The sequence below is a fragment of the Rhinolophus sinicus genome, linkage group LG02 (assembly GCF_036562045.2).
Source record: "Rhinolophus sinicus isolate RSC01 linkage group LG02, ASM3656204v1, whole genome shotgun sequence".
Taxonomy (NCBI): Eukaryota; Metazoa; Chordata; class Mammalia; order Chiroptera; family Rhinolophidae; genus Rhinolophus; species Rhinolophus sinicus.
The window spans coordinates 70,634,152-70,705,505 of record NC_133752.1 but is presented as its reverse complement, the minus strand read 5'-3'; the positions used below and the strand labels follow the sequence as shown (position 1 = coordinate 70,705,505).

At 44.0% G+C, this 71,354-nt stretch overlaps 1 protein-coding gene, 1 long non-coding RNA gene and 1 pseudogene across 4 annotated transcripts; 2 read left to right on the top strand and 1 right to left on the bottom strand.

Moving 5' to 3' along the window:
• Positions 1-610: 610 nt before the first annotated feature.
• On the top strand, positions 611-5,335 carry LOC141569969 (uncharacterized). The gene is made up of 2 exons (XR_012493717.1): positions 611-1,952; positions 2,591-5,335. It is a non-coding gene; the product is annotated as an uncharacterized LOC141569969 (long non-coding RNA).
• A 15,141-nt stretch (positions 5,336-20,476) lies between these two features.
• PDGFRA (platelet derived growth factor receptor alpha) lies at positions 20,477-60,989 on the top strand. 3 transcript variants are annotated; one of them, XM_019740166.2, is made up of 23 exons: positions 20,477-20,651; positions 30,116-30,176; positions 31,607-31,921; positions 33,191-33,451; positions 34,508-34,638; positions 36,383-36,554; positions 36,647-36,836; positions 39,411-39,526; positions 40,485-40,611; positions 41,663-41,856; positions 42,587-42,681; positions 42,900-43,032; positions 45,245-45,349; positions 45,744-45,854; positions 46,120-46,273; positions 47,144-47,310; positions 49,462-49,577; positions 49,940-50,062; positions 51,409-51,520; positions 52,818-52,917; positions 53,032-53,137; positions 54,356-54,597; positions 58,059-60,989. In XM_019740166.2, exons 2-23 carry the CDS (start codon positions 30,128-30,130, stop codon positions 58,204-58,206), a joined length of 3,267 nt encoding a protein of 1,088 aa, XP_019595725.1. In that variant the 5' UTR covers positions 20,477-20,651; positions 30,116-30,127; the 3' UTR covers positions 58,207-60,989. The 3 variants fall into 3 exon arrangements, with proteins under 3 accessions (XP_019595725.1, XP_074180647.1, XP_019595727.1); XM_074324546.1 differs by lacking the exon at positions 20,477-20,651 and adding an exon at positions 21,652-21,819; XM_019740168.2 differs by lacking the exon at positions 20,477-20,651 and adding an exon at positions 24,204-24,408.
• Positions 60,990-61,486: 497 nt separating this feature from the next.
• LOC109451688 (fatty acid-binding protein, brain) lies at positions 61,487-62,027 on the bottom strand (annotated as a pseudogene).
• Positions 62,028-71,354: the final 9,327 nt, after the last annotated feature.

The window sequence follows — 71,354 nt, the reverse complement described above, 5'->3', positions numbered from 1 at the left end:
CAGACTACAAACAATAATAGAGGGCTGAGTTCTTTGCTTTGGCATGCAAACTCAGGCCCAGCCCTAACTGGCACATCAGGCTGAAGGTTTGTTCATCTATGCTCTGGGCTCAGTTTTCCCATTACACACCATCACAGTCAACATTCAAGAGCTGTTAACATCACTTACTAATTGCTCCTCTGTGTTTGTCACCCCTCAATTAGATTCAAATTCCTTGTAGTCAGGGATAACGTCTTATACTTCACTCTCTACTAGCACAGTAGAGATGGTTAATAAATACTTTTGGATTGATCACCTGTTGGAAGATTGATGGCTCAGTGAGAGAATAAACTTAAGTTCAAGATTCAATAAAAATAGAGCTCAAACATTATTGTGTGTTTTGCTTGTTTTTAGGACGTTTGGTAGCCAATTTCCTCTTCATTTAGATTTGATTAACTATGATAGTCATAGTATTTGGTATTAGCCATATCGTTGATGGCCCTTTAGAGGGCATAGTGCTTGAGTAACCATTAACATACAGGTAGACAGGAGTTCACCTTTGGATCCCAGAATGCAGAGGTCAAGGGTCAGAAATCACCAGATCTAGAGAGGAGGTCAATATTTGGGGAATTGAAGATCTGCGTTTCAGCCTAACACTGTCACAGGCTATGTGACCAGGGCAGATCATTCAACTTCTCGGACCTCAATTTTTCCGTCTGTTACGTGAAGGTAATTCTACCTGCCTTGACGACTTCACAGGCTATTTGTATCAACCGAGGCTTTGGTGAGTGAAAGATCAGGATATTATATAATTTGAAAGAGAGAAGGTGGTGGGAGAGGATAGTGATGAAATACTGTTACTCATTTTATTATATTCTGCATCAGAAGCTTCTTGTTCGAAACAAGGCAGCATAAAAACACTTTTGTTTGCTGTTTTAAGATATGTAAGAGCTTCTAGAAGAGGGTTTTGATCATCTGGATCAAGGACAGCAGAAGGACACCAAGTGAAGGCCCTCTTTTCTGCGATATAGTTCTAAATAAATTTCCCTCTAATGGGCTTGAAGTATTCATAATCTTTCCACTCTCATGGATTTGTTCCTTTGCAGTGAGTACTGAGTGCACGCTTGTTACTAATTTTAATAGCATGTCTCCTACTGGGGAAGTTGTTTAAACAATGACTAACCCAACCATTTTTCCACAACTTTCCTACCAGTTGATCAAATAAAGACCAACAGTGTTAAGTCATCCATATTCTATTCCATATTGTTGAGAGCCATCAGAGTGCTTTATAGTCATTGGCAGGCAGCAGAAACAATTACCGGGTTGCCCCAGAAGAAGTTTCCCAAGTAAGCTCGAAGTATCTTTTGGAGAATTTTAAAGGTACACCATGATAGCGTCCTGACTGAAGAGGTGAGAGAATGGCTGAAACAAGGAGAGAAGTGCCTTGCCACCTCACGTTCTCCTCCTCCATCACCTCCCATGGATACCACCACTGGATCCCATCCGAAGGTATGAAGGCAGTGGGGCAGAGAGCTCATCCACTGGTCCAACATCACCATTCCTGCTCCCCATCCCCAGGGAATAAAGAAACAGAGCAGCCTTGGCAGAAGAGCCATAGGCAAAATCCACCAGCATGCAGATTGCTGAGAACTGTCAGGCTCAAGGGAGATTTGACCAGTCACCTTCCCCACTGCCTTCTCAGCAGGGGTGGGGGGTGTGGCACCAAAGGTCACCAGAGAAGGAAGCCTCATGCTTAGGAACCATGCCAATGTTCAAGTGTGTTCACTGTCACGAAACGCAATACTCTGGAGCAGAAGCCCGGATGGAGACTGAGCTTGTGTGTGTGTGTGTTCCCAGTCTATGGAGAACTGCAGAAATCCACTCTGCAGTTTTGGGGAGATACTTTGACCTTTGGAAGACAGTTTGTTAGAGACAATTGTTTGAGAGTGTGGACTTAAAGTGAGCTATGGAAGGTAAGAGAGTGGTGTGTGGGGGGGAATGTTTCTTGGGGAAGGGTGCATTCTATGAGGATGCAATTGCCTGAGTCCACACTGCCACCAAGCTCTGGGATCATTCTGCAGCGAGGAGCATAGAGAGAAGAAAGTGCTGCAGTGGAGACAGTGCCCAGGGCAGTAGCTGAAATCCTGTCCAGGACAAAGTGTTGGGGCCCCTCCCTTAAGCAAGATGCCATTGCAGGTTGGGCCCCCATCTATTTTTAAGAGGTTAGTTTCTTCAAGGCAACCCAGATGCACCCCCAGACACACACTTATAGCTTCAGGAGACACTTAATGGTAAGGGGCAGGGGCCTGGGAAGGGTGGAGGCTGTCTGAGACTAGGTTACCTAATCTTTCCGGGCCTCATTTTCATCATTTATAAAATAAAATAATAATGATCATTTCTACCTAATAATCTGTTTGGGGGGTTAAATAAAATAACATGTTTAAAACATCTAGCACAGTGTCTCATGTAGTAAGAGTTCCAGAAATGCTGGTTATAATTATTTCACATGATACTTATACTAGAATTGTTTGCATATAGGCAAGCGACTCCCATTTAACTGTAAATCCCTTGGGAGCCAACTCTGAGTGCATTCATCTTTGTCTTTTTTCAGGTACTGAGGGCTCCTTGAAGGTAGGAACCTTTTCTTATTCTCCTAGATAGCGCTCCTAGCAAAGGGCCTGGTACACGGTACACAATGTAGACGGCCTATGGTAAATGGTAAGCTATGTTGAATGTATGAGTGAATGAAAACCACGCTAAAGTGAAGAGAACGGAAATCTGAGAATGAAGAGTGATGTCATAGCCTTTTTTTTCTTGAAATTAATTCTCAAATCTTCTCTGCTGGGATCTCAGCTGACATGTATTTGCTGGGGTTGACTGGATTATTTAATTGCTGTTTTCTGTCTCTACTGTGATTATGACTCAAGTAGTGGATACATTTACAGTGTTATGTAAATAGCAATTATTTTAATTACGGTTTGACCCATACAGTATATTCTAACAACATAGCTGACTGTGCATTTGTGTATGTGCACTCTTGAGAGTGGTGGGGAAATCTATTATGAAGGAAGGACTCTCCCTTCTATGCACATGGTAATTTTAGAATTATAACATGGAGACGTACAATACCACTGTAATTATAGCAAGTTTGCAGGAAGAAATGGCTTTGAAATAGTATATAATCTAAGTGTATTGTTTTTAGATAATATAAAATCTAATTTTATTGACAATGCATTGTTTTTGGTGCCAGGAAAAATAGGCAATGGCAAATTTTCAGGCTTCCTATTAGTGTATGAAAGTGCCTTGGAGACTTACATGTGATTGAAGCGACATAATGTGTGTAACATGCATAGCCAAGTGCCCGGCATGTAGTAAATACTCAGTAAGTATTAGATGTCATCATTTGGCATATATGCAAACAATTCTCGCTGTAACAGCACATATCTAAGTAAGCATTTGATGGAAATGATGTGCTGTATGACTTTTTAAAATGACCTTCACAAGGAACTCAAATTTGATCCACATGGCGCCTGGTGGACTCTTATGAATCACAGAAAATGTTATTTTTTGCACTTGAAATGCACAAGGGACCATTTTAGAGATTGGAGCGGTGGAGAATGGTTGGGGTCTACGGGTAAGATACAAAGATGAATCCCATAATACTTGCTTCTAAGGAACTTACAATGAAATGAAAGAGACAAGACACTCATGAAACCAAATAATTCTTACTGAGCCTGGCTTTGTGCCAGGCACTGTTCTAATGCTTGCTCATACTAACTCATTTAATCTTCACACAGACGAGGAAACTAGGTGCAGGAAAGTTAAGTAAGGTGTCACAGCTAGCAAGCAGCAGACGGGATTCTGACGTACGCTCTCTGACCCCAGAGGCCAGGTCCTGACCCCTACATTACATTGCCCCCTGAAGGATGTGCAAATAGCAGTAATACAAGTATAATCTTCAGAGAGGGGTAAGAAAACGGCTGTGGGAACATTCCAGTCAAGACATTGGGAAGGCTTCTTGGAGCACTTGCATTTGAGCTGAATTTGGAAAACTGGGGAAGGAAATGTCAAGCAAGAGAGAACTGACTCCTAGAATTTTGACAACCCCCCGCCACAATTCTGGGTAAATTCCTCCTCTGGGCTCCTACATCAACACTAGCCCCCTGTTGTTCCCTTATTACATTTGCTGTAATTGCCTGTTTTTCTGTCTCTTCCCCGGTAAATATAAGCCCTTTAAGAACCAGATACCTGCCTGGACATCTCTGTATCCTGAGCAACTAGAAAACCCTCAAGGGTTTACTGATAGGATCTACCACTTTTTTTTTTTTTTCTTTCTGAAATTAGATCTTTTACACAACAAAATGACTACATTTAATCTAAAATACCACATGCCTTACAGAAATGCACATGTATATAGCGCTAAGATATGTTGAACACGAAGCTCATTATTTGAAACATATTTCTGTGGCTAAATCAGGAGGATTATGGAGCCAAAGTAAACCTTTTAAATGCATATGCCATGGAGGATGAATGCCTTCCAATTATCTGGAAAGTTAATATGGCATTTTAAGTGAAAATGACAATAACTCCTGTTCTTGTTCTCATTTCGAGCATACCGAGGATGTTTAGCCTCTAGTCCAGTAGGAAATCTATAGCAATGGTTGTCAGATGGATGCTATTGATGGCATAGACAATAGAGGGAAATCAGGTTACACAAGAGGGGCTGAACAAATTTAAGAAACGCACAAAATTACCAACTTATAATAATTAATGTATTCTCAAAATTCTTGCCAGGAACACAATTTTTCACGTTATCAAATTCTGGGCTTATTGTTATAGAAATGGTAAAAATTTTTTTGGAAACAGTAGGATATTTGAAGCATATTCTTTCTTATAGGAAAGTTGCTGGCTTCAGGATCTGGGCCAGATGATCCCTAACGCCCACTCCACTCCCTAGGAATAATTAACCGCTAGAAAAGGCCATTCTCTCTGAGAAGACATTAGGGTGTTTCCTAGAGATATGGAGGGCTATTGGATTTTTCTTTTTTCTTTTTCTTAAGATTCATTTCCCGGAATACCCAAGTCTTCCCCCAGGATTCAGTCATTTTCCCTGTCTTTAGGATTAACCCCAACTCTGTCTTTTTCTGCGGCTTCCTCACTTGTGGGCAGGCTCAGGGCAGCTTGGCTAAGTATTGCTGGTTCATTCCTCAGGCCCTCTTCATGTCCACTTCTGGCCACGTTGTTTTCCATGTACCCAGGCGAAGACTCCTTCCTTCAGTGGATGTCAAATCTCCACACTCAGAGATGATATGAAACATTATTGTACTCATCGTCTGAAATAGACTGGATTCATTCACTTGTGCTTTCAGTAAACATTTAATGAGTACCCAGCATATGCCAAGCACTGTCTGCCAGGCACAGGGCCTAGGGTGGGTTGTGAAGCAGACATTCTCCCAGTCTTCAAGGAGATTCAGCCGCATGGGAAAGACCAAAAAAAAAAGAAACAGATAAATACGTAACTACAATCTGTGATAAGTTCTGTAACTTATCACAGCGCTATGTGGTTAGTTCTGTGAAGGGAAGAACAGGAGGGAGTGTTCAGGGGCCTCCTAAGGACAAACTTTAAATCTGAGATATGAGGGGTGGGAAGGAAGGCTTGTAAGGAGAGTGGGATGGAGTGAAGATTTCCAGCCTGAGGAAGAGCTGAGTACAGGTCCAGAGGTAGGAAAGAGCTTGATAGAAGGAAACTACAGTGTAGAAAGAAGAAAAGAAAGGAGAGTGATATGGCTGACATTGGAAGGGTATGCAGAGCCACACACAGGAGTCTGGGTTTTGTTTTAAATTCAGTGAGAAGCCATAGGAAGCCATTAAGTAGGAAGTGACAGTGGTCAGATTTATGAACAAGCACCCTGCCCGCAAGAATGGCTAAAATTAAACAGACAGATAAACATCAAGAGTTGGCAAGGACACAAAGCAAATGGAACGCTCACACATTGCTAATGAGAGCATAAATTGGTACAATTACTTGGGAAATGGGCAGTATCTACTAGAGTATGAATACCCCACAACCCAATCATTCCACTCTTAGGTATATTCCCAACAGAAACGCACACGTAGGCCCACCAAAAGTCAGGCATGAGAACGTTCATAGCAGCATTACTCTTGATAGCTAAAAACTGGAAACTACTCAAGTATTCATCAACAGTAAAATGGGTGAGTAAACTGTGGTGAATTCATACAATGGAATACTTCCCAGAAATGAGAATAAACAAACTACAACTACAGGCAACAACATGGATGGATTTCATTAACAAAATGTTGAGTGAAAGGAGCCAGACACAGAAGAGTACACAACTGCATGATTCTACTTACATAAAGTTTAAAGAAGGCAAAACCAGTCTATGGTGTTGGCAGTTAGGACAGTGGGTACCCCTGGGAGGGGGTAGTGTGGGAGGGGCATGATGGGATTTATGATAAACTGCTCATGAGTGTGTTCATTTTATGTAAAACCACTGAGTTACATATTTTACGTAAAATCAATGAGTTATGCACTATAATTTGTGTTCTTTTGTATATATGTGATATTTCAACAATATATATTTAACTTACATAAACAATAAGAGTTTACATTTAAAAAGAGCATCCTGACTACTGTATGGAGAATGGATTGACTGCAGAGCAAGTGTAGAAAGCAATTAAAAGGTGATTTCTGGTGACAGGAGTCTCTTGGGACCAGGTGGATGCAATGGAGATAGAGAGGAAGGGACAGATTTGACATACTATTGGAAAGTAAAATCAATAAAACTCACTAATGGCCTGAATATGGGGAGTAAGAGAGAAGGACGAACAAAGTAAACTCCTAGGTTTGGGACATGGGCAACTGAGAGGATGGTGATGATGTCATTACCTGTGATGGGAAACACTAGAATCAAGTTTGGGTGAAAATCTACAGTTTGTGAATCAAGACTTCCTACCATCTCTATTGGTGAGAGGCTGATCCAAGGCGAAATGGAGAAAGTCAAAATGACTCCAAACTCCAACCCTGGCACAGCCTACAAAGCACACCGTAAAGGGCCCCTGACCACCTCTCCAGCCAGGGCCTGGACACCTCTGCCTGCACCCAGCAGCTCCAGCACTGCAGCTCTGTCAGCATCCTGTTGTTGGGTCAGCACCTAGACAACTCAGAAAACGTTTTCATTTTCCTTCCCCCTGTGTCTCTGGTTGGTATTTGGGTTCCTTTCCCTTTTTTTCCTAGAAAAAGTCATTTGTAAGTGCAACTCTATAATCTAAGGAAAAGAAATGGGGATTTTCTACTTACTGGCCAAGAGAGAGGAATGTAAGGATATCTTGTGCCTTCCCGTTGGTGGGAGTTTACTTGTTAGGTCCAGAGCTAAGGGAGTGGGGAGGAATTGGAGGAGAGACTGTGGAATCCTAGGAAGACAAAATCTCATTTTAAATGGGAATGTTCTCCCTGTTTCTGTCCAGAGTCCATTTCAGGATTGCAAGTCTGTAGGAGTTTAGAGTCCTTTTGACCTTCTCCATTTCGCCTGGTATCAGCCTCTCACCAATAGAGGTGGTAGGAAGTCTTGATTCACAAACTGTAGATTTTCACCCAACCTTGATTCATCTCTAGTGTTTCCCATCACAGGTAACGACATCACCACCATCCTCCCAGTTGCCCAAGTGCCAAATCTAGGCGTTGACTTTGTTCTTCCTTCTCCCTTACTCCCCATCTTCAGGCCATTAGTGACTTTTATTAATTTTACCTTCCAGTGGTATCTCTAACTTGAGACAGTCATTGGGGGACCACAGAAGAGCTTGGAGTAGCACAGTCACATTTGCATTTTAGACGTGTCCTTCTGGCTGTCCTGTGGAGATTAGAGTTGGAAAAAGTAGTTAGGAGGCTATGATCAGTCTGGAGAAGTGATGCTGAGGACTTGAGAGAGGAGACAAAAGATAAGGAAAGGAAACTATGAGGCTAAGAAAGATTTGGGAGTAAATCTGGAGGCCTTGGGGACCAAACAGATTCAGGTGGGGAGGGAGAAGGGCCAGTTCAGGCCAGTGCTGGGGTTGAAGGGGCCCTTGGCACTGTGATATTAATAACTGAGAGAGGGCAGGACTGGGAGTAGATTTAGAGGAGCGTAGCCTGAATCGGATCAGTAGAATCCTGACCTGGGGAGAGGCTAAATCGTGCTTCCCATAAACAGCCTCCTGTTCAGGTCGCATACTGCCCTACCCCGAGGCACTGACTGCCCGAATTTGTTCACATGCTAATGGTTTGTTTCTTAATGACTGGATTTTAAACTTTTGGGAAATAGCTCTCTATTTCTTGGAACTTCCATGGTGTGGCCTCCTGGTCACCTAGCACCCAGCCTTACACAGAGAAGGTATTCAGTGTGCCTTTTGAATTAATTTAATATAGTGGGACTTTAATATAGTGGGAACCATAACACTAGAAAAAAGGCACATGGACAGGAGAACTTCCCTCACTCAAATTAGAGGAAAAACGCATTTTACTTCTTGATTAGTAAGTCTGTTCCCTTTATGTCCATAAAAATTATTTCTAACTGCAAAGAGCACGATGATGGCTGTGGGGAGACCATTGCTAGAAGCCGGGGTCGGGGAGGGGGTCCCCCATTCTTTTCCTACCTGAGAATGACAGTTTGGATAAGTCATCAACCTCTTCCATTCAGCTTCTGTGTAGTCAAGTGGTGATAAATCGCTTACCTTCCGGCAGATGGCTGTGAGGCCATCAGATAAGCTAGCACATTCAGAAAATGACATAGGAGTATGGGGTCATCTAAAATGGAATAGAGGGGCCGGCCTGGTGGCTCAGGCGGTTAGAGCTCCGTGCTCCTAACATGGAAGTTTGCTGGTTTGACTCCCACAAGGGATGGTGGGCTGCTCCCTCTGCAACTAACAACAGCAACTGGACCTGGAGCTGAACAGTGCCCTCCACAACTAAGATTGAAAGGACAACAACTTGACTTGGAAAAAGTCCTGGAAGTACACACTGTTCCTCAATAAAATCCTGTTCCCCGTCCCCAATAAAATCTTTAAAAAAAAAAATGGAATAGGAAAACTGAAATTAAAGAAAAGTGACCAGTACTTTCAGTGGTATGTCCGGGTTTGAAAGTACCAGGATAACTGAAATATTTATTTTTCATCCATCCTTCAGGTAATCTGCAGACGCAGCTGGCATTTATCCTCTGGATGGTATGTGTGATTGTGATATAAGGATGAGCTTTTTGTCACACTTCTTTAGAAAGAAACTTGTAACAATTGTGGAGATGGCTGTGTGTTGTAACTGGTCATCCAGGCAACTCAAAGACCCTGCAGACAAGCTCTTCCTGTCATCCAGGTGTGGGTGGAAGCAGGGAACTCTTGAGTGGCCAATTCCACTTTCTCAGGTTTTATTGATGGCTCCAGGGAAAGCAAACAGCACTCAGGCAGATAAGATAACCACTATCTGAAGTGTGAATCTGCAGGTTTAAATTATCTTCTATTTGGAAATACATTCAATCTCATTTAAATGCCAGGCCAAAACTTAAATATTCAAGTACATCGCTATAGACAATTCATTTATTAAGTGTGCAGAGTACATATGTAATGTGAATTTCTTCCTTCAGTAGACTAGTTTAGTAGGCTAGGTAATTAGGTTAAACCATATGAATTACTGATGTTCAACCGGTTTGGGACCTACAGAAACAGCAGTTACATATGCCAGAGTTGTCAAATCTCATTCTGTCACTGGCAAATTCAGGTGACCCACAGAAATCTTTGACAGAATTTATATTAGACAGGTCTTACTTTTGCATGTGTGATAGTCTGGTATGTCTCTAATTATCTCAAGTATTGAAATATATCATAAAGCAAATTTACTTTCACGTGTTTGTACAAATAAAATCATGTCATTGCATCCTTAAAAGATAAGTTAGTGGTAGAGAATGAAATGCAAAGGTTGGAAGTCATCACAGTTATGCTTGCATTGAACCACAATGGAAATAGGTATTGGATTGGAATTATCGATATTCTTCTTAAAGATGTAGCATGTATCTGTCAAGTGTAATTTGTTTCTGTAATAACATGACTTAACCATAAAAACATGTCTTTTAGTTGGATAAATCACTTTAGTTCAACTGGCCTTAATGTTCTCAAGTAGATGTAATGGGACTTAACCCATAGTAATAACATCAGGTTTTTCACAGGGCTGCCATGGAAAATTATTTCATAAGAAATATTTCCCACAAGGCCTGTTGACTTTAGACTGCTAGTTCCATGGGCGAGCTTCAGAAAGTTAGGTCTTCTAGCTCCACAATGCAGGACAGTCTCTCAAAATACTGTTTTTGTGTAATAAATGCAAAGTTTGCTGTGCTATTCCTTACCAGCTGCTGAGAGTTTTGCTTTAAATGTTTGAGAATCCCAGCAATCAATGCAGACTGAACATTATGAGGCCCTGATATTTGTTGCAGGAGTCCATTTTGGACATTTAAATTTGAATTGAACTCAGTTCAGGTCCTGAGTTAGCTCTTTGAAGTCCCTGGGGGCCTTATGGATTTCAAATCTGCTCTAGAGTTGCCTACAAGCTGCCATTCCCTGCCTCTCCTCTCCCCACTCGGGCTAGTCTTTGCTCAAGCTGTTCCCTCTACAAGAAACACCTCACCTTTCTTCCTGGTTATTTCTACTCACTCTTCAGCCTTAGCTCAGATACTGTCCCAGGAAGCCTTCCCCAACCTCTGAAGTTCAGTAAGGCACGCCAGTTCTGTGCTTTCATGGCTTTATATTTGTACCCCTGTTATCACCGACCTTTTTATGTGGAAGTTGCCTGTTGACCTAGCACAGAGCCTGATACTTAGTAGGGGATGGAAACTGGCTGTAGTTTTCATTGCATCACGCACCCTCGCCCCCTCCCCCTTGCACTGACACACAAACCTTAGCATTCTGAGGACGACACCAGACAGGGTCAGACCTTCAGTTGGAACCTCAGGCTTATTGGGGGCTGCACTGGAACTGAACCAGTTTCTAGGGGTGACTGGGAAGTCTTAGGGAAGGGAGAGGCCCTGACCTGGTTTTTCTTCAGAACATTTTGGAAGACTTGGCTTCGTTTCAGGCACTAATTATGCACTCGCCCAGAGTGGACCTAGATTCTGACCTGGTCTCGCGCGCCCTCTAGTGGTATAAAATCACAGCCGGGCAGAGCCAGAACTCAACAGATGAGTCTGGTTTTCTCCAAGGAGGAATTTGCATTAACCATTGTGACATCTAACACGCAATGAAGCCATTTCATAAATACACTAGGGAGCAATAAAATAATTAAACAAATGCACATACAACAAGAAACTTGGACTATCTTATGGGATTCATGAAGGGCCTTGGGTTCTTTATTTTGTAGTGTAAACTCTAACAGGCTGTATGTACCCAGTGGATAATTGAAAATGTGCTTAATCAAAGGCAATCACTCTGTCATTGTCAGCCTGTGAAACATTAGCTCAGGGAGCTGGATGACAGCACGTGTTCCTCTTATCTCCTCAAGACAACTCCACCCCCAGGATGACAAAGGAATGAGATTTCGGGATGTCACGTCTTGGTTACATTCAAATTTTATTATAGCGAACCTGTCTCCCCCCCCCCCCATTGTCTCTTTTGAACAAGGTCAGTTTCTTAATTGAGTGTATTCAATCATTTTGTGATTCAATATCAGAAAATTTACAGTTCCTTTGGGGATACTAAAAACTCATTTCAGAAACAGGAGAGTACACTTCGCTATCTTTGTAACTGATCCAAACATACAGTTCTTGTGAGACCTTTCTGAGTCACTTAAAAATAATAGCTGCATATAGTTACTGTCCTCAGAATTGCACATAGCTTTAAATATCACCTCCTCAGGGGAGACTCCTTGAGGTACCAGACCAGCTCTGGCTTCTCGGGATAGCCTCCCACAGCCCCAGATGACAGCAGAGCACTTGTCACACCTGCTGTTTAATCAGGGCCTGTTCCCCCCCCCCCGGTCTGTTGTCTGTTTCCCCCACCAGAAATGAAGCCCCATGGTGCAGAGGTCTTGTTTGCTTCTCTACCACAGCACCCCAGAGTCTAGCACAATGCTTGGTACGGGGGATGCTGAATAAACATTTGTCTACTGCCTGATACAATCCAGTGGGTTACGCACTGAGGACAAAGCCCACAGAGGAAAGTGGAATAAGAAAGAGGAAATAAAAATATTGATTTTTATTTTATGGCTATGAGGGACGCTTTCATTCAAATTATGAGCAGAAAGAGTATATGATTAAAGACTCGGTGATAGCTGGGTGGGAGGGTTGAGATTAGCAAAAAGCCAACCTACATCTGCAGCTGCGTTAGTACAGGGAACTCAAAGTTCTCTCATTCAATTCCTGAACCAGGTGGGAATCATCATCCTCCGGCCTTGCGCGTGGGGCTGCCTTTCTCTGCCAAGGGCCTGGTGGAAGTTGGCCTAAATGCTGTGGATGATGGACCTGCAGATCGTTTCCTTACCGCAACATGTGGGCACAGTTTGCCTACTGAGGGAATACATTTAAAGCACTGAAAATGAAACAAGAATGTAAATACCGTTGAGGATCTGAAAGCGGCAAAGAGAGAAGGCTGGAAGTGTGCAGACTGTAAGAAAATAATGAAGCGTTAGAATAAGACTATAATGAAGATTGAAAATATGAGATCAGGAAAAAGGATATGGAGAAGAGAACTGTGTTCTTGATTTTTTTTTTTTTGGTCTCCTTCAGATTCCCTTTTGTGTCACTAAGTATGCAAAGACACACTGAGTTGAATAAGCAGCTTGTCTGAGTCAAGTTGTAAACACACACACACACACACACACACACACACACACACACACACACACAAACTTAGCATCCCACAGGAACATTGTAAATGTAAGCACTTTGGCAGGGAGACATCCAAGTCTTGGTAGGCTAACTGGGGATATATATCACGCAGCTGTGTGTTTTCAGTCCTTCTATTCCCAGACAATTTTCATTTTTGAGCGAGGGTGGTTGTGTTTGTAGTTAGAATGAGCAAACCCTTTCTGACTTTATTAGTTAGGATCAAGCTTGGTTGGAAGTAACAGAAAAATTCAAGATAAGAGGTTTAACAAGATAGAATTTTACTTCTCCTTCATTTTAAGAAGATAGTAGGTAGTTTATCAGAGTTTGTTTGGAGATTCACTGGTCAGGGGCTTTCCATTTTATTGCACCATAGTGCATGGTTTCCATTTGCAAGGTTACCTCATAGTTGAAGATGGCTGCTGAAACTCCAGTCGTACATGTGCTTTCCATCCAGCAAAAAGACCCAATGGATTGAGGGGGATGTGCCCTTTACTATTCAGGACACTACTTGGCAGTTGCACTCACTTTTCTGCTTACATCCCAGTGGCCAGAACTTTTCTTCATGACCACATCTAGCTGCAAGAGAGACTATGAAAGAAAGATTTTGTTCCAGGAAGCAAAAAAAATCAGAGGCTCAATTACTGAGAAGGAAAGGAGAGGGCCTACTGGAGGATAATATGCAATCTTTGTCACTGCAATCAAATATATATATATATATTATATAGTGGGAGTGCCAAAAATACATATACACATGACTTGCATTCATCTTTTGTTATCGGTATATATTATTACCATTTGAATTCAGTCTTCTCCTTTCTTAAACCGTGTGTACATTTTTTGGGCCCCCTCTGTATATTCCCTGAAAGTGAGCCCTGCTTCAGTCTCTCCAGTGTAAGGTGAAGGCTGGGAGTTGGAGATAGAGAGGGAGTACTGAGTATTCTCAGGAGAAGGCTCTGGCTTCAACTCCCTCTTCGGTCTTTGGGTGATCTGAAATCCAACTATGGATACAAACATATTTAAGAGTATGAATGAGGGAAAAAAGAATCTAGTATTGTCAGTCATATAATAATGAAAGCACTCACATTTTCATAGAATGTTCATAATTACTCATAACTACAAAATCACCAGATATGTTTGGCCATGATTTATAATGTTGAACTTAGATGGTAAGTATAGATATCTCCTTAAATTGTATGAATTCAGAGACAATAGCTGAATACTCAGGAGATAAAGATTCCTGGTTGTTCCTTTTCAGCGTCTCCTCTGCCCACGAGAAAATGCTGGAGTTACTCAAGATTCTGTTTTGGATTTTCTCCTCATTATAATCCTTTCCATCCTGAGCTTTTCCAAATGTATCATGTTTAAAAGTGGACTTATCCTTTGCCTTCCCAAATTTGTGCTCTTTTTGTTCCCCAACTGAGTAAACAGTACCAGCTATGGCCTACTAAGCCAGGGCCTCAACTCACTCTCATAGCTCACGTTCAATCAAGAGTGCCATGCTTTATGTTCTATTTCCTTCTCTCTGATTCACTTTCTCCAAACCCCCTGCCATCAGCCCCTGAGCGGGAAGGGCCTATCTTGCTAGATTACAGTGGGAGCCGCCCTGCCTCCTGGCATCATTCATGCTGATCTTGCCTAAAATTAACTCTGCGCCAGTCCTGCCCCTCCTTAAATCAACTTTGGTGCTTCCATGGAATTAAATCCAGACTCTTCACGTGCCCTGGAAGGCTCCACGATCTGGCCTCCTTCGTACTCCTCCCCATCTGGATCTTTACAAGTTCCAGCCATTCCAAACTTCTTTTACTCCTGATGACCTCGTGCTCTCTTTCACCTTCAAACCCACACCCACTAGATTCCTCTCCAACTAGATTCTTATTCCTCTTAGGTTCGTAGAAAAGATGTCCCTTCCCTCTAAGTTGTCCTCTTCACCCCCAAGTTGGGGTTGGGCTCCTCTTATGTGCTCCCACATCACTGTGCCCCTCTAATATTTGCTCACAGCACTATATTGCAACTTTATGTTTAATTGCTTGTTTACGTAACTGGTCTATAAACTGTATGCAGGCAGGGCTGTATCCTTAGCACTTGGCACAGAATCTTGGACATCTTAGGCTAAGTTTTTGTTGCATTGAATGGGACTAAGACAAGTTCCTCCCAGCACAGGCTGGAGATCCCAGTTATACACATTCTGGAGAGTTTGGGGAGGTTCTGTGGCCCACGATTCAAGACTGCCTGGTCTGCCTTCTTTAGCCATCTTCTTCATAAGTTTCACACAGAAATGAGTGTTATCCCAATGGATGCTCTCTCAATATTCAGCAATGGGACTGCAATGGGGGAAACCCTGGTGGCTAGAAGAGAGTATTCTAGCAAATTCCCTGCAGGCAAGGACCATAGCCATTCTGCTTACTTCTGTATCCCGAATGCCTAGTATAGAGCCAGACACAAGGCAGATGCTCAGTGAACGTTTCTTGAATCAATGAATCATTCTCCAAAGCTAAGAAACTCTGCTTGGCACATGCCATGTGTTTTTGATGAATTAAAAAATGGAGAAAGTAACTCTTCCAAAACCAAGGTTAGGGGAAGTCTGGTTGGGGAGGGTGGATGTGTATGAGATGCATGCATGGGACACCTTGCCCTACCAAGTGCATCCTTTTAAAACCAGGGCATCTGGTACACAACCCCTCAAGACACCCAAGGGGTTCCCTCACTGATCTTCACCCCAAGTTTCCACAGGCTGAGGCCTCAGCTTTCCTACTTCCTGGTTTTCTTACAGACTCTCTGGTTGGTGATGCCAGGTCTATTTTCTCATTTTCAGTTGTTTTCTCTGATCCTTCGTGGCTCTACCTCCTTCTGCCTTCCTGCCTGGGGCCCATTTTTTGAGAGGATCTGAAACATTGGGGAGTAATAGCTGGGAACCAAGTTGCCCCTCACCCCACCCTTAGTTGAAATATGAAATAGAAAACCAGACTGGCCTTCACCCAGCTCTTGAGGCCAATCCAAGAGAAGTGGAGATGAGTGTGACAGTGACTGTGCCTGTGGAAAAGCCTGAAAACGGAAGAGACAGATAAAATTGATTAGCTTCTTCCTGGGCTTCATATACAACTCATTTAATCTGCACAACAATCCATGGACATAATAAGAACATTACGCCCATTCATACAGATGAGAAAACTGTGGCTCAGAGACATGATTATCTTGACCAGATCACACAGTAACTGGAACCAAGACATGGTTAGGCAGATCTTGACAGGGCTGTATGCAAATTGCTCAACTCTGACTTTGTTTGCTCATCTATTAAATAGGAATAATCACATACAACCCAGGCAGTTGTCTGAGACAGTAAATAAAATAACACCCTGATTAACTAACGTGGCTCATATTCAAACTTATGTACTATAATTCATGTAATTGTGGAACCCAGGTTCCACTGACTTTCTACTTCACAACACTGCTCGGCTGGAAGCTTTTTTTTTTTTTTTTCTCACATCACAGAGCTCTGCTGTACTCCTGGGACTTCTAGAGGACAAGGCCCTTTCTTCAGTCAGGCTGACCTAAACAGAGCCAGCCCTCCTTCTCCTCCCAAGCCACAGCTGTGTGTTGGAAAGCTGGATGGCTGAGGCCCCTAATAGAGAGCAGACCTCCCAATCTCTTCAGTCCCTCCTCTTCCCCTTACAGGGGTTTTCAAATTAAAAGTAACTAAAAGCTAAGGCCGAAAGAGAGGCAGAGGGGAGTAGGAGACACACAAATATTGAGGAAGTGGGGCTCTCTCCTGGGAAAATGGTATCAAAACTCCAGATGCACACCCACCTCTTTCCCACCTCTGAGGAGTGCAGGCCCACCTGGGCTCACAATCTCTGGTCCTCATTGAGGTCACTAAGCAGGCAGGGGTGTCAGGAACCCTAGGAGAGGGTGCAGTTGCTCCCCCACCGCAGGGAATTGCCTTCTACTCTCTGGAGACACATCTCTAGAGCGAGAGCCCCCAGGAACCCTGAAGAGACGCCACACCCTTAGATCCAGCCAGCAAACGGAAGAAGAGGTGAGTGAGCCCTGGGGAGAGAACTGTCACCCAAAGTTATACACGCCAGTGGGGACCCTTTTGGAGAAATCTTCGAACTCCTTGCCCACAACTTGGGCATCTCTGAATTCTGAGCGTACAGAGGTTCGGAGCGAGCTTTCAAGCCTCAGCTGGTTCAGACCCGAGGCAAAGGCGGAGGCCTCGCCGGGCTCCCCTGGGAGACCCCACATCTATGTGTCACATCCACAAGCCTCTTCCGAGTCTTCCCTACGCAGGTCCTTTCACTGGGCCCGGGGAGGCGGCTCGCAATCAAGAATTGAAGGGTGTGGGGGAAGGGGCAGTTAGCGCCGTTTTCTTTGGCAAACCACCAAACGGCCCTTCGTTTTCAAATCAGGAAGCTAGAACTCTGCCCCTACCCCGTCAAAAAAATCACGTTTGTTTACATGCGATTTTCACAACTAACGGCTTTGATAACTGCTACAGGTCTTCTAAGGCAAAAGACCTTCTGAATTCTCCGAGGGAAGAATTGGGGGGTGGAGCTGACAGCAAAGGAGGCGTAGAGAAGAAACAAAAAGCCAACTCACTGGGAAACGCCCACGAAAGCCGTAGGTGTGACGCCCAGAGCTGCAGCCGCGGTTACCGAGGGGCGGGGGCCGAAAGAGCAAGTCTGGGAGGCAGGGCAGGGGGAGATTGTTTTTGTTTTCAGTGACCATTTTGATTTGGTTGTAAAAAGTTTGTGGGGCCTTTTTTTTTTTTTGATGGCTGGCTCCACTACATCTCTTTATACCCTCGCAGCCAATTTCACGTTGCCTGCGGGCCTAGACGCGCGAAGCCGCACCAGCACCGCCGCTTTCCCCCAACGTCCCAGCCCAGCTCAACTCCAGAGTTGGGCCTCCTCCTTTCTAGAGGGTCGCAGCAGCTCAGCCTCCCGTTTGGGGGAGAAAACCCTCATTCTTAACCCCATGATGATCCCTTAAGGAAAACACACAAGAGGTTGAAAACCAAAATCCTGGTGCGAACTGGGACCTTCTCACAGCTGCCCAGTCGGGCGAAGGTCACTCCTCGGGGAGCACAGGTGGGCCTGGTCCACCTCGGTGGCCTGGGCAGAAGCCGAGGAAGAGGAGAACAGACCCCGCAGACCGTCTTGGCCCGCGCCGCTTCTTGCCCGCTGTGGCTCCAGGACCACCCAGGACCCCGGGCGACGGGGGAGCAATCTGGAAGGATCTTAGAACAACAAGAGCAGAACGCGGCCTGGCCGGCCCCACCTTCCCCCGACGCCCGGGCAGTCTGCAGCGCGCAGACCCGACCTCTCCCCAAGTCTCCCAGCAGCGGCGGAGGGCGGGTGGCAAAATTCAAACTCGCCTATTAGCAATGGGAGGGGCGGGCGGCTGGGGGCTGCGGGCAGGACTCGTTTTCAGGAAAGAACCGCCTCTCTCCGTGGGCCTCCAGCTCCGAGGTTGCTCCTGACCACTGGGTTTATTTTGCTTCAGCAGGGAAGGCAGATGTTGACCTCTTCTCCATCTTTGCTCGCCCCAGACTCGGCGAAATCCTCCCCCAACCATTTGTTTCCCTGCGCCACCCCCCGCCAGAGCGCTGTCCGGGGAGTCGGCTCCCCAAGCCTTTAAACCTTCTGGAATGTCACACATGGAAACCTTTAGCAAATGTTTGTTAATGATCATAACAAAGGCATCATTCAAATTAGGCAGGTAATTACTACCATAAGGACATGGGTGCTCACTTGCTCATCCATTCGCTGGGCTTTAAACTCGCGAGGAGTTACGGCCCGAAGACACCCCCGCCCAGCCCCTTTTCAGGCCCCCTTAAGAGTCTCTGAAAGGAACTGTGAAGTTACTATTTGTGGGTGGGGAGGGCTGGGGTCTTGCTTGCAGGAGACCCTGTTGAGGCCGGGTTAGCACTTTCCCGGTAGCAGAGCAGGCCTTCCTGGGTAGCTCCCTGCCTTGCCTCCTACCCTCTTGGGTATTTGGTATAAAAACCTAGATATCAACTTGTCTTTATCAATCGCATGAAAGCCAGTACCCGCTTTTTCCTATTTTTCCGCACTCTGATATTTTTGGGGTCGTTGGTTCTCGTTCGTTATCTACAAACATTACGGTATCCTGTTAGCATTCCGAACAAGGGACTGTTCATATATTTGCCTTCAATGATTTCCTGAAAGAACATGTGGAAGTAATAGTGAGCAGTGCAGTCACCCAAACTGAAGATGCACGAGAGGCCGGCGCTCAGAGGGACTGGGAAATAGGGCCCCTAGCTCAGTCCCAGGCGTCTTCCTGATCCTGACACCCCAGGAGCCCGTCCCAGTTAAGCACAGCAACCTTTGCAGTACTTCTCGGTGACCCTCCCCTGCCAGCTGTCCCGTGTCCACCCTCCTGATGAAGGAGAAAGGTGATGGCAGTCCGACGTTGCAGTCTCAACCTGGCCGCCCAGGACATTCTGAAGAGTGTGTGTGGTGGGTGGGTGTAAAGGATGACCATCTCCCCCGCTACACCCAACAAGAGAATTCAAAATTAGAGAAGGCGAAGAGATGAATGCGCTCCCCTCCCCCGCCCTCTCTCGAAAGCTCCACTCCGCCCAGGTCTGGTTCCTAGAGCGTCAGCGCCCCCTTTCCTTAGCGAGCAGGATCGTTCTCACCCCGCACTCTTGCCTGGTGCCTTGGAAATAGGGTTTGGGGCTCCGCTCTCAACCCCAGGGCATTGGAAGGGTCTGACCCATGCGGCTGGATGGCGCTCGGAGATGGTCAAAATGCACCCTTCCCCTGAACGCGGAGGTGGAGGGCTTGTCATAGATGATTCCCCAAACGCCCAAGCCTAAACCTTTTTGTGTACGTGATAGAAGCCAGGGCCACCTCGCCCAGATAACCCCGAAAACAAAGGCAAGACAAGATAAGTCGCTCCAAGGGAGTAAAGGTCGTTCTGTCCGAGAACGTTCCTAACGTCCAAATCGAGCAGACGCTCGATTCTTTGTACCCTCGTTCAAACCCATTTTCAAAAACAAAGCAAAACAAAAAACCCAGCATCATATTGGACTCAACAGTTTGTCTAATCCCATTAAAAGATTAGCAACTACCTGGCCCTTTCCCTAAAAGACCCGAGGTTCAAAACGACGCAACCGCTACGAGACCTCTGCCGAGGGCCCTATTTCTAGCTCGGCTTGGAATTTCTACAGAAGAGACACTTTTCGATTTCAGATTTATATTCTCTCTGGGCATTAAATGCGAGTTTACGTGTTCTTTTTCTTCCTTTCGAAGAGAATACTAAGCAATATAGCAGAGTAGGGAAATACCCCCAAATCAGGAGGCAAACTCATTCTAGAAATGATGGGCAGTTTGTATTTTCCTGAACCTCTCTCCCAGCAAAGCATCAACACCTCCCCCTTCCACCACCCCCACCCCATCTGGTCTACTTCTCCCCGCCCCCCCCCTCCCCAGTTGTCGAAGACTGGGGGTTGGGGCTGGACCCCCTGATTGCATAAGAGCAAAACACGAAGGCGCAATCTGAAGGCTGGGAGATTTCAGAGCGCACAGTTCGAGGAAACTTTTATTTTGAAGAGGCCCGGGGGGGGGGGGCTTCATTTCCTGACAGCTATTTACTTAGAGCAAATGATTAGTTTTAGAAGGATGGACTATAACATTGAATCAATTACAAAACGCGGTTTTTGAGCCCATTACAGTTGGAACTAGAGAGAGAGAAACAGAGGAGGGAACTACAGGGGAGTACTGGAGGCCGTGGACACAATTTTTACTGCATATGTAGGATTTTCATTGCGAATTGACATAGGAAGAGAAGGTAAGGGAGAAGAAAAAAAATTTTTGTTTCTAAGAGAAGTCCCTGTCAGGCCCTTTGGGCTAGAAGTGAAGTAGCTTCACTCAAACTTTGGGCGATGAGAAAACAAAACAAAATTGGAATTGAATTCCAGTCGTGTGTCCAGATAATAACTTATTTTGAATAAACTTCACTTGGAGGGAAGATAGCCATAGAGTTCGAAAGTCTAGGGATTAAAAAAAACACACATTTTCCAGATCTATTTTTAAAAGCAGTGTTTTTCTAACAACTCTATGGCCTCCCAAAGAAATTGTTTAGGCTCACATTTTTGAGGTTTCTTTTGGGGTTGGGGGTGGTACTAGTAGTGTATACTGGGACAAGCACCAAAGTAGTGCTGAGAGTGGGGGCAGAGGTGTTTGCCTTCTTTTTGGCAGTGGGTCCTGGAAGGCGACAGGTTTTTAATGAGTATTTTCATTTCTCGCTCGCGGTTTGGCGGGACAACGCTTCAAGCCGGTGGCGTGGAGTGCGGCTGGAGCATCGGGGGAGGAGAGTGAGAAGAGCGCCGAGTGGGGCGCAGGAGGGGTTGCAGGGAGGGGAGGAGTGAAGGGTTCGGCTGGAGGAGGCCGGACCTTGGGTGCCCGCTGGGTGCACACAGCGCCGGCTCAGGGCGCGTAATTACTGGACGGCTCTGCGCCGGGTGCGAGCCGGGGCCAGACTCAGGTCTAACCGTGGCGGCTCAAGGCGAGCAGAGGGGGCGCGGGTTTGGGGAGCTCCCCAGCGGTTTGTGGGATTAGTGAAGTGCGAGAGAGAACGGGCGCCAGTCCCGCAGTGCGCTCGGGTTGCGCGCCCTTGCGCGGGGGCGACGGCGGCGCGGGCGGGCGGGCAGGCCGTCTGGAGTAATGACAAACACATTTGGCCCCGAGTGAAGAAGTCGTCGTCGCCTCGCATTCCAGCAACCCGGATTTGAGGAATTTAGAACTGCGCTCCAAGGGGCCCTCATTGTGCGCTATACTCCCCACCCCCACCCGTAGCTGTGCGCCCCCTTCCTCCGTGGACTCGTTCTTGCAAAGCCCGGGGCTCTGCTGCTGCCCAGTCCCGGCGCTGAAAGGAAAGAAGGAAGGTCGCCAGGAAAAGCGCTGAACTTCTTGTGGGGAAGTGAGGGATGACTCGGAACGGAGAAACTTGGTTCCAGGTAAGACAAGCGGGAGGCCAACCACTCTCACTGCCTCCTTCCGGGCCCCTGAGCCCAAGACCTCCCTTGCATGCCCCTTTACGACCTGGGTTGCGTGGCACTCGCCCCCTGCACTAGTACTGCGCTGCTTCATCCTCTCCAGTGACTCCAGTCACTATTCCGCTCCCTGCGCCGGCCTCTCTGCCCCCTGCAGAGCGGTCTCCTAGCGCCCCTCCTTCCTCCGAGGTCTATCTCCAAGGAAATCGGCTTTTACCCGTGAGATTAACTTCTCCCCGCAGCGCAAAGTGAGCGGGCGGCGTCCACTTGGCTCGGAAACAACTGGGATCAGCGGTTCTTTTAGGAAAGGGTGGTCGCGGCCAGCTCAGAGCGAGAGGGAACGCGGCCAGATCTGAGTACGGCTGCCGGAGGAGGGGGCCAGGAATCCCGGCAACCTGGCCAGGTGTGCAGGAGCTGCCAGTGGCCTGGCCAGGCGTCTTGGCCGGGAAGGAAGTGCTGGGCTGTCTATCCTCCGTCCGTTTCTCCCGCAGCCAGAGCGTGGGTCCCGTACTTTTCTCTCCTACCCTTCTAAGACCTCAGGATGTACAGAAAGTGCATGGAAGAACGTGCTACTCATCTCTGTGAGAGGCAAACAAGGGTTGGAGAGAGAGGGTGGATGGCCATTATCAGGTCCGGTTTGCCCCGCGACTGGCTGAGCTGCCTGGAAAAGCCCGGGGCTGGGCGGTGTGGGAAATGGTTTTTTGGCTCTGCAGCCGAATTGCTCAACCTTTGGACCGTCTCGCCTCGCCATACTCTCTCCCAACCAGAGCTAGGCAGCTTTTTAGAACCGGGAGAGGCATCCAGGGCAAACAGGCAAGACAGTCGTACAGCTCCGCGCACAAACACCTCAGAGCCCAGTGGGCCCCAGGGCTGCTGGCGTGGAGGAAGTGGGCGCCCCGGGCCGACGCACCTCCTCTGCTGCCGCGCTGGCTGTGGTTTTTACAACAACCCCCCACCCCGCCATCTGACCCACCCGCATTCTGGTGCAGCTGCTTTGCATCCCTTCCCTCTTTCTCTCTCCCCTCGCCCCCCCCCCCCGCTTCCTCTTTTCCTCAATCCTCACGTTAAAGGGGGCCCTTCCTCCGCTCCCCGATAGTCGAGGGCACGACCAGTCTCACTTTGACGCCCTCTCTGCTTCGGGGCTCTTGCATAGTCTTGCTTTTGGTTTGACTCAATGTAGCTGGACTCCAGGGTTGGAGTCCTAAGAGCGGGGTTGGGGGGGAGACAGAAGGAGGTGAGGCTGAGACCCGTAGCTGACTCTCTGCCCTTGCACAAGCCTTAGACCGAGGGGGACCCGAAGCAGAGCCCCGGCTCCCCGCTCTCCGCCCCAAGTCCACTTTCCTCCCAGGGCGCGGGCTGGGGAGGGGTGAGGGGGAGGGGCATCAGGCAGGGCTTTCCAGCTGCAAAAGTGTCTGGCGCCGAGGCAGGCCCATTTTGTGCCTCCTGGGGACGGGCCGTGGGCGGCGCGCAGCGCTGGGACGCGTCCTGGGGACGTGGTGGCCAGCGCTTTCCCGCAAATCCCAGCGGGTGGGACTCCCTCTGGCCTTCGTGGAGCCGCGACAAGGTTACACGCCGCTGATGGAAACGTGACAATTCTGGGCAAAGAGCTGAAATACTACTCGGTGACCGAAACGTGCGGCCCTCAGCATCCCTCGCATGCGTTTTCGCGTGGTCCGCGTTCCGCATCAGCCGTCGGGGGGTGACCAGGGGAGGTCTTGCGGGCTCGACCCCCAAGCGGGATGCAGGGTCCGGCGCAAATTGTTTATGCCCACTGCGCTCTAGTCCGGGCTCAGCCGGTGCGAATCTTTTGCTGAAGTGGCTCCGCGGCATTTCCTTTGGTTAAAACTGAACAGTGAGCCAGGGATCCGTTAAAAAAGTAGAATGGAGGGGATAAAGAAGACCTCAGACTTGGGGCACTTCCTTCCCTTCCTACTGTAGTCCCCCTTTCCCGAGAAAGGGGAGCAAGAAGCACAGGCGGGCGCGAGTGCATGCTGGGCAGCGTCGGCAAAAGGCAAGTGTCGGGCTAGGGCGGTTGCTGGGAAGGTCCGGCTTTTAAAAGACGAGGAGGCGCAGTCTCAGCTCGCCCCGGTCTTCTCCGCTAGCCCCTGCCCGCGGCCGTGTCGCTTTCAGGCCCATAGGAGGCGCTGGCACGCGACTGTAATCCTAAACCCCCTGTCCCTCTCCCTCCACCCCGCCCATTCCCTCTCCCTCCACCCGGTCCGGCCCCCTCTCGGGTCTCAATCGAAAACAATGCAAACGCCAAGCTTCGTGACTGGGGCTCAGCGGCCGCTGCAGCTCTGAAGCCAGGAGCGCGGCGGGCCGGGGCACAGAATCCCTGAGCTCGAGGTCGTCGCCACCACCCCGAACCGCGGAGGGTGTAGAGGCGGTGGGAAGGGAAGCGGCCTGCTCAGTGTGCGTGTGGGTGTGGTGGGGCAGGGAGCTGGACCGTGTCAGTGCGGAAACACCCCGGCGAAAGTGGCACAGCAGTGGTCTCGGCTGCGCTGTCGGGACCCGGAATTTGAACGGTCGACTGAAGAGGGAGCAAGCCAGCGGGTAAGATTCGCGGGGCTGCTGCGCCCTCTAGTGGGCCCCCCGAGGCGGTCCGGCTTTACGCCAGCCTCCCGCGGTCCGCGCTGCGGCCGCCGCGTCGGAGCGCCCCGCTGAGACCCAAAGGAGCCCAGAAAGACTAATCGGGTCACCTCTCCCCTTTCTGGAGGACTCGAATAGACCCTTCTCAGGCACTGGGTGGGTCCGGCAGGCGCTGGGTGGGTGGGAGGGCGTAGAGGTCCCTGGGTTTGAGGATGAAGGTGGGGCGTCATAGTAATTAAATGTGGGAAAAGCGGAGGTTACAGGGTCCTGGGCGCTCTTGGGGGTGTAGTAGGCGACTTTTGTTTTCCATTTCCTCGCTAGTTCTCCTGCCGCGCAAGCGGCCTGTGGCTGTTTGTTTTACGACCCCGCGTTATTGTGCAATGGGAACAGTCGTTTCCAATCAGCCTGCGATTCTCGGTTGCGCGGCCGTCGCGGCCCCCACCGGGCGGGTTTACGAGGGGTGACAACGGCGTGCGAACAGATTGGGCAGCTCCGGGCTGGCAATGGCGTCGCGACCCCCACCCAGCGCGGCCCAGGTGGTCTCCCTCCCCCAGTGGGCGGAAACTCCGAGGTAAAGAAAGCATTGGCTAAACAAAACCCTGAATCTCCCAGCCTCCTCTCGAGTGGCTTTTCCTGCTGAGCTTTAGCGGCCTGGGATGACAGAGTCATTTACCTGGCTCCCGAGGCCCAGCTGCCCCCGCTCGCAGTGATGATGGTGATGTTGTCTGCCCACCGAATTCTGGGGCCCTGCGGAGAGTTAACACATTTTCAACAGCAGTTTCCGTATTCTTGCTTCTATGCTGCGGGCTTTGAACGGAGGTCACCACGAAACCTAACAGTACAACCCCAAAAAGGAAGAGATTGGAAGTTAAGATTTGGGACATTTTAGCCCAGAAGTTGCAGAGGTGTCTGGCGTCCCCCGGAGCCCCTTGACCCAAGTCCTTGACCAACACTGCCATCTGCTGGTCACACTTAAGAACTGCATTGACCCTCTGAGGGGATGGGCTTCGAGGAGATTATGAGCAAGTCGTGGCATCAGGAAGATGCATTTTTGGCTGGGTAGGACCAAGTGAAAAATGATGACTGCTTATCTTTTCTTATTATAAAGCTGCAAGAATCACTGGGCGGACAGCATTTATCTTGTGGACCTTTACCTAGTTTTTTGCCTTAGTTGTTAATCTTTGACGCTTATGTCATGAGCAAAGTGCTGACCTACCACATCTGATTATCAGCAGAATTTGCGTTTCCCTTTATGAGTGAAGCCCTTGTGTCGGGGGCTTGGTGATCTCAAGCTCTAGTGTACTACTACAAGCACAAACTGCTGCAACTAAGAAAATCCCATTAAGGGTCACACCAATGTGGGGACAATCAAAAGGAAGTGTCATGTTAGTCTCCTGGGATTAGTGCAGGGAGAGCAGAAAGGTTTATGAGCTCAAACTGTCCCATAAAATGCTCCCCTGTAAAAATATTCCAGCCCGCACCCATCACTGGAATGTTTAATGGAGCTCAGGGAGATCAAAACAACAAAACAGGCTCTGGAGGAGTATAGATCCATGTCAACACACCCTCTGTGAAGTTGTTACCAGCGTAGACTGGTGGATTGCCTGGGCTGAAGTTAGGAGACTGAGTAGAACATTGGTGGTGGTGGTGGGGGAGACAGGATATGGAATTTTCACAGTTAGAATTAACTTAGGAGAGCTGAAATTAACTAAACCTCGGAAATCTGACTCTTGAAGTCGTCAGTGGCTTTTGGGACTGTGAGAGAGTCTCCTGTGGCCTTTAATCATGCCAGGGTGGGGTGAAATTCAATATTCGGTGGCTCTGCAGTGGGTGCATTGTGCAGTTGGTGACCGGGAAGCTAGCTCTGTGGCTTTATGAGAATAATGCTTACTTCTGAAAATAGGGCCCTTGCATTGCTTGCTCTCTGTTTACTCTCTAGCTTAGCATGTTGTCTTTGGTTATAGGCTTACACTCAATGGCTATTCACTTCTGTTTGCGGAGACAAGATGGCAACCCGTTAAAAGAGAAAGAGTCATGATTGCAAACAGACTTGTTTCTCTGTTTATGGGACTATGTATTGGTGCAACTGAAAGTAGTCTTGATAGCTACACCAGGCCGGGGCTGACTCTGAGTTCAGAGCAGCTTCTCCATCAGGCAGATGGTGCAGGGCAAGTCACACGTGCTCTGGGGCCTGACTTCCTCAGGAAGAAGTTGAAGCAGGCGCTCTGATGTCCCCTTATCTAAAACATTTGAGGAGTCTGCAGAAAAAGAGTTAAAATGGAAATCAATAGCTGTCTTTTTCAAAGCACTTTCAATTAAAGTATACAACTTAATTTTTACAATAATGTAGTAAACGTATGTATTTTTACATAGCAAGTCAGGTGTGATTAGTCCTGGTTTATAGAAGAGAGTGAGGTTCAGAGATGAAGTGTCAGATAGGGGATCGGAGCCTAGTCCAATAGGATTTCCATCATATCTTCTGAGAGAAGAAATGAGAAGGACAGGAGAATGGGCAGGGGTGAGGGGGTCGGGTGGGGGTGGAAGTGTAGGGAGGATCACAGGCCACTTACCTGAAATTGAATGTGGCAGAGATCTCTTTTCTTGTTTGTTTCTCTAACTTGTTGCAAAAGTTTTGGAGTTGTGATTATAGAGGATTGAGACAGAAGTCCAACGCATAATTGGCATAGAGAAATGATTCTGATTTTTTTAAAAGAGCTTTGGTTGAAATTTATTGTTCCTCCATGCATAGTAATTTGTTCTTGCTGACTCATAAGGTGCCATGTTTCTCTGACATTGTAATGTCAGTTACTTATATTTACACATCTGATTTTTGGATGAGCTTCGGGAGATGATGGGCTACTGATTAAGAAGGAGAGCTTATTCCTAGAGTAGAAAAGCGCTGGAAATAGCAAGACTCCTAGAGAGTGTCACGACAGGAACAGGAGGCAGGGAAGGAAGCCTCCATCCTCCCCAGTCGGTTGTTTTCTAATCATCACCTCCTGGGAGGGCAAACACTCTGCAATTACTGGCAAGTAAATTTTCTGAGTTATGGATTAGTAATGACATGAAACTTCACAAATCTGCCTGGATTTCTAGCCAGGGGACCACTCTGATCAGAGAAGGGAGTTTGAAATCTTAAGCAACACATGTTGGTTCTCAGTATTCACATCATTATGGCTCGCTCCTGAGGCATTGCCCACTTTGTATGTTAGTAAGTATCCTACCTGGCAGAGGGTCCACCATATCTGGACACACAGAAGGAAATCTGGTGGGGCCTGACCAGGGCAAACCATCGCTCAGAGCCCGCCCTGTAAAAAATCAGCAAGCCTCTCTCTTAAGCTGGGGAATGCTTTAAAGATGCATCGTTGGCAAGCTCTGCTAAAGAAATACAGGATATAAATGTGATAAAACCCAAGACAGCAAGCTGGCTCTGGAGGGCTCCTTTGAAGTTCGCTAAGTGGATTATCAGTGGGAGGCTGATATTTATATGTACAAACACACGAGCCCTTACTGCTAATTGAGGTAAATCAGGCTGGCCATCATGGCTGTGGGGCCCGCTGTGCCTGTCATCGCAGCAGCGTGGAAACCCTGCTTCCCCTGGCACATGCCAGGATCCTGAGAAGCCATCAGCCAGCCAGCCAGCGTTGTGCAAATTGCATTTGGGTTCAGAGTACTGCAATTGTGTTTCTCTCACTGTGGTGAGCAGAGAGGAGAAGCAGGGCCCCAATTTGCATTAGGAAATATTTGGGGTGGGGGGCAGGAGGAGACATACAAGACTGAAACAGCGACCTTCTCTTAAGAGAGACCCATGTGGTGGATTGGAGAGAGCACAGCTTTTGCATCACACAGACTTTGTGTTAGATTGCTGGATTTGTCACCAAACCATTCTGAGTCTCAACTGCCACTTCTTAAAATCGAATATGTCACAGGATTATTATTAGCAAACACAGCACACACGTGAAAACTTTGGTTTAGTCAATATTGCTTTCTCATTCCTGCCTTGGAGAAAACAATGATTATTTTTTTCTGTCCAACTCACCCCCGTCTCCATTTCTAGCATTTCATCTTTTTTCCTTCTCCCTTTTCCTGGTAGAATTCAATGAAGCAGAAGTCTGATTTCTGCAAGTAGATCATCTTGCCACGTTAAAGCAAAAATGCATGCTCAGGCACCACCAAAAACTACTAGGCTATTATCTATTGGATCCTGTCCAAACAAACAAAAAACAAAAAAGCCCTCCACAACAAATCCAAAACAAACAACTAGAGGTAAACAAACATACATTGAAGTTTTTCTTTTTTGTTTTGTTTTTTAGACAGTTTATTCAGGAATCGTGTACACACAGTTTCCAAAGTCAGTGATGAAACAAATTCAGTCCCATGATGTCATTCCATTGCATGAGTTGGGTCTCAAGCCACTCAGGGATCCACTGTATCCCAGATCTCTTCAGTAGAAACTTGGGTGCTCAGTGGGCCCAACAACTGCAAGCCCATTTAGAGTTCTTCTTTTATTGCTTTCAGGAAGACCACTTTGTGGGTGACTTCATGTGGGAGGTACAGGGGGAGATAAAGTGAGTGGGGGTACACATGAAAAGAAAGATCAAGAAAAGGGGTCTTTTCAGAGAGTTGACCAGAATAGACTCTTCGGTGCTTTTATCTCAGGGCAATATAACATGGGCCCCTCTTTAATTTTTTTGTTCCTTAATTTTCCCCTTCCTTCCTTCCTGCCTGCCTGCCTTTCCACTGCTTTCCCTGCTTGTGTCTCATGGACATTCAATTTCAGTCTCTCTCTCCACTTCTCTTACTTTCCCCAGATTTTGTTGCAGGAAATCAGAGTCCAGAACTTGGTTTCTGCAGGTACTACTATTATCTTAACATGAAAATGAATCATCAGTCTCCATTGAATTTTATGCTGTGGTCTATTACATCCCGTGAGGCAACAGAAATTTGGTCACACTTCTCCCTCCCATTTCCTGTCCCTTCACTTTCTTTACTGCCCCTCCCTCCATGCCTGTGCCTAGGGCTTTCGAGCCTTCCTTATCTGCACTGTGAGTGTTGCATGTTGTAGGAGATGCGGGCTGGGTTTGAGCCTAGTGCGGCCTCTGGCCTTCGTATCACAAAGTGACATTATCCTCTAAGTGACATTGGTTAGTGGGATTTTCAAAAACCCTAGGTCTGAATGGCTCTTAAAGAATGAGGTTATTTGTTCCAGCCAAGCATCTTTTCCAAAGGTTTTAGAGGATATGACCTTCATGTACTTTCTGTAGTGAAACAAAGCCAGTGACAACCCATTCCGAGTGAAAACAGCTCAAGTTTGGAAGTTGAGTAAATACATATGTTTACGTCTTTGTTTTCCATGTTCTTAATTGAAATGGTTTAAAAGGAACAATTCTCCTGTGCTCTTGGACACATTCCAAGACAATAAAGCGAGACATTGTGGAATTTGAAAACTGCATGTAATCAAAAAGGGTTTCAGCTTCAGATAGCTGGGAGCCCTGTCAGGTTATTTGATTCTTAGGCATGGTGTTGTTTTAATTGTGAATCTTCAACTGGGACGTTTTTGATTAAAATGATGCTATTGACTTTTTCCATGGCTCAAAGCATAAAGAAAACTAGGGTCATGGGTTATTTCTAATGGCTAACACTGTTTCTGTTTGACTTTTGACTTTTACAGTTTTCCAGAGCTATGGGGACTTCCCGTCTGGCACTCCTGGTCTTAGGCTGTCTCCTTGCAGGTATGGATCCCAGTCTTCTCCAAGTTCATTATCCTGGGGGTGAAGAGAAGCCGAAAATTATAGACATTATCTAGAGTGACCACAACCTGTCAGTTCCCTTTGCACTAATTCCATCTCAATAAGAATGTTCTCCAGGGGCAATTTCAGTATATGTCAAACATAGCATTGAAACGTTGTTAGGATTAATAGTCTAAATTACCCACCACCTTCTTCCTTTTTCTAGACATGGGTTTCCAACAGGGGTGGATAAGAGAAATTCAAGGATGTTCCAAAAAAAGGAAAATTCTTGTCCAGAAAATCATGTCTATCTTAAGTGGAAGATGTTTAAATTGCTGGAAACTCTTAGAGCCACCTTTTGAGTTCTTTGGAAGCGAATAGAATATTTGACTCTTGGGAATCTTACTAACTCTTTTCCACCAGGAGAATGCCATTGGAGCCATTTCTTGAAACATTTGTTGGCCTTTTCTTATTTATCATCCAGATGTTTATGCATTGCAGGTGTTTACCGTGAAACTGATGTTTTTCTAGTCTGGGAGTGAACGTAGGCCTATTAGTGTCTTTAGGTCTTATCTATATGGATACGGGGGAATTGAGCAAGATTGGTGGTTTAGTAGTTCTAAGCGCCACTAATTATACAGCATCTGCAGGATGATAGGTGACCCTGAGATGCTCACAACTTCATCTGAACAAGCTGCAGGAATCATAGTGGGCACATATTGCAGATGGCTGGGATCCCAGCACTGGACTCCAAGGGAGATTAGAGACCATTAATTATCAATTAATTGAGTCATAATATATCTGCTATCAGTTGTATAGACAAGGGATGCCAGACTGAAATTTTAGGTTCTAACATAAACTTTTCACTTTTGGGCTTTACTTGTTCTTATTTTTGAATGAAAATCTACATCCTCCTGCTTTGGTTTCTGGAAGTCATTAGAGAGAAGGCATGTCAGAGTGTTGTAAGAAACAGGAGATGTGTAATTCTGGAGCACAAATCTGCTTTGTGCTTGGATCAGTCAGTCTCCCTGCCCCTGTCCTCCTCGCCTTTTTTACTAAGGGAAACCTCTGCAGGGAATGTGGGCAATAAAGAACCCATATGTGCTTGAGCCTATGCCATCTTGGGATAGTTTATGGTCCCACATAAGAGTCTGAAATATGGAATTGGAATCAGACGTCCTCTATCCATCTGAGTGTTTGGGGGGTGAGCCAGGGGGGCTTGGTGTGGCTATTGAAGCCTTTGGAGCATTTGCTGCTCTCAGCAGATGCGGTGGCTGTTATAATGGGGGGCTTTTCATGGGCATCCAGGCTAACGGATTTTTGTGTAGAGATGGTCATTGTTCATATAAGCAGCTACTGTTGCTTCTCTCGGTTCTCTGGGTGAGACCGTCCCTTCTGGCTGCATCCTATTCAGACCCTGTTTCCTTTTGCAGGGCCGAGCCTAATCCTCTGCCAGCTTTCATTACCCTCCATCCTCCCAAACGAAAATGAAAAGGTTGTGCAGCTGAATTCATCCTTTTCTCTGAGATGCTTTGGGGAGAGTGAAGTGAGCTGGCAGTACCCCATGCCTGACGAGAACCTCAATGTGGAAATCAGAAATGAGGAGAACAACAGTGGCTTTTTTGTGACGGTGCTGGAAGTGGTCAATGCCTCGGCGGCCCACACGGGACTGTACACTTGCTATTACAATCACACGCAGACAGAAGAAAACGAGATTGAAGGCAGGCGTATTTACATCTATGTGCCAGGTGAGCTGAATGGGTCCCCTGGACCAACATTGTTGTTGTCATAACTCTCCTGTGTACTGTATTGGAGATTTTAAAAAACAGAATAGTAATACATGTTTATTGCAAAAAATTAGAGAGATTGAGAACACACAAAAGTAAGTCAAGATCATTTGTAATGTCATTATCAAGAAATATTCACTGTTAATATTTTGGAACTATATTGTCTTGAAAATCATTTGTATTGTGGCATATCCTGTCTTGGTGTTATGCGAGAAAACCTGAAATGCACTCATTTCTATTCAGTTCAGTTAAGTCCTACAAATATTTACTGTGCATTTTCTGTGTGTCAGGCATTGTGCTAAGTGTTGGGGACACAAATTAATTAGGTAGGCCTAATTGCTTATAGTTCAATAGTTTACAGATAACTAGGCTATTTTTCAAATTCAATAAAACCCATATCTACTCTTGATGAATTGGAAGGGATTTTTTTTTCTTTTTAATTAAAAATCGGGGCACATCCCATAGTAATGATGTTATCTTTTGTCCTCTGAGAAGCAGATGCCAAGATAGGAGTACGATGGGATTAATTATGCGAGGGTTTTATTAGGGGAGAGGCCGATGAGAGAAAATGGGGAGGGATCTAGCCGAGGCTGGGCGAGCTGTCTGACTGCATGCCAAGTGGGACCTTGAGTGAAGGAGAGAAGGAAGGGAGGTGGGGTAGGTGAGACCTACACGTCTAAGGAACTTCCGGGAGTGCTCCAGCCTAAAGAACCCCAGTTCAACACAGTTACTGGCTGTTAAACGGGCCCTGGGGGGAGTGGCCTTGCATGGCCCCTGCAGTTGGAGGGATGTCGGGCTTTCTCAGAGAAGCCGCCCTGATGGATTAGGCTGCGACATGAGCTGATCACCAGGGATAGGAATTTTCAAAAGCGTTTCCTAATTTAAACATTATGAATATTTTTGTCTTGTTTTGAACCAATTTGGTTATTTTATTGTCCATTTTTTTGTTTTTAGTAGTTGTTTAATTTTTTATTTTAATTCCTGGCTACTATTTATATGTATCATCAGTATTTTTTATCAGGGCATAGGGCATTCGGCATTGTTCATACTTTAAAATCACCTTCTAGCTATTACGATGACTAATGTCAATGGTGTGACAGCTTCTGGACATATGTGTGAAGGTAAATTTCATTCCTAATAAGATTAATGCCAATGGGATAATTTTTTTGCTTATATGTGTGAAAGTGAAATAAATGCCTAATCAGCCTGCCTTTCTGTTTTAAACCACAGACCCAGATGTAGCCTTCGTCCCTCTAGGAATGACAGATTACTTAGTCATCGTGGAAGATGATGATTCTGCCATCATACCTTGTCGCACGACTGATCCTGATACTCCGGTGACCTTACTGAGCAGTGATGGGGTGGTACTTGCCTCCTATGACAGCAGACAGGGCTTTAACGGAACCTTCACTGTTGGGCCCTATATCTGTGAGGCCACTGTCAGAGGGAAGAAGTTCCAGACCATTCCATTTAATGTTTATGCCTTAAAAGGTACGTAGACCTTCTCCCTCCTTTAAATAAGAGTTACTTACAGGCAAAATAATCAGATGCATATAGGATTTAAAAAAAAAATCATAGTCCCTGGTGATGGATGGAGGTCCTGGATTCTGATTTGGGGATTTAGGACCCCACCTTTCCCATACAATGTTAGGCTGTCCTCTGTGGCTATAATAATAGGAAGCTTAGCCTTATGGAAGGTAAAAGCTTTCTTACCCCTGTAAGATTTCGTGTTTCATCAGTTCAAAATACTGTAAGGAATTCTTTGATTGTATAAGCCTCTTACTGTTTTACTCACATTCCTGACTACAGAGGCCCTAAAAACAAACACATATGGGGGTGGCGGGGAGAGGGGTTGGACGCCTAGGTTAATTTTAGTAACCAAAAAAACAGGATTTTGAATTTTGAGAAAGTCTTGTAGTTGCAGACTTCATCCCTTTGATGTGAGTAGTTAATGAGGGTGGGAGAGTATAATACGTGTTCGGGTCAACGATCTATTGAACAGTCACTTGTAGGTATGGCAGCAGCAAGCGTATGCCATTTCATTCTTATCAAGGGCTTGTTGTATGCCAGGCACTGGGCTAGGTTCTGGGAAAGTGCTGAGAATAAAACTGGGGAGCAGAGTAGGAAAGAAGAGGAGAATGAATGATGGGATAGGAGCTTAGTGCCTAGAGGAGTACGGGTCAGTAAAGGTTAGTTGATTAAATGAATAAATACATCAGTAAAGGTGATTGCAAAAGACGATTGCAATTAACCCAAATGTTCAGAAATGTGATGTTCTGTTTAATTGGAATTTATTTTTGCTATTGTTATTATTCTCTGTGTGTGTGTGTGTGTGTGTGTGTACTATTTTGCTTTATAACTACATGGCAAATTATGTATGCCAACTCAAAATCAAGGCTTCTGAAATTCTCAAAATTTTGTCTTGATCAAAGTGGTTTTCCAATTATTTTTTAAAGTTTTCTTGAAAAAAAAACCAAACCGATAATTAGGATCCTAATTATACTATGGATATTTAGGTCCTTGTGTTTGTTCTTTTTTTTCAAATAGCCACATCAGAACTTGATCTAGAAATGGAAGCTCCTCAAACTGTGTATAAGTCTGGGGAAACAATTGCGGTCACCTGCGCCGTGTTTAACAACGAGGTGGTTGATCTTCAGTGGACTTATCCTGGAGAAGTGGTAGGTACTCTCGAGGCTGCTGGTGGCAGGGAGTAGAGCACAGCAGGGCTCCAAAGACCTGTCTCTCAGTTTCTCTAGACCTCAGCTCCCCATCTCTGCAATGAGCACATTTGGCTGCATGACTTTATGGCTCTCTTAGAGCAGCGGGAGAGTTTTGAGATGACAGTAGCTGGATCAGGACGTTCAGTGTGTATCAAGATTGTACACTGAGCCTTCTTGTTCATAAGGAGAAAGAAATAGAAAGGCTCTATAAGCAAACGAATTAGAAAAGCAAAAAAATGAGTGGATTTTGAAATTTGCTAATTGCTGAGACACTTATTGCTTCTTATGTTTTTGGCTCCTGTGCCTTTGGGTTTTGAGGCATTTGATAATGTTGATTGCCCGCCTTCCATTTCTGCTTTGTTGTCTGCCACCTGGGACATGGTTCTGTCTCCTACCTGCCTGGTCTTTTCCTTACATGTCTTACCTTCAGTGAACAGACATCACTTGAATCATTCAGCAAAGGTGTAGTGATGTTTGTTAAATCCCAAGCAGTCTGCTAGAAGCCAGCCCGTGCACAGAAGGAGGAAGCAGGGAGGAGTGGAGATGGAAGTGGGGGAGGGAGACCACTGTGCCATCTCTGGTCACTGGGGACTGACACACTGTTTCATTTATTCTAATGCATTGTGGTAAGTGTGTAAGAGAACTGAGTGTGAAAGGCTGTGATAGTACAGTGAAGAAATGATTAATAGCGCTTAACACAACAGCCTCGGGAAGAACAAAAAACATATATAGACACATATGTATACATAAAAACATATATATACGTATATACACATACATATATGTATATATACATACATATACAAAATATATCTATATATATGTGTGTATATATATATATTCCTCCCCTTCACATATACAAATTCCTGCTTTCTGCTCGTTTTGGCATTTGATAGTTTTGCTGCTGCTCTTCCTTTCTCTCTGGGCATCTGATTAGAAGTTGGGCATTTTCACATATTGCCTTATAAGCCTCATCCATAGTCCAGTATGTAAATATTTTCTCTGAAATATGAAACTATTTGGTTTTTCTGTTGATACTTATTTGCCTTTAATCCTTAAAACATAAAAGTTTTTTCATTTATTAGAGATAGACATTCCCCCCCCAAACCAAAGTAAATGCTAATTTGGCCCCCCAAAATACAAGTATATAATAAATTTTTTTGTCTGATAATAAAAGTAATACAGATTTATTGTTGAAACTTTATAAAATATAGAGAAACAGGAAAAACCACTTCCCAGAGCATCACTGTTAATATTTTAGGGAGATAAATCCTTTAAATACTTTGTATATATAGATAAGTGTTTAATAATTAATAAGTACTTTTAATAATTTAAAAAGTACTTTGTTATGTCCTTTTTCCTTGGGCAATATAGCACAAACACCTTACCATGTCATTAAATATCTTTTTAGAATGTGATTTTCTAAGGAGCTAGCTTAAAAAATTCTTTTTATCGGATTCTATTTTTTAGAGTAGTTTCAGATCGCAGCAAAATCGAGTGGAAGGAACAGAGGTTTCCCATACTCTCCCTGCCCCAACATATGCACAGCCTCCCCCAATATCACCATCCCTGCAGGGTGGTACATGTGTCACAGTTGATGAACTTACACTGTCACATCATTGTCACCCACAGTCCATAGTTTACATGAGTTCACTCCTAGGAACTCGCTTTTAAAGTTGGTTTTCCTCCTCTTCTGCTGTAGAAAGGCAAAGGCATCACGATGCTGGAGGAAATCAAGGTCCCGTCCATCAAATTGGTGTACACTCTGATGGTCCCTGAGGCCACGGTGAAAGATAGTGGAGATTATGAATGTGCTGCTCGCCAGGCCACCAAGGAGGTCAAAGAAATGAAGAAAGTCACCATTTCTGTCCATGGTACATTCCGCTTTCTAAAATGTCAGTCGTCCATGCTTCTCGGGACCCACTGTGCGGTAATCATTATTTAACGGAAACTCTTCCCTGTACAGAGAAAGGGTTCATTGAAATCAAACCCAACTTCAGCCAGTTGGAAGCTGTCAACCTGCACGAGGTGAAACATTTCGTGGTGGACGTACAGGCCTACCCCCCTCCCAGGGTATCCTGGCTGAAAGACAACCTGACTCTGATTGAAAACCTCACTGAGATTACAACCGACATAGAAAAGATTCAGGAAATAAGGTAAAGAAACTGCCTTCCCAAGCACACCTGTTCTTTTTCTTTGTGTCTCTAGATCGACCGATGTTTGTGCATGTCCTACAATCCAAACCAGGAATCAATCCAGAAAATCTAGCAATCTGAGTTAGGAGATACTTAAAATCAAGTACCTTCTGATAACATTACAATGTGTTAATAGTATTTGGTAAGTATTTAAGGATAAAATAAGAAGAAGGTAGAACTAAAAAACTCTGCCTCCAATAAAAGATAGGTTCCTGGATCCAGTGAGGGGTGGAAGAAAGAAAATAAAATTGGACCCACTTGGATCGAATATATTCCTTGATGTTCATCATTCATATTGCAAGTAGACAGGTATGGTGACTTCAGTTGTAAGACAATTATCACATAAACTGACATGAAGCAAATCGTCACTGACTAAATTTGAAACACATTTGCCCCAGTGATGTCTGCACAGGAAATCAGAGTAGAGTCTGGTTAGGAGAAAACGTACAATAAAGAATCTGGGTAGCTAGCTGTCCTCTGATGAGAATGGTAGACTGTTCTCATGTCTTAACTGGTGGTGGCGTTTTGGGTAAGTCACCCCTCAGCCTCAGTTTCCTCATCGATAATGCAGGATAAATAATACCTGTGTCCTTCAAGACAAGGAATTGGATCAGATGATATTTGAGGTCCTTTGCAGTTTTAAGCTCTGATTAGAATCCAGGAGCAGAAGGTACATCTTGAAGGGCCCAGCTAATTCAGCTCTACATCCTTCTCAGAAACCATCCCAGAGAGACAAAAGTCAGTCCTCTCCTTCAAGCCACCAGGGAAGAGGAGACAGAACCTCTTTTATCAGCTAACTTAACCTCAAGATTTGCTCTCTTCTTTCTGAACTTAAATTCCACGTGTAATTGAGAAGCAGCATCTGAGAAAATGAACTTTTATGACCTCTGTGGATGGCAGTGGAAAAAGAAGTGGAATACTGAATCTGGAAGGCTTTCTCACGAAGCGAAATGAAAGTGCACGAAGAGTGGGAAGTGCTGAGTTTTCCACTAGGCTGTGGCCAGGAGGACTAGGGAAATCCTGGCACAGCCAACACTTCAAACACTTGTACTAGCGCTATCTGCAAGCGATAATCAATCCAAGACAAAGCTCCCCAGCTGAGTGGTTCAGGAAAGCTTCCTGTTAAAGTGGGTCGAGAGTTCCTTCAGCACATATTCTTCTAGTTCCCATTAAGGGCCAGAGAACACACGGATGCACGGGATGGATGGGGTTTCTGGCTTCCTGGAGCTCGGAAGTAGTGGATCCACCAGCTTTCTTGGCTGACCAAGTGTAGAAAATGAAGGACAGAAGATCATGTAATAATCAGTAGTCAGATGTGCCTAAGGGTTCTCTCTGTCTAAGGAAATCCAGTGCTGGAGCATGTCCAATATGGTGCAGCAGAGGGAAAACCAGCCCCGCATGCTCTCCTCACAGGTCCTAGTGACTGGCAACTGGGGCTAGAAGATTCTACAGGTTTTGCAGGTTACTTTGGAGCCTATGAAATGCTTTCACACATACAGTTTTACTTAATTCTCTAAATAATCGATACTAATCATATAATTATTCTATGCTATATGTAAGGTAATTGAGACAGGGAGAATTTCAGTAATGCCCAAGGTCTGCTCACTCCATGGCCAGTGCTTTTCTCCACTCGAGTTGCTTTTCCATCCTCTGATTTTTTTTTTTTTTTATAAAGAAGGACAATCAAATGGGCAAATACTATATTGATGCACATACACACAAGTACACATACACAGACACGCACACACACACACACACACACACACACACACTGGGCCAAATGTCATTTATAATATGTGCAAGAACTCTTTGAAGGAAACTTCCCTTTAATAAAATATGAAGAAATATATTTTTTTAATTTATTTTTTTTGAATAGGTGATAGAATCTTGTGTTTTAAAAACATTCAAACATAATGAAGGTGCATTGTAAGAAGCCTCATTCCATTTCTGTCCCCATCTGCCTAGTAATCCCCTCCTCCCCACCCACGGGGAAACATTTTTATTAGTTTCATTAGGTTCTTATGAAACCTTCCAGCATTTTTTAAAACAAATACAAGTAAAAATGTTATATCTGGGTGACCTCTCCATATCAATATGTGGAGAGTGCCTCATTCTTCCAATGGTGTTCCATTGTTCAGCTGAACTACCTAAAGGATAGATATTTAGGGGAAGCAAGTAATTTTTCAAAAGGTGAAAATCAAGTGTTTTTTTTGTTTTAAAAAAGGAAAGTTGGTGAGATGCATTTATTCCCATTCAGAAGTCAGGCCTTATCAGAGCTTATTCCTCTTGGAGCCACACAAGCCATTGCTCATCTCAAACTGTCTGGCCTTCTGCTTATGAAATAAGTGCCTACAACTCAGACCTTCAACATGTAGAAAGTGTGTGGAAAATTCCAGAAAAGGAATGACCTGGATAAGAAAAAAAGATGTTTTTATTTTTTACAAAAATAAAATTTAAATTGAACACAGTAATTGCTGAAGCGATTGGCATTTTATTTGGCTGCTACTTGCTGAAACTAAGTCCTTTTCTTTTAAGGTATCGAAGCAAACTAAAGCTGATCCGGGCTAAGGAAGAAGACAGTGGCCATTACACTATTGTAGTTCAAAATGAAGACGACGTGAAGAGCTATACTTTTGAACTCTTAACTCAAGGTACGTAAGGGCCGTCTAAAGACAATGCTTGCCTCAGTGAGTGAGTGTCTCCTGAGGAGAGCCTGCTCCTTTTCTCCCAGGTTGTGGAGGGGAAAGCATCACTTTTACAGCAGAAGCAGGGACTGCAGATGTTACATGTCAGGGATAGCTTTGTTGGACTTGAGAATTCACACAATTCTGGGAGGTTTCTCTGCTCTGGAACAGTCTGACTGGGAATTCCTAAGCTCCCACAGCGTCCTTATCACCCACTTCTCAATCTGGCACCTACAGTTCTGGGAAGAGTGAAATGATGCGTTTTGGTCCAGATGACCTTAGATGGTTCCAGAGAGTTTTGGCCTTTTTGCTTAGCCTCCTTGTAGACGTACCGTGGTCCTTACCCGAAAAGAGTGCCGAAGTCTATTTATATTCTGATTCAGCACCTCTTCACTGAGTACCTATCGTGTGCCAGGTATGGTGTTAGGTGGGCTCATTTGAACCTCACAATAAATCTATGATACGAGCATTAGCATATTTTAAAAGTGTTTGATCACAGATTTAAAAAAATATTTTTTAAACCTAATAATAGCCCACAGATGCACTTTGATAAATTCTGCTTTAGATTATACTTGAGCTGAATCCATTAGTTGAATCCCAAGCTATATTAATTTTAAGAGCGTCTTTGCCTTTCAAGCCAAGTAACCACAGGAGCTTTTTGCTTTCCTCACTCCAGATTTAAAACACCATAGGGCACAGATCCCAAGACACCGAAACTGTGAAAATGCTCTTAACCAAGTGGGTCTGTGGCAAACTGGGACGTTATTTTGTACACAACTGATTCCAGCCTCCACTTGGGCAATTACTTGATTTGTACATTTGAATGCCCTGTGGGCAAGTTCTAAGCTCATAGTATTCACTTTGTAGTTCCCAGAAGTTCCGGCTCACAAACCATTCAATTCTGATTTCTTTCCACTTCTTGCAGTTCCCTCATCTATTCTGGACTTGGTCGATGACCACCATGGCTCTACAGGGGGACAAACTGTGAGATGCACAGCTGAAGGGACACCTCTGCCTGATATTGAGTGGATGATTTGCAAGGATATTAAGAAGTATGGAAACCAAGTGTTCCTTTTTCATTTGTGGTCAGAGTTTTCCTTTCTTGACGCAAAGGACCGCCAATGCATTTTATTTCTTTTGCTGGCCCTTTAGATTCTTATTTGGCCTAAGTCTCATAAACTCCCAGTTAGGGTCCTGAGCATGGACCTTGTGTGTTCGTGCATAGCTGGGAGGAGGAGGTCAGTGGCTTTCATCAGATTCTCAAAGGGTTTGTAATTTGAAAAGAAGATGAGTTTACAGAAGTGCTGCTATAAGGGGATTTTTACTATCTTAGCCCACATTTTCACCTCACGTTTCTTATTTGGCGAACTTTATCTGGTGGCTAGACCGGCATGTGAGCATAAATAAAAACACTGCCCTGTGATTGCTCCCTCCTTTATTCGCCTACCTGCCTTTTGGTGGGAGTTAACTCACCAGCTCCTCCTTCCTGTCCCGTTCCTCAGCCTTTTCAAAAGGGCACAGGAGCGGCATGTTTACACTTCTACTCAGGGTGAGGGGCCGTGTTCAGAAGCCTTGATGCTTCTGGAGGCTGAGACTCCTGCACCTGCCCCCTCCTAGGGTTAAGGGGCCAGATTTGGATCTTGACTGGAGCTAAATCTAGGTTCCATAAATCAGGTATGGGACCACTCCCACCCAAGTGACACCTTAGGGACTCTCACAGTGTGGATGGAGAGAAAGGAGGCTGCCAGGCCCTTTTGAAGGGATACAAATATGGATAGTTAAACATTCTCGAAGTTGAGCTGTTCAGTTTGCTGCTGGGTTCAAGGCTTGGGGTTGGCAGTTACATTTGATTGACCTTGTTTATTTCTGTCTTGCCATCATGAATAGTTAACTTTCAATTATGCACATGTAGGTTATTTTCGATTGGGTGTGTGCAACATGTGTGAATGTTAATATGCTCATAAAATAAGAAAATCAATCTGTAGCACCTCCAAATTGAAGACCAGGTCAGAACCGCTTGCCGTCTTAGATTATTCTCACTGCTCCATTCACCTCCATTACTCCCAATAATTGGCTCTGTATTTATGTCCTTTCTCTCTCCAGATGTAACAATGAGACTTCATGGACAGTTTTGGCCAACAACATCTCAAACATCATCACAGAGGTCCATCCCCGAGACAGGAGTACGGTGGAGGGCCGGGTGACATTCGCCAAAGTGGAGGAGACCATTGCGGTTCGATGTCTGGCTAAGAATCTCCTTGGGACCGAGAACCGAGAGCTGAAGCTGGTGGCTCCCAGTGAGTTGTTCATAAGTCAGACAACTCTAACTCATCAGCCAAACCTTTCTCCCTCAGGTGGAACTTTATATCCCTAATAGGGTCCTATGGGAACGAAGGTCCCAAGGCAGACATTCTGCTCTGAAAGCTCCTACGGTGCCTTCTCAGGGCATCTGTATGGGAATCCTGTCTCTCAGATTCACATACAAAACTGCACCTTGCAGAGGCCCCTCGGCATTTTGCTTGTCTAACAGTATAACTCCCCAGTCTCTTTGAGTGTGGGAATGGAGAGGGGAAGAAGAATTTTCTGCTTTGTTACTCCTTACAACCGTTGAGACAGGTTGAATTCTTTAGAAAAAAATTAATGAAGCTAAAGGCAATGTAAACAAAATGCATCCTTTCAAAATACATTGAACTTAAATTTCTGAACTTAAAGTAGTGTCAGTCTCATTTATCAGTCTTTATATTCCAACTCACATTCTGTCCAGAAGATTAATGTTGGAGCACCTTTAGAGAAAATATTGCATTCCCCTGATTGAATTTTGTTCCTTTCTCTTCTAAGGGAGGAGTGGGGGTAGTCTCATGTGTGCAGATAATTGAGAGATGCTATTGCCCATCCCTACAATGATCCAGGCCCCTCCTGCTTCTCCACCAGCAGTGAGATTTCTGGCCCAGACACAGGCACGCTGCCCTCCTGCTCTTCTGCATGTTCATGCAAACTCTCCATCATGGCTCTCTGTTTCTCCTCCAGCCCTGCGTTCTGAACTCACGGTGGCGGCTGCCGTCCTGGTGCTATTGGTGATTGTGATCATCTCCCTGATTGTCCTGGTTGTCATTTGGAAACAGGTAGGTATTTTTCTCAAAGAACTCAAAATCTTCGATGCCAATAAGAACAAGAAGAATAGCAACCTAGTGCAGTGCTTGGCACAGAGAAGTTGCTTAGTAACTATGTGTTGAGTGAACGTGGGGAATCCTACTATGTCTGGTCACTTTGCTGCTCCAGTTCAGCTTTGGTGCATTCGGACTCTGGTAATTCACCAGTTACCTGTCCTGGTCATTTACAGAAACCGAGGTATGAAATTCGCTGGAGGGTCATCGAGTCAATCAGCCCTGATGGACATGAATATATTTATGTGGACCCGATGCAGCTGCCTTATGACTCGAGATGGGAGTTTCCAAGAGATGGACTAGTGTTGGGTAAGCACCTACTGGGGTGATCTCCCAAGACACCCTTCTGATGTATACAAACTTGACTCTTTACAGGCCTGTGGAGGAATGAGGGATTTGAGTTTGTGCTTAATAAGAGCTAGGCAATAGAAATTGGCTTTCACATTTTTTTTTTTTCTGTCTTGAAAATGAGTTAATTGGATCAGTGCAATTATTTTTTTTTTTTAAATCTCAGTTTATAGAAAATTATGGTTAAAGAAAATTTTATAAAAAGAGAAGAGAATATGAGGAGACCTGCCAAAGATGCCCATCAAAATGGCTTTGCTTTGGAAATGACACAAATTGAAAATGAGATGGTTTTCTGTGACTAGAAAGGAGCAGATGAGAAATGAATGAGGATAACCACACAATATATTTTGATCCAGTATATTCTGAGGATGTATTAGATACTTCTTCAGAATATATATATTTAGAATATAGAATACAAAAATAGAGGTACATTTTTAAAGCAAAATATGTAAGATAATCAAGCCAGTTTATCACAAACTTTTCAAATACTGCAATCTTGGGCTGAGACAAAATACATGAAGCTTTAATCCAGGGGATTTTTTTATTAAGTTCCTTTTTTAAAAAAAAATGTATTAGGGAATATTGGGGAACAGTGTGTTTCTCCAGGGCCCCTCAGCTCCAGGTCTTTGTCCTTCTGTTTTCAATCTTAGTTGCAGGGAGGCACAGCCCACCATCCCAAGCAGGAATTGAACGGGCAACCTTGTTGTTGAGAGTTCACGCTCTAACCAACTGAGCCATCCGGCCACCCCCCAGGGAAATTTTTAAAAATCACATTCTGAATTAATGAAAACAGGACAAAGAAATGAAAGTTAGACCTAGAGGTTGAGTCACCATGAATTTTCTAATGATGTATAATTTGAAGGATGCCAAAGGTAGTTTTTAATTATCCACTTGTCTGATTCCAAAATACAAGTTTAGGTCTTCTTAGCGAGTCACTTAACCTGAAATCAAAGATACACCCTAGGTGCTCCCAATTTAAAATACTTAAACCTGGGAACTAAGCTTCTTCTTTTTCTTTTTTTTTAAATTTATTTTTTAAATTTATTGGGGTGACAATTGTTAGTAAAATTACATAGATTTCAGGTGTACAATTCTGTGTTACATCATCTATAAATCCCATTGTGTGTTCACCACCCAGAGTCAGTTCTCCTTCCATCACCATATATTTGATCCCCCTTACCCTCATCTCCCACCGCCCAACCCCCTTACCCTCTGGTAACCACTAAACTATTGTCTGTGTCTATGAGTTTCGGTTTCTCATTTGTTTGTCTTGTTCTTTTGTTGTTTTTGGTTCATATACCACATATCAGTGAAATCACATGGTTCTCTGCTTTTTCTGTCTGGCTTACTTCACTCAGCATTATACTCTCAAGATCCATCCATGTTGTCACAAATGGAACTAAGCTTCTTTATTACATATTTCCATCCCCTGTTTTACAAAAAGAGACAAGGAGCTGAGGGGAGTTAAAAAGTATTAAAATACGGGGCAAAGGACAACATCCCTAATATGCCAAGGAGCGTACTTAAAATACTCAGAAGCAGGTGAGCAGTCCCTTTCAGAGGATGAGCTCTTTAAGAGTGGGGATGACAGCTTCCATTTCTTTCTATAGCTCCCCACATGCAGCAAAGTGTTGTGTTCCCTGGGCAGCTTTAGTCTGTGTGGTTCCTGGTCTTCCTGACAGACAGCCAAGGGACCAGCCTGAAGTTTACTTCATCATTCATTGGAGTCAGGGGCATTTTGAATACTGAAGTGTTTCCAGTGGATGAGGACTTACTGATGCAAAAGATGCCCCTGTTTGCATATGGATAACAGAAGGGCAAAGAACCAGGGGGTTTGGGCGAGAGCCACAGAAAGCAAGTGCAGTGGAGTCCGTGGTCTGGCCCAGCATGCAAGCTGGTAGAGAGAGTGCTCCCACCCTGGAGGGTTGCACCCTCCTTTCTCCCGTCTGTGTTTTCCTTTCCCTTGCAAATGTTATTTGACAAAAGCAATTATACTAATTTCCTTCCCTGTGGGCTCAGTTCTGGCTTTGACATGATGACTTGGAGGAATCATTATGCTTACTCCGACAGGAAAAGCACCACCCAGCTGTGTACCCACAAGCGCTGGCCGTGGTAAATAAAGCTGATGAGATGCCTGATGTCTGTGTGTGTTAATGGTTCTGGTTGCCCACAGGTCGTATCCTGGGATCTGGTGCGTTTGGGAAAGTCGTTGAAGGAACTGCCTATGGATTAAGCCGGTCCCAACCTGTCATGAAAGTAGCAGTGAAGATGCTTAAACGTAAGTGTTGTCCCCTCCTGGGGATTTTTGAACATGGAGATAGTAAACGAATTGCTCAAAATCACAGAGTCAGTAAATGCCAAATTTAGGACTAAATCTTGGTTCTTTCAACTCCAGGTTTTACGTGTATTTAGACACTTTTGTCAATTAGACTTATTTAGATTGTTTTTGTTTCCTGTATGTTGGAAAATCAAGAGTTGTTATTTGTAGTCACTTATTTTGAACCGTAAAGGTTAAGGATTTGTTATTAGGGTCTAGACCAAGTTACTGTCTTTTTTTTTGGTAGCTTTTAGTAAATACAATAATATCCAATCACAGGATCAGCCATGTTTTTGGCTTTTTCAGGGAAGTGGGTAGCTCAGTTGGACTGATATGTGATTTATTTCTTCAACAGCCACAGCCAGATCCAGTGAAAAACAAGCTCTCATGTCTGAACTGAAAATAATGACTCACCTGGGACCGCATTTAAACATTGTAAACTTACTGGGAGCCTGTACCAAGTCAGGTAGGGCTACTGACCTGGGAGGCAGGGTGTTCATAGAACACCTACCCCTGTGAAAACTGTCATGCCGGGTTTTTTAATTCCCTACTCTGTACCTCCAAATGTGCCAGCGAATATAAATCCCTTGCATGGGATTGACTGGATTCTGTTGAAATGATGAAAGCTCATTGTTTTTGAGCAACATCTCTTGCCAGTGCAACCATAGCAGTTCATGGCTTCTCTGTTCTTCATTTTCATACTCATCTTCTAACCGGTTCTCTCCCCACAGGCCCCATTTACATCATCACTGAGTACTGCTTCTATGGGGATTTGGTCAACTATTTGCATAAGAACAGGGACAGCTTCCTAAGCCGCCACCCAGAGAAGCCAAAGAAAGAGCTGGACATCTTTGGATTGAACCCCACTGACGAAAGCACACGGAGGTGAGTGCAGAGAGAGATGTTGCTGTGAATCATTGTCTTACGAGCCTCACCAACGGAGGGAACCTGCGTCCTGATAGAGGCCATGTCTGTAGATTCCATGCCAGGAGGAGGCAAGACTTAGAGTCCAGCTACCCTGCTCTTTCATCCCATGGCATGGTGCTGATTGATACAGGATAGCTGCAGGTGTTTTGGACCAGGATGTCACGGGGGGAGCCTTGCTGATAGGTTTGAGTGACACAAGAGTTGGAATTGTTCTGGGAGCCATTTTCTTGTTTATACGTGGTCCACTTAAGACTTATCAAAATACAGCACTGGCCAGGGATGCCTCGGTGCTCGATCTTAAGAGAAACTGTCTCAGGATCTGCAAGCTTGAGATACTGGTCCTTGCTGAACCCAGGCCTATAAATCAAGCCAATGATAGTGGTCCCCACTGCAGAAGCCTCCAGTGGCTGCAAAGATCCCTGCAGATACAAAGTTTTGTAACATCAGAAAGTACAATGAGTTCACTTCATGTTGAATTACTCAAAGACACCAAATTGTTGCTACATTTAGTGAGTAGTAGGAATTGTCTGTCTAAGCCACATGGTCACATGGCACAGGTTTGTGACTTGTGAATGGAGAAACAGAATAAAGACAGGCACACACAGAGATGATCTGTGTACCTGCATGGTGGTTGATTAATGCTCAGCTCCCCGACTAGACCACCCCATGGGCAGGGTACAGATTGGTTTTGCTTTTACTCACCCAACACCCCCGTGCCCACCCCACTACCTTGCACACTGTAGGTACCTGCTCTCCAGTGACTGAATGTTGAATTGATCACTCCAGAAGGGGCACCGAGGATAAGGTCTCTTTTTTCTGTTTTTACAGTTATGTTATTTTATCTTTTGAAAACAATGGAGACTACATGGACATGAAGCAAGCTGATACCACACAGTATGTCCCCATGCTGGAAAGGAAGGAGGTTTCTAAATATTCAGACATCCAGAGATCGCTGTATGATCGCCCAGCCTCGTATAAGAAGAAATCTATGTTAGGTAAAACTGTCTGTGCTCACTCTTTGGGTGTTGCGATCTTCCACTGGTGTAACGCGATACTTAAAAACACTCAGAAGAAGGTGAGCAGGCAGGGTAAGAAGAGCTGCCAGGCCACGCAGTCACTAAATGCAGACCTGTACAATCCGGTCTGTGCATGTTTTCATAGCTTTGTGGCCTGTGAATTGAAAAGAAGAAAAAAGAATACAGACAGACCTAATGTAATGAATGTTTCAGACTTTAAATGTAATCATTTTTAAAGAATTGATCTTTCTTTTTGGTGTAAACATGTCTTTTTTTTTTAATGATAATTATTTAAATGATAATTTTTTAAATTATCATTTGTGGTGTGGTGATCATTGATGTTTTTTCTCAATGCCCTTGGCAAAAGTAAAAGTTGGCAATCTTATATGGAGTCCTAATATTATTTTTTTAAATGTAATTATGTAAGTCTGATATCTATGAGTTCAGTAGCCCTTGCTTTTAGCTTGGCTAATATCCAATTTGTGATAGAAACTGGGAAGTGGACAATTTGAGGTTATATTTTCTGACAAGGGTGTTGGGTGTTTCAAATGAATGTTGTTTGAAGGAAGGTCTGTCTGTTTTCAAAGGAGATGCGCATGTGGCAGGGCTGAACTGATGTATAAACTCCAGGGAGCCCAGCCTATGCTTATACCAGATGGACCACCCCACATCTGCTGGGGGGTGGCCCCTCCAGGGTTCTCTTCTAATCACCGGCTTGGAGTGGGGAGGAAGCTGCGAGATGGGTCTGACGTTGACTTGCCCTGTGATCCTGTATTATTGGGTCTGAGCCCTCCCATTGGTTGATGCAAAAAACGTGTTGAGCTGCTATGGAAATGGTTTTGAAAATCACTAATGTGCTCTGAATGCTTTTAGAGTTCTTAAGTGAAAGGTACAATCCATTATACAAAGAATGTGCTCATTTTGCAAAGCTCAGTACACAATAATATTTTCCATTGCTGCAGTTCCAAGATCCATTCATTTCCCGTTGCCAAATGGGTAAGCTTCCAAGCTCTTTTGAAAGATTAGCCAGTGAGGGTTGTCGGAATCAGTGCTTCCTCTTCCCTCTCGTATTGTTAAAAATAGTTTACATTGCTTCCCAGGCTGGACCTGGCTCCAGATGTCAAGGGAACCTGATTCATGCTCAGCCCAGGCCCTGTTGGCAGGCAGACTGCTGCTTTCTGGCCTGCTCCTAGCTGGCTGGAAAAATGTGAATGGCTGCAACTACTCTTCACTTGCCTGAAAAATTTCAAAAAGAACTGAGAACTGCTGGCCTAGATTGCCTCCTTCCTCGAAAACCCTGGGACCCTTCCAAGATGGGGCTAACCAGGGAAAGTGGACAAGTTACAAACAAAGGGAACTAAATGCAAAGTCATGGGCACTGATCTTTAAAATTACTACCTCTAGTCTGAGTGGTGGTTGCTTTTATTCACCAAATAAGCCAAGTACTATGAAGGTGGCTTTAAAAATAAAAATAAAAGCAATTCCTAGAAGCCACTTTTTCAAAGTGTCCGCATGTGTATTCATCATGGAAGATTTTAATGTGTATGTGTGTTTTAGTGGTGGCTGAGGTAATTTGCTAACTAAGGTTGAAAAAAATTTGGGAGGAAAACCACAAAATATGTGAGAACCCATTAGATTGGTTCTGATGATGATATATATATATATATATATATTTTAACCAGATATGCATTTCTGTTAATATATTTGTTTTTAAAAATAGAGCCTTTGCATAGTATTTATTTTTTTACCTTTTAATTTTTACTTAGTTTTTGTTTTACAACATACAGTTATATTATTTTAGTCATTAGCCTTAAATATGTAACATGTATATTTTTAACCAAGTCTGACTTTATTCATATCTTTTAGTCTAGTCCTGAATAAGGCAAGTTATTAACGGATTTTCACTTCTATCTGAAAAACTCATTCCTAAATTCCAAGGTATTTTGTCTAGAACGTGTATAGTTTAGATAACCACCTGTGATGTCTAGAAACTCTCTCAGAAAACATTTTAGATATGTGTTTTGGACAAGCCTCTGCAGCCTGACAAGCAGCCCCACCCTGGGGGAGAGGCACAGTGGGTGATGCTTCACGCTGTCACCAGCACCAACACATTTAATTCCTTCTCTGCAGATTCGGAAGTCAAAAACCTCCTTTCGGATGATAACTCGGAAGGCCTTACTTTGTTGGATTTGTTGAGCTTTACCTATCAAGTTGCCAGAGGAATGGAGTTTTTGGCTTCAAAAAATGTAAGTGTGTTCAAGAAACAGAGACCTCTTTAGACCTAGGCTGCATGTCTGAGTGAGGTGAGCGTGGAAGATAGATCTTGGAGAGGCCAGTAGCAATGGCTGCTTCTCGTTTCCTCTTCCCCAAAGCAGAGTGGGGAGTCCGACACCATCACATGTCTACTTTTCCCTAGAGCTTGCTCACTCTTAAGAGTAGTTGGGATGAAAGCCTGGGGAAGGTGAGCTCTTTATGCCAAGATGGCCTCCCTGAGGTGTGCCAGGTAGCTCCCTGTTTCACCATGAAGTAAGTGTCCAGGCTTGTAGGCGTGAGGCTGTCCAGCAGCAGATGGATTGACCTTGACATTGTTTCTTCCCTTTCTGCGCAGTGTGTCCACCGGGACCTGGCTGCCCGCAATGTCCTCCTGGCACAAGGGAAAATTGTGAAGATCTGTGACTTTGGCCTGGCCAGAGACATCATGCATGATTCAAACTACGTGTCAAAAGGCAGCGTATGTGCTCTCCCCGCTCACTTGGCACGCTCACCCTCCCTCCCTGCATCTCTGTTCCTTCTAGACATTCACATGCCTGTATTTTCCACGTGGAGTCCATGAGACTCATGAACTGGCTCCAGAGGGTCAATATGAACAGCACAGGCTCTGCAGTAGATGCTTGGGTGTGAACACCCACTCCTAATGTGAGATTTGGGGCAACTTACTTGACCATTCTGTATCTCAGTTTATCTGTAGCAGGGAAGTGATGATAGTACCTAACTTTCGTGTTGCCATAGGGGATTAAATCAGTGAGTTCATGTAAAATGTTTAGCGGTGCCTGGCACATATAAGCATCCAGCAAGTGTTAGCTGTTAGTGTGTAAATTGTGCACGCACGTGTACATACATTATTTCCAAGGAGAGCATCTCTTTTATCAAAATTGCAAATGGTGTCTATGATGCCTAAAATGTTAAAACCATTTGATTCATATATCTTTGAGGCACAGTTTTCTTAAAGATAGTCATTCTATCTTACACTTGAACCTTTTTCCCCACCCCTTCTACCTCTAAGCAGATGGAGTCGCTAGGGATACATCTGCCACCTATATATACACTTTCCAGTCACGCCACTGCACTGGCTGTGCGATGCTATATCCACCTAGAGAAGGACCCTGGGCTGCGTCCATGTCTGTATGTTTCATGTACTCTGTGGTGATGACCTGTGGCTTTAGGGACCTTGAATAAATCAATGGACTTGGTGGAGCCGATTTCTCACCTGTTTATAGAGGTTATGAATCTCTGTTATCTCCCCAGCAATCTCAGAGGGCTGCAAGATGCTTATGTGACTGTTGGATTTATCTGCCTCAGATTAGTATTTCTGCTGAAGGTTGCACAGCCTCACAAAAGAGGCTGCAAAATTATCATTATGTCAGGACTCTTTGGAGTAGGAAATGACAATTTATTTCTTAAAGTTAAAAAACGTAATTGGCTTTCAAATCACTGGTTCTGTTCTTAATTATGTTCCTAGGAACACCTGAAAATTGGGGACAGGTCCATTCAGGGTTCACACTTTTTGCATAAAAACCCAGGATTAAATATTTTTGGTTCTTATTTCTTAGGAAGACGTAAGAGGCAATGACCATCCATCATTCACCAAATATTTATTGAGCACTCACTAGGTGCCAGGCACTCTTCTGAGTGCCGGGAGTACAGCAGTGAATGACGCACTCAAGAGACACTTGTGAATGACACAAAAGACACTATTAGTACAAGTTATTATTAGCCCAAAAGAACCCCTTTCTATTTCTGCTGCTGTAGGTTATCAGTGCGTACTCTGGCTTTAATTTCCTGCCTCCTTCCCTGCAGACCTTCCTCCCCGTGAAGTGGATGGCTCCCGAGAGCATCTTCGACAACCTGTACACCACACTGAGTGACGTCTGGTCTTACGGCATTCTGCTCTGGGAGATCTTTTCCCTTGGTATGGGCCTGACACCTCTGCTTGTTTGGGTTGTTCTGGAACAACACTGGAAGGAAAATGCTGTGTTTTTCCAAGCTCCAGGATGTAGTTAGTGTTAAGATACCTGGTGTGAGTCAAGCACACTGCAGCCGATTTACATCATACTTTGTGCACGTACGATGTCTGGTGTGTGCCCATTCAGAATGAGACAGGGATTTTGTGGAGCTACACTCTCACCCCTGACCTCTGCCCCCATCCCTGGCCTTTGCCTCTCCTTTGCCTATGACAGAGTGACTTCTCTTACTGGAAATACTCCTGCTGACATCCACTCACCAGCTGCTTTTTCACCTTGGACTTTGGGTTAAGCAAGTGCACCAGTGGAGAGTTGCCACTTCTCACCTCATGGTGATAGATGCTCAGGTGAAAGGTCGTGTGGCAAGGAAAAGGGCGTGACTCCCCTTCCTGGTCATCATTCCAGAGGAGAGAAACATCCTAGTCATTTAGTCAGTCACCAGGTACTGAACGAGACAGGTGCCCCATGCTGCCAAGTGAGGGCCCTAAGAGAGGAGTGATTCATGACCTGACCTCCAGGCACTTCATCTGGGGAGAGAAGACTCACCACTTAGTGATAAACTGTGTAGTCCTGATTTAAAATTGAAATGGAAGTTCAGAGAAAGGAGACAGGAGTCCTGGAGTGGTTTTAGAAGGCTTTAGCAAGGAAATTAAACTTGACCTGGCCTTGGCCGTAAACATGTGAAGTGTTTCATGAATTTACTGTTACCTTAACATGATAGTAAAGGGTGTCTCCCCTGCTTGCTCTCCTTTTTCCATCCCAGTTCTTTTTCCTTGAATATCCTTTGGATCATCCCAGTGTGTGGCTTAACCAAGTCTCATAGTCCATTAAAAGCAGAGAATTATCTAGACATTTCAAACCCCAACTTTGACTTTTGTTTTAACTATTTGAACATTTCTGGTGAAAATTACTGTTTTGGCCTCAATGATTTAGAATTTCTCTTGCTTTTCTGTTTTGCTTTGTGTATATAGATCCAGCAGTCAGAAACATTGAAAAACACTTTTTTGCACTTTTTCTAGAGATGTGGAATTTTTGTGCTTAGGGTGTCTAGACTTGACCAGCCTAGAAGTCCTAGTTAAATTTAAGATTTGAGCAGGGAGATGGCAACACTTAATTTCCTTGAAGGAATCAGTACTTCATGGTGGGGGTCCCCAAACATTTCTTAAAGGTGCTGTATCACCCCAAGTGTTTCAACAATGTACCACACACTTGCTAATCCTGGTTGCTTTCCGTTTTTGCTTTCAGGTGGCACACCCTACCCTGGTATGATGGTGGATTCTACTTTCTACAATAAGATCAAGAGTGGCTACCGGATGGCCAAGCCTGACCACGCTACCAGTGAAGTGTGAGCCTTTCCCCATCCTGTGGCCTTGTGTTCGTGCCCAGTGTGTCTGTGGGGGCGGTGAGGGGTGCCCTGCCACACCTCCCTGTGCCCACTCTGAGTTCTCTGCTCCTCCAGCTATGAGATCATGGTGAAGTGCTGGAACAGTGAGCCAGAGAAGAGACCCTCCTTTTACCACCTGAGTGAGATTGTGGAGAACCTGCTGCCTGGACAATATAAAAAGGTTGGTTTGCGCCTCTTAAGAGAAGACAATGGGAAGGTTGTTATGTGAGCGAGCAGCACTGTTCAATACTGTTTTAAAGGACCAGTATTTCAAAGGAGGAAAAAGGTTGTGTGATCCGGTAGCCAAGCTTCATGGAGTGCTCCCCAGGCCCTGGTAGCAATGGTGGATGAAAACCCTTCCTTTCCCTCAGGGCTCCCTTTCATCTTCAGTGTACCACACCTGTAAGCACTTTATTCTCCAGATGTTTGAGTGTCTGCAGCTACTGTGCAGTTAGAAGTCTCAGGGCATCCACAGCCATTAAATTGCTAATTTGAATGCACTTAAATCCATGCAAAATTTGCTTCTACCAGCTGACTGGAAGGAATAATCTCAGCTGTTATCTGTGGCTCCAGCTGGTTTTTTTTTTTTTGTAGACTAGGAAGCATTGTTCAGAGGAACAAATGTAATTTCATGGAACCAAACAGGGTATGCTAATGAATGACAGGACTTTCTGATGAGATGCTGAGAAGGAAATCCAGATGTATAATAAACTCAATTTCTTAAATTTGGATTAGTCACCACGTAGACTTTTCATACTTATTGCTTCTTTTCCTTCTCCTCAAGGAGGAGCAGTGTTAGGAGGCTGCACGCTGAACTGGAAGTTAAATATTTTTGTCTATTGATTATCTCACTGTCCATGACAACTTCCATAAGTGAGGTAGTGAGGAGACCAAAGGAAATTAACCGTGGGTCAGTCAAAGATACTCAGGTTGGTGGAGATGTGTTGGTAGGGAGAGACTGCAATGGGTGTTGAAAATGGGTCTTTTTAGACCAAAGGGCCCTAAGTTTTGAGTTAGATTTCTCCAAGTTTAAGGATCAGGAAGGCTTCAGGTATGGTGCTTCCAGTAGAAGTCTTCGTCACCTTTTATCAGGGCCTAGCCAAGCTCTGGAGAAACGATGCGATGAAGCGTCCATGCTAGTCCCAGAGAAGGAGGTGTTTGTGGGGGAGGGGCAGTCATTGTTACGGGTTTGGAGAAGGGGCTCTTGGTACTTTAAGACCTTAGGAGACCTGTGCCATCGGAGGCCCTTTTGTCATGTCCCTCATCTCTGGGACAGTCTACATCTGACTCTCCTTCATTTGTCTAACTCCCACATCTGTGAGGTAGTTTGAGCGTCTGTATTCTTTTTTGCAGTTCGGTCAATAATATTTGATTACCTATCTGACATGAATGTTTGTAGAGTTATGAAAAGATTCACCTGGACTTCCTGAAGAGCGACCATCCCGCCGTGGCGCGCATGCGCGTGGACGCTGACCACGCCTACATTGGCGTCACCTACAAAAACGAGGAAGACAAGCTGAAGGACTGGGAGGGTGGCCTCGATGAGCAGAGGCTGAGCGCAGACAGCGGCTACATCATCCCTCTCCCGGACATCGACCCTGTCCCTGAGGAGGAAGACCTGGGCAAGAGGAACAGACACAGGTAGACACAAGCCACCTCAGCTCCCCGAAGAGCACCCCTGCCCCGCCCCCAGCACACGTGAAGGAGAGGACCATTGCCTGGATGATGAGTCTGGGGTGTGTGTGTGTGTGTGTGTGTCTGTTCTAGGGGAGTGAGGGGCCAGAATCCCCAAGGGGTCTGTTTAGTTTTGTAAATGCTTCCCAGATGGTCCTAATATGTGCCCTCGGGTTGGGGGAGGTAGGGCAGGGAAGGATGGGCTTCCCTTCTGGAGAATCTTTGACCTAAACCCTTAGGTAATTTGATCAAACTGACACAGCAACTGAGATTATTGAGATACTGTAAACCTCTCTTGCTGTTTTCTTAGTCATCCAACTGAAGAGGCTGGACTGGGCTCTGTGATGCCACATCAGTGGTCCTTAACTCTAACTGCAAGTCGGAATCCCCTGGGGAGATTGGAAAAATACTGCTATACAAGCCTCACCCAGACCAACAAATTAGAATCTCTAGGAGTGGGGCCCAAGCGTGCCCTGACTGATTTGTTCTTTCTTTTTAACTTCGTATGATGGGAGATTTCTAACATGCACAATTCAAATAGTATAGTGAACTATAAAGTATCCATGACTCAGCTTCAACGTTTATAAACTCATGTCCAGTCTGCAGGCATAGCCATATCTACCCATCCTCCTCTGCCCCCTCGGGATTATTTTGAAGCAGATCCTAGAAATTACACCATTTCATCCATAAATATTCCAGTATATATCTCTAAAAGATAAGTGCTCTATTTAAAAAAAACACACCTAGTTATTTAAAATAACTATAGTACTGTTATCTCACCCCCAAATGTGACAATAAATCATTAAAAGCATCAAATATCTAGTCAGTGTTCCAATTTCCTTAATCCTCTCACAAATAGTCTTTTCCAAGACCCAAATAAGAGGCACACAGTGCATTTGGTTGATATGTCTCTATACATTTGTCCTGTCTCTATTTGCCCTATTGCATACTATTTGTGAAGAAACCAGAGCATTTGCCTGTAGGATTTTCAACATTCAAAATTTTGCTGATTGCATCCTGCAGTGTGTTTTACCATGTGCTTCTGTCTCCTGTATTTGCTGTAAACTGGTAGTTTGTCTTGTGAATTATCTGACTCAGGTTAGATTTTTGGCAAGCATGCTTCAAAGATGGTGCTGTGTACTTCTGTCAGGAAGTACTTTCTGTCCCGTTGTCTCTCTTTTTGTGACACTAGCAGGCATAGGTGATCGTTAGCTAGATCCGTTAATTTACAACTAAGATGATGTGAACGCACAGCCAGGACTAGAACCATTGGTTCACACCGGCCACATGGACTGCCCCGACCCTGCTGTCTTTGCATGGGCAGGAGAAGGTGATAGTGGCCCCTGGTTCAAGATCCAACAGCGGCTATGAGTCTCTCTCTTTTTTTTCCGTTTCATTCAGGATATTTTCCCTTCTTCCTCAGTCATTCAGTTGACGACATTTAATTATTTAGGCAGAAATACATGACATTACTTTGGAGGCGTATGATTGTGACCACTCTAAGCCAATTGTGGTATGAGGTATAGATCACCCTTGTTGATTTGTGTGTACCAGGTAATTTTGAAAGTTTTTGTTTTTCAAATGGCCTATGAGATTTGGAGATGGGGCAAAGTGGCCTATCTGACTTACCTTTCTAATTATCCTTTGTTCAGGACAATCTTAGAAATGTGTTTATGTTTCTTTTCTTTCTTTTTTTTTTTTAATTGGGGAAGAGGAACAGGACTTTATTGGGGAACAGTGTGTACTTCAGGACTTTTTTCCAAGTCAAGTTGTTGTCCTTTCAATCTTAGTTGTAGAGGGTTCCATTCAGCTTCAAGTTGTCCTTTCAGTCTTAGTTGTGGAGGACGCAGCTCAGCTCCAGGTCCAGTTGCTGTTACTAGTTGCAGGGGGCGCAGCCCACCTTCCCTTGCGGGAGTCTAACCAGCAACCTTGTGGTTGAGAGGATGCACTCCAACCAACTGAGCCATCCGGGAGGCAGGTCAGCTCAGGGTGCCGTGTTCAATCTTAGTTGCAGGGGGCGGAGCCCACCATCCCAAGCGGGACTTGAGGAGTTGAACTGGCAACCTTGTGGTTGAGAGCCCACTGGCCCATGTGGGAATTGAACCTGCAGCCTTCGGAGTTAGGAGCACAGAACCCCAACCGCCTGAGCCATCGGGCCGGCCCGTGTTTATGTTTCTTTAACAAACAGTATTTGTCCAAGTTTGGGGGATTTATGTTAGAATTTCATGGGGTTGGGGGAAAGCAGAGCAGCATGCTCCAACACAGATATGTCATCTATCTGGTTACTTTGTGTTTGTGGGCTCTGAATAATAAGTTCAATTATAAAAAGGATTCTGCTTCTAAATAAAGTTAGAAAGTCACATTGGGATAAACAGCATCAGAAAGGTGCCTAGAACTTTTCTAGGGGTATAGGAGGCTGGACTGCAGAATTGGACACATATTCCACAGAATTCTTCCATCATTCTAGTTGATAGGTAGTTGTTGTGTCAGATAAATAGAACTTCTACTAGGGTGATACATTTGGTCTTCGAATCACACAAATGACTACATGAGGCCAGGTGAGACTGTGGCCCTGACGGGCGCTGAGCAAGCTGTGTGTCTTAGTCAGCTCAGGCTGCCATAACACAACACCACACACTGGGGGCCTTAAACAGCAGAAATGTATTGTCTCACAGTTCTGGAGGCTGGACATTCAAGATCAAGGTGTTAACAGGTTTGCTTTCTCCTGAGGCCTCTCCTTGGCTTGCAGGTGGCCACCTTCTCACTGTGTCCTCACATGTTCCCTTTCTATGTGCAGGGATTCCTGCTGTCTCGCCCTCTTCTTATAAGGAGACTAGTCCTGTTGGATTAAGGACCCACTATCATGACCGCATTTAACCTTCATTACCTTTTTTAAAGGTCCTCTCCCAAATATACTCATCTCATGGTTGCAAATTCAACATATGAACTGGGGGAAGGCGTGCAGTTTAGCCCTGTCTTCCTCATGCCCTCTCTCCTCCCAGAGCCAAGCATCCTGAGCCTCAGGAGAGGGTTTGCAGGGCTACCATGCCAACTCCTGGCTGCTAGACCCAGAGAATACCAGCTCTAGGATCCCTCTCAATTTTACGGGCTAACTGGAGTAGGGACAATAGAAATGGTCGCAGCTTGTTAGCAGCTTTGCTGAAAGTTTGGCAGAAGAGAAGGAAAGCTGAAGTGTGGAGATGACCTATGGATCTTGCTTTTCCATGTGTCCCCCTGCAGTGTGATGGGTGATGAGTAGCTATCTGGCTTGGTGGCAGAATCTTGCCCAAATGGGTAACCTGAGTTTGAATGTCAAGGATCTTGCAGGAAGACCTCCTTTGCCTTTGGGGAGGACACCCTAGAAACACCACTATGGTCTCGTTGGTCTGTATGTGGCCGTGACTTTTCCGATTTTTTTCCTCCTCCAGCTCACAGACCTCTGAAGAGAGTGCCATTGAGACAGGTTCCAGCAGTTCTACTTTCATCAAGAGAGAGGACGAGACCATTGAGGACATCGATATGATGGACGACATTGGCATCGACTCCTCAGATCTGGTGGAGGACAGCTTCCTGTAACTGGCAGACTCGAGGGGCACCTTCCGCTCCTGGAGCCACCTTGAATCCTTCTAAGAAAACCACTTTATTGCAATGCAAAGTTTGAGAGGCGGACTTGGATGATGTGTAAAGAGAAGTTCCCAGCCAAGGGCCTCAGGGAGCTTTCTAAATAGGAGTGAATGGGATATTTTGAAATGACCTTTTCCAGCATTGCCTCTTGCAGTGCTTCAGTAGCATCTCAGCGTGTGAAGTGTGGAGGTAGATGGACAAGGAAATAATGGGCTGTGAGAGACGAACTTTGTGTTTCAAGGGCATTGGTGAGATTCCACCGTACACAATTTTTGTGGCAACAAAATTCCAGCGTTGTAATTATGTAAATAACTCTAACCAAGGATGTGTTTAGACTTGTATTAACTATCTTCTCTGGACCTCTGAAGAGACCGACCACTTAACCCATCCATGTACTTCCTGCCTGAAACCTGGTATCAGCTGCTGTGGAACTTTCTTATGAAGTACATGCAAAACCACTTTTGAACCTTAAAAGGTATTGGTACTATAACATTTTACTTTTTTTAATCTTAAAGAGATAACGGCTAATGATTAACCAACCTTGTTTAATAGATTTGGGTCATTTAGAAGCCCAACAACTCATTTTTATATCGTTACCTATGTTTATAATAATACTACTGTTATCAATAATGTTAAATGTGTAATATGTAACACGTTTTCCCTACAGAGAAAGCACAATTTTAAAAAAATCCTTACTAAGTAGGTGACAAGTTTGACAGTTTTTGACATGTATATTAAATAACATACGTTTCTCTATAAAATATGGTAATAGCTTTAGTGGATTAAATTTAGTTGAGCATAGAGAACAACGTAAAAGTAGTGTCATCCAGGAAGTCAGAGTTTTTAATTGTGTACTGAATAGGTTCCCTAGTCCATTGTACTAAAAACAATTAACTGCCCTCGGAAGTAATGGGATTCAAAACAAGCAAAACCCCTAAATCCTAAGTGTTCTCAGTTGTATAAAAGCATAAACTTATGTCTAACATGACTTCTCATGTGGTTACATAGTGGAAACTATAATCATCAGCAAAAAGATGGCATTTGCAGAGGTTTTCTCATGCTTGGTGGTAACTTCGGTAGATCTCAACTTTGGTGCATCCCCACATATATATTTTTAAAAATTCTATGACCCCTAAAAGAGCCAGAAGACTGCCCTGAGCATGAACCCTCTTCCTTTATCTCTTACCCCAACGAGAAATAGTTTGAAACTCTGAGACCATAAAGGCATTTTTTAGTGAAGGCTGTGTGTGTGCCTTATCCTGGGTCCTTGCTTCCCAAATGGAACTGGCAACCATATTCTAGGATCCCATCCCAGAGATTCTGAACTATTAAGTCTGGGGGGAGCAGAAACCTATTTTTTTATAAACACCCTGGCTGTTCTGATCAGTCAGGTTTGTGAAACACTGGCTTAGGTTTCAGGAAACTGCCATGGGAAAAAAATAATTTGAAATTAGGAACTGGGGTAGAAGTCAACCATGCAGGAAGCCTACTATTAAAATCTTTGGCTTTGGGTCAGTGACATTTAATGCCGTATAACTAGCAATTGCTACCCTTAATTTAACTTTCCAGTCTTAACTGAGGCTGAGCAAGCTAAATCTTGGTTTGGCAGGTCTTCCAAAGGCAGACACTGCTTCCCACTGACTCCCTCCCTCTGGCCCCCCAAAATGCACGTACAAAAATGATTCAATTCAGTGTGCCAGGTCTCTATAATCGGGTCAGTATTTTGGTGAAAAAAATCAAAAAGTTTCACTGATATTTCGGAGTTAGATGGGAAGACAAATTGTCACATCTATCCAAACTGCCAAACTGGTTGGTGTGGGTTCATTGGCATTCTTTGCAGTACCATTTAATCGCTGACACCATATGAATGAAACATGGGCTGTGATTACTGCAGTCACTGTATGGGCTCCTGGCAGGTGATGCTTTGGAAGATGTAGAAGCAATTAGAAGGTACTTGACTACCTACTGGTGCAATCTCAATGCAAGCTCCAACTTTCTTATCCACCTTTTTCGTAGTATGAAAACTGAGCCAGATTGGCCAATTAAAAAAGAAAACCTGACTAAGTTCTGTAGAGCCAGTTAGACTTGAAATACATTTGTGTTTCTAGAATCACAGCTCAAGCATTCTGTTTATCACTCACTTTCCCTTGTACAGCCTTCTTTTGTTGGTACTTTACGTTTTGATGTTCCTTTGAGTCTGGCGTGACATCATGAGGCTGGATGAAAATTCGCAGACCAGCAAGTTCCAGTCCTAATAAGCACTCCCACCTGAGTTTGTGTGCAACTGCTTTTTTTTCAAAACAGTTTTTTCAGTGTATCACAGATTTGTTTCCTTTCTGGCCTCCTGCAAAAATCCCTACATGAAAATGTGCCAGTTCTTTCTGCTTTCTGTTTTTATGAAGACAATCAAAGCTGGCTTGAGAAACACAATTTGTGACTTTTTAAATGATCAATGATGTCCTTAAAATGTGGTCTGCCAATTGTAACAAAATGGTCCTATTTTTGTGAAGAGGGACGTAAGATAAAATGATGTTATACATCAATATGTATATATGTATTTCTATATAGACTTGGAGAATACTGCCAAAACATTTATGACAAGCTGTATCACTGCCTTTGTTTATATTTTTTTAACTGTGATATTCCCCACAGGCACATTAACTGTTGCACTTTTGAATGTCCAAAATTTATATTTTAGAAATAATAAAGAGAAAAATACGTAAATGGTCCCAAAACAGTGGTGTGGTGAATGTGTGAGACAACTAACTTCATATATGGGAAGGGTCTATCAATGCAAAATGTATTACAAATACCCCTGTTCATGTTTTTGTTTTTAAACGTGTAAATGAAGATCTTTATATTTCAATAAATGAGATATATATATATAATTTAAAGTTATGCTCAAGTTCCAGCAGTTTTGTCTTTAATCATGTGAATTAAAGCAAACCTATTCAATTTACTTTCTTAGCCGCATTCCAGTAGGACTCTGTATTATGTTTTTTTCCCCCCACAGGTATAAGATTTTCATTCCAATTTGATTTACATTCCAATGGAAATTATAAAACATATTCACTTCTTAATTTTAAAAATGTAGCTTAAAATTTTAATGCAAACTATAAAACATGATGTTTTGCAGATCAAAATTGGGCTAGTTGCTTAAGGTAACACGTTTTTAAAACAAGTTTTTAAATCCCCGTTTTCCACACCAAGGATAACATTCTAATTAGCGATCAGCCATGCTGTAATAGCAGGAGACCACTGAGACTTGAGAAAACAAAAATTGTAGCGCTTCTCCACCTCTATATCAGGAACCTTTCTATGCCTTCTCATCGTGGCGGACAGCAATCGCATCACCAAAAGTGAGTCATAACCATTTTGCCATCCTTAATTGCTCTTAGGAAATTTGTTTCTTTGCCATCCCATTTCGTGAATGAGTTTGTCTCCATTCAGGCTGACGACAGACTTACAGTTTCTGTCATCTGCAGTCGTTTCATCAAACTCCTCTCCCAGATGGAAACTAACCTCTGTGTTCTTGCATGTGTTTTGAGTCCTGCTCACCACTTTGTCCCCCTCCTGACTGATGATCACTGTTGGTTGAGTCACATGTCCCACCCGCCTAGTGGCAAAGCCCACACCTAGGGCCTTGATGTCCTCATCAAAGTTCTGACTGTCCGTCAGCTTCCAGGGAGCACAGAAAGTGTCCACCATCCTTGCCCTTTCCTGTTAGTTTCCAAAACAAATGAAACAGACAGAGCGAGGACCTTTGGATCCTATTGCCACTGCAATTCAGAAGACCCCTTTGCACCTCATAGCAGCCCTGCCTTCTTATTTGGAAAAGCTGTAGTATGGTTTTGATGAAACCAATAGAAACTTTAAGGTTTAAACATTATTTGAACGGGTTAGTTCTTAGACCCAGCATTTGACTTGACGATGACTGGCCGTTGGCTCATCGTTGAGCCTATCTTTTTTTTTTTTCCATCAGCAAAAGTGATTTATTTGGTTAAAAGAAAGAATTGCAATTTGTATGTGCAGCCATGGGAAGCCACATGCAAGTCCCTGAGAGCAAGAAGAAGGAAGTTCTTTTCAGAGGGAAAAAGAGGAAGTTAAGGGAATGGGCTGTAATAACCACAGAGCTCGCTTATAACCATAGAGCTCTCCCTGTAGGGCTTTCACCACTGACAGGGTGTGAGGGCTCCTCCCACAGGCTCTCCTGACTCCTCTCTTGGTTAAGGTCTCTCAAAAATTTTGACACAGGGTATCATTGTCAATCAGAGTTTAAATAGTTTCCCATATGAGTACAGTACACTCTTCTGATCTCCTGTTTACCTCTCTTGTCTCACATTTCACCGTTCTCCATCCACACCATTACTGACTTCCAATCCAGACTGAATTATTTTGAATTCATTAAATCCATACTCTTGTCTTCCTAACTCCTGACCCCTGATATGTGCTCCACAGTAGCCAATGTGATCTTTTTAAAAATCAAATGCAATCATATCACTGCTCTGCCTAATCCTCATTGAAATTGTATTGCAATTATGTTTGAACCGAAACCTTTAATCTGACCCTTGGAGCCCTGCATGGTTGGGTTCCTGCTCATCTTTTCACCTTGTCTTGCACCATGACTCCAGAGCGCCCTCTTCCATTCACACTGAATTTTTTTTTTTGACGTTCAATATTATTTTGTATTAATTTCAGGTGTACAACATAGTGATTAGACATTTGTATAATTTAAGAAGTGATTCCTCTGACTAATCTAGTACCACATGGCACTGTACATAGTTGTTACCATATTATTGACTATATTCCTTATGCTTTACTTTACATCCCCATGACTATTTTGTACCAATTTGTACTTCTTAATCCCTTCACGTTTTTCACCGTGTCCCCCAACCCCCTCCAATCTATCACCCCAACAAATCTAGTACCCATCTGACATCATGCATAATTATTATAATATGATTGACTATATTTTTTATGCTATACCCTACATCCCCATGACTACTTTTTAACAACCAATTTGTAGTTTTTAATCCTTTTCCCTTTTTTCACCAACACCCCCAACCCGTCTCTGATCTGGCAACCATCAAAATATTCTCTGTATCTATGAATTTGTTTCTGTTCTGTTTGTTAATTTTGTTCTTTAGATTCTGCATATAAGCAAAATCACCTTGCATCTGTCTTTCTCTGTCTGACATACTCCACTCAGCACAATACCCTCCAGGTCCATCCATGCCACCACAGATGACAAGCAATATTCCGTTGTATATATGTACCTCCTACTCTTTATCTATTCTTCCATCAATGGACACCCAGGCTGCCTCCACATCTTGGCCATTGTAAACAATGTTGCAATGAACATATGGATGCACATGTCCTCTCAAAGCAGTGTTTTGGGTTTCTTAGATAAATACCCAGAGGTGGGATTACTGGGTCCTCCTTCGTCTCTTGTTATAGCCTTTGTTTTAAAGTCTATTTTGTCTGGTATAAGTATTGCTACTCCAGTTTTTTTGTTTCCATTTTCATGAAATATCTTTTTCCATTCCTTTGCTTTCAGTCTGTGTGTGTCTTTCAATTTGAAATGAGTCCTTTAGGCAGCATATGTAAGGGTTTTGTTTTCTTATCCATTCAGCCTTCCTTTGTCTTTTGATTGATATATTTAATCCATTTACATTGAAAGTAATTGTTGATAGATATGTAGCTACTGCAATTTTATTCTTAATTTTTTTTTTCATCTTAAAGAAGTCCCTCTAACATTCCTTGGAATACTGGTTTGGTGGTGATGAACACCTTTAGCTTTTTCTTGTCTGGGAGAGGCTTTATCTGACCTTTGATTATAAATGATAGCTTTGCTGGGTAGAGTAATCGTGGTTATAGATCTTTGCATTTCATCACTTTGAGTATTTCCTGCCAATTTCTTCTGGCCTGCAAAGTTTCTGTTGAGAAATCAGCTGATAATCTTATGGGCGCTCCCTTGTAAGTAATTAACTGCTTTTCTCTTGCTGCTTTTAAGATTCTCTCTTTGTCTTTAACCATTGTCATTTTAATTATAATGTGTCTTGGTGTGGGCCTGTTTGGGTTCATCTTGTTTGGGACTCTCTGTGCTTCCTGGACTTGTATGTCTATTTCCTTTGCCAGGTTAGGAAAGTATTCAGTCATTATTTCTTCAAATAGGTTCTCAATCCCTTGCTTTCTCTTTTCATCTTCTGGTACCCCTATGATGTGAATGTTGTTATGCTTGATGTTGTCCCAGAGGTCTCTTAAACTATCCTCATTTTTTTTTGGATTCTTTTTTTTTGCTGTTCCAACTGGGTGTTTTCTGCTATCTTGTCTTCCAAATTGTTGATTCAATCCTCTGCTTCATCTTGTCTGCTGGTGATATTTTCTAGTGCATTCTTCATTTCATTTATTGTATTCTTCACTTCTGACTGTTTTTTTTTTTTTTATGGTTTCTATGCCCTTTTTAATGCTTGCTATCTTTTTGTTGAAGTTCTCATTAAGTTCCTTGAGCATTCTCATAACCATTGTTTTGAACTCTGTGTCTGGTAGGTTGCTTGCCTCCATTTTGTTTAGTTCTTTTTCTGGAGTTTTCTCCTGTTCTTTCATTTGGGATGTATATCTTTATTTCCTAATTTTGGGTACCACTCTGTTTCGTTTCTATGTATTAGGTAGATCTGCTATGTCCATCAATCTTGGCTGGGTGGCCTTATGGAGTAGGTGCCCTGTGGGGTCCAGTGGCATAGTCCCCCTGGTCACCTGCACTGGGTGTTTCAGGAGTGTCCCTTTGTGTGAGTTGTGTGTGCCCTCCTGTTATAGTTGAGCCTTGATTGCTATTGACATGTCAGTGGGTGATACTAACCCTCAGGCTGACTGGCTGTGGGTTTTGGCCATATCCACAGCTTATAGACTGCTGTGTGGGGGTTTACCCGACTGAGTGGTATTCACCCCAATGGCCTCTGGTGCCTGTTGAGACCGCCCTTTGGGTGTGCCACTTATGGGGCTATTCGGGCAGTGCTCTGTTATGGTCTGAAGCCAACCTCCAAGTACATTGGTTCTGGTGCCTCTTGCGAGGGCCTCCAGTGGCAGCCCAGGTTACCTAATGCCTGTGTTTGGCTGGGGACTACCTGGTAAGTGATGCACAGTTGTTCGCTGACTGTGTTAACCCTGGAGGCATGTGGGAGAGGTCGTGCTGTGAACCAAGGATGTCTGTCACAGTACCAAGCCTGGGATAGCTCCACAAAATGCCAAGACACCCCGAGGCCTGCTGCCACCTCACAGCTCCCTTAAGGTTCAGCCACTGATAAAGCTTTTGTGTGGTACACAATTTAGGTGAAGAAGGGTCTCAGGGAGTCACTAGAGTGGGAAGAACTGTGGTCACCCGGTTAACGTAAATTCTGGTTCAGTGCCAGTACTGAGCCTGAAACTACTCAGTAAAATCTCAGAGCATGTGAGGCGAGTTATCACCCACCTGGGGTCTCATCTGTTGGACTCTGATAGTTTTCCAAGAAAGAGTCAATGCAGGTGGGACTGGCTGCTCTTAGAGAAAGTGCCTCCATCGTTGGGGGATTTGGGTGAGGCAGGGTCCCAGTGAGTCAGCAGGATGAAGCAGGGGAGCTCACCAGGCCAATCAGATTCAGATTTGGCCATGTGGGGGCGGGCTCAACACAGAAAAGATGGCGGCCGCCTGCCAGGTGCACGGCTGCACAGGAGGAGGACCTCCTCACTGGGAAATGGTGACTGTCCTCCAGCCCTCAACCTGAAGCAATACAAATCGATCTGCCCCTCATATGTCTCCAACACCCTCGGAGTTACTGTGCCTCCGCTGGAGCCCAAGGTGAGTGCCTGCGAGCGAGTGAGTCTGTGTGCGGGCCGTTTAAGAGGCCGCCTGGGTTTCCCACCGCCTTCTCTTGGTCAGAATCCCCACTGTTTTTCACAGCCAGATGTTGTGGAGGCTCCTCTTTCTGCACCAGTACTCTAGGCTGAGGAGACTGGTTTGCAGCTGGAGTCCCTCACTCCTCTGAGAGGAAGCTCCATGGCTGAGATATCCCTCCTGGTGCTCAACCTCCACAGGGAGGTTTGAGGCTAACCTGTTGCACGTTTCCACCCTTCCTACCAGTCCCGACGTGGCTTCTTCTTTTAATTTTAGTTAAAAGACTTCTTTTCAGCTAGACTTCAGGTGGTTCTCCAGGTTGATTGTTCTTCAATTTAGTTGTAATTTTAATGTGTTCACGGAAGGACACAGGCATAGTGTTTATTCTGCCATCTTGGATCTCTCTATCTTTGTTATAATAATATGTTTTTCTCCTCTACACGGGAGTACAGGACTGCATTTACACTGGACAACATTCAAACATTATAGAAGTGCATAAAGCACAAGGTTAAAGTCTTTCTCTAACCATATATTCTTCCCTGTCCCTGTCTTGTTTCCTAGAAGCAGAACTGCATCATTCAGTGGTGTTCTTTTATCCTTTCAGCCCCCTTCCTGTGCATCTGCTTATATACATATACAGGCATACCTTGGAGATATTGTAGGTTCAGTTCCAAACCACTGAAATAAAGCGAGTATCACAATAAAGGGAGTGGTACTTTTTGTTGATGGAAGGTCTTACCCTCAATTTGTCAAAAATGCAACATCTGTGAAGCATAATGAAGCAAAGTGCAATAATACAAGGTATGCCTGTATACACATCTCTATATTTGCTTTATAGTTTATCCAAATGGGATTGTACTTTATGTCATGCTTTATAAGGTGCTTTTCTCTTTTTCTTTTCTTTTTTAAAATAGACTTTATTTTTTAGAGCAGTTTTAGGTTCACAGCAAAATTGAGAGGAGAGTACAGAGATATCCCATCTACCTCCTGCCCCCATACATGTACAGCCTCCCCCATTATCACCATGCATCACTGAGCGGTACATTTGTTTCAGCTGATGAACCTACATTGACACATCATTATCACCAGAGTCCACAGTGCTTTTTTTAATGCTATGTTTTAGAGATCTCTGTGAGAAGTATATATAGATAGACCTCCCTCATTTATCAGCCACATAGTACCCCATTATGTAAATGTACCCTCACGTTCCTATAGACGCATTTAGAGTTTCCAATTCTTTGCTATTAAAATGACTTCATAAACACCCCGGCACACAGAGTGGTGTTTTGTTAGGATAGATTCCTAGAAATAAAATCATTAGGCCAAAGGGTGTGCAGAAATAAATTGGTGTTGATCCCAAGTCTTCAGATATGATGATTGTCGCAGTAAATTCTTGAACGTCTGCACGTGAACCACTTGTGTTGCAGATTCTCTGCAGTTTTCTAGGCTTTCCTCTGCCTCACACTGCTCACTGTGATGTGACACATGGGAGTATGTGGGTTTCTGTACTCTGAAGCATGCCGAATCAAATGACTTTAGAAATTAAAAAAAAAAAAAAGATACAATTTACCTTCTTTTCAACACTTGGAGAATGGAAGTTTGTTATGTTGTTAATAATCAGAATGTAGCACCCCATTCCAACCTAACTCCTTGTTACCCAAGTTCGAGTAGCCTGCAGATTAAAATACCCCTCCTTGGAGTTACAGCTCAGTGGGGGTTGGGTATTGGCACAGCCCCTGTTCCAGCCCCAGGAAGGAGACAGACCATCAGGAACAATAATCCTGCTGACTGAAGAATAGCTGCCTAATCTAGCATCAAATCTGTGCTCCAAGTCTGTGGAGAGATCTTTTTGTTCTCCTTTTTAATGTATAATTTTATCTCTTAATATAATGCAGAAAATTCTGCCTCCTTTATCTCGTCATGAAAATAAAAAAATGAGTTTTTACCAATGGAGAGTTTTAAAACCTTTTTGAAGATCCTTTTCACATTTACGTATTTTGAGCCTGCAATAGTGCTTTGAGGCAGGGAAGACATTTTATAGATGAGGACATCAAGTGACTTCTAAAAAGCATGTGAGTGAATAACGAGAGAAGTGGGATCAGAAATCCCAAAAATAGGAATTGTGGTGCTGTTTATACTACAACAAACCGTGGACAAGCAAGAGATAGTGGGAAATCTCAGCGTTCAGAAGTAGGTTGCTTTGATACTTGAGATATTTCAAAAGATAAGTGATGGACTGGTTGGCTTTAGAACTATTTTACTCATTTGTAATAAGAACAGTTTCTTTTCAGGCTATACTACAACACTTCTAATAATGGGCATTATGATCTTAATAGCTACGTGCTTAATAAAATACAGTTCAGGAAAACAGCTTAGACTATCTGAATCCATCAAAAACTAGGGAATTTTCCCCAGGATAACAGAGTGATAGAAATGCTTCATTATCTCTGACTCCAAATACATATAAGGATTAAACCCAACCACATTGTTCCAGCAAAATTAATATACCATGTTTTTATAACAGACACAATTTTTTCATCCTCACAATTAAAATATATATGAAAATACGTATGTGGCCTTAATTAGCAGATTCTTTTTCACCCAGTTACATAAATAGCACCCGTGTCCTAAAAAACAATGAATGCATCCTCCAAATATATGCATACATGGGTGTTTCCATCACTCACATTTTAGTCTACATATAAAGCGATGGAGACATCAAGGACACATGGTCTCACATGGCAGGGGGAGCATATTTGCTCGCTGTTTCTGGTTTATAGGCTAATTGGAATTTTGAAAAGATTTGCCACATTATCCTGGCAGATGGTATTTTGCTTTATCATTATTCATGGGTATTAATGACTTCCCTCTGGAGCATGTGTATCCTGTCTATTTTGAATTTCATTACATTTCATGCTGACTGCTCCAAACAGAATTGGATCCAGTATTTTCTGTGGGGTAGTTGAGCTGCAAATCGTTTGGTTGGTAAATTTGGAGACTGGATTAGGAATTAAGTAACTCTTTGAAATGAAGAAAACCTTTCCTTCTCTGCCCAGAGTATTCCATTACATTTCTCCTTTTCTTTAGCTCTCTATCCCACAGGGTTGCAAGTAATATTTGGTGCCCAAAGACAATTGCAGAGTGGGTGTGTCTTTTGTTAGCCTGAGATTATTAGACATGCTTGCTTTCTCCCTTGGAAGGTTGGAGTTTGGTTTCCTAAGTGGAGAAAATGCAGGAGAAAGTGATGCAATGATCTTGCCTCAGAAAATAATTATTTAATTAATGCCTTCAGCAAATATTTATTAGAGAACAGCCTCTTCTTTGTTTACTTGATCTGTAGAATGCATAAGCCTAAATGAGGCAGCTGACAGAGTTGATTCCAATCAGCTAATCACCTGAGGGGAACATTATGTCACAAAGCAGAACAGCACAGAGCAGAAAATGGTGGTAGGTGGAGGCCACAGTCTTTACTTGGGAGTAACAAAAAGCCAGAGGAGTGGGACATAGAGTACAACTAACTGGAGCCTTTTGATAAAACTAAAGCTTTTTTGCAACCTGAGGACAAAAAGTATTATTGAAACATTTGAGAACGGAGGAGCTAAAGCCAGGGTAGCCTGACCTGGTGGCCTTGCTTACTGCAGTCCCTGTCCTTGCTTGATTCCAGAATCTTCCTTGGCCCCCTTCATGTCCATTCTCTTTGACTTTTACCCTTCTGTTCTTCACTGTTAGTGAGCTACACACTGTTTTAGGCCCTGGGATTCAAAAATTAATACACAGACAAGATGTTTACATTATGGAAGATAGAGATAGTCTCTCTCTAGAGCAGAGGGCAGATTTGGTTGACGGCCAGTGTAATAAAGACAATGTCTCCTTCTGGGACTAAGGTTGGTCAGGTTTGTTTGTAGCCTATTATAAAAGATAGGGGCTCCCTAAGCTTAGGGTTCTTCAGCTGTGACACAAACCCATTGCATGTGTAGCAACCACCCATGCCACTTTGCAGTGCTTGGGGGACAAGGAGAACTGACATAAACATAAAGCTCATGCTTTTACTGAACCATAAGTAGTCAAGTCCTTTGTTTCTGACCCAAGAGTCTTGTGTCTTCTGACAGGATCTATGAACCTATGGCAGGCTAACTCATTACCTTACAAGTAGGAAAACATCTCAGACCCTTCAGAGTTCTTGACACTAACTCAACATAGTCCAGTCAAACACAGTCTTTCTTATCTCCCTACTTCTTCCCCAAATGTACAATCTTTCTTATTTCCTTACTTCTTCCCCAAATGATACTCCCCTTCACCCTGGAGGGATCATTGGGAACAAAGCGAGTAGGAAAGTAGTGGAATAAGAGGAAAATAGAGAAAAAAGTGACCATATTCATCTCTTTACCACTGCAGCCTTTTCTTCTTCAATAGATCAAAGGTGGGGAAATAGATATTTAAACTTCACGTGAAGTTTCAGAGTTTGTAGTTACTGTACTTGAGGAAATAGTGGACATTTTATTATTTAAGCAAACAAGGAATGTCAATGAGTGTATTCTAAATTTCATCAAAGGGATAGGAAGGATGAACTCTACAGAATAGGTAAGTAGAATAGGTAAGTAGGGGAGATTATGGGACAATAATTAATTAAGATTATTTTGTATTGTATACATGTTCAACCTACCATTATATCTCAACTGTATAGAAATAGGAAGAAAAAACGGCAATTTCCCACTCCTAGCAAGAATGATGTGAGTATTTTGGTGCTGCCACTTAACTCCTATCATAATTCTTTTTGTTCCCAGCATGAAATCAGTGATGGTAGAGTCTCAGGGATGTGGATAGTGAGGTAACATTATTATCACAGGTAAGGTTGTGACACTCCAGTTATGACTCTGAAACAAAGATCCTTCCAAATTGAAACATAATGTGACATTTTGACATACTTTTTGAAAAGACATTTATTTAGTCATCATTCAACAATTATTTCCCAATTATTATGTTAAGGTCTAATATCACTAAAATTCAGTGAACATTGTGGTAAATTGAATTATACTTCAGAACTCTTCTCCCTCAATTTCATAGGAGAAATAAACATTCTCACTTTATTGACATTGTACTTGGCTATGTCTCTCTTCAACTAAGGGATGTTAACAAAACATGATACAGTAGGCACTTGAAATTTGTTTGTGTTGAAGGACTTATGCTCTTGATATCTTAACAATATCAAGTCTTCCAATCCATGAATATG

What these genes read in the sequence shown, in the direction of transcription:
- PDGFRA (XM_074324546.1), top strand. Translation starts at nt 21,790, where the DNA reads ATGACTCGGAACGGAGAAACTTGGTTCCAG. An exon ending in TATTTACATCTATGTGCCAG is followed by an intron (nt 31,922 to 33,190) that starts GTGAGCTGAATG and finishes TTTAAACCACAG; the next exon opens with ACCCAGATGTAGCCTTCGTC. An exon ending in AAGAGATGGACTAGTGTTGG is followed by an intron (nt 43,033 to 45,244) that starts GTAAGCACCTAC and finishes GGTTGCCCACAG; the next exon opens with GTCGTATCCTGGGATCTGGT.